The sequence below is a fragment of the Nothobranchius furzeri genome, chromosome 3 (assembly GCF_043380555.1).
Source record: "Nothobranchius furzeri strain GRZ-AD chromosome 3, NfurGRZ-RIMD1, whole genome shotgun sequence".
In the NCBI taxonomy this organism is placed as follows: domain Eukaryota; kingdom Metazoa; phylum Chordata; class Actinopteri; order Cyprinodontiformes; family Nothobranchiidae; genus Nothobranchius; species Nothobranchius furzeri.
Window position 1 is genome coordinate 74,897,751 of NC_091743.1, and position 60,948 is coordinate 74,958,698.

The following is a 60,948-nucleotide window of genomic DNA, read 5'->3' on the forward strand; positions in this document are numbered from 1 at the left end:
GCATGAGACAGAGCCACTCCCCACTCCAAAATGCATGTACATTATTGCCAAATTAATAAAATAAGTATAAATTCAGACAGACCAGGTTGTCTTGAAAAAAATAAAGATACCCCTTAAGGCAATATTTATTGTTTTTATTAGAAAATACAAAAGAAAAACCAAAAATTAGTCAAAAACGATGATTTACACCCTGGACCCCAGAGGGTTAAAAGTTGCTGTTTCTATTCATTTTTTCTGACATAAAAACTTTTGTTTTACCACCCCTTTTGTGATTTTACGGATTTTGCTGTGGCACTGATATCCAGACCAAGGACTCTCGTCTATGAGGAGCTGTAAGGAAACAACCTTTTGTATCTCCTCCGTCTTCCCGGGAGTTCCAGGTGAAACCCCACACCCTCAGATTTCACACATATAGAGCTGAGGAAAATGCGTGTCAGCATCAACCACATAAAATGGTTCCGACCACAATTTTTCCATTCCGTATATCTCTGGTATATGTGTGTAAAAATGGCAGATGGCAGTTCTCTGATGTAATTTGTGATTACTCTGGTTTCTGAAGGGCTCCATAAACATGACTGGCAATAAAAATAAAAAAAAAGAAAGAAAACATGAAGTAAACAGAGATCAAACAGAAAAACATCAGCTGTTGCCAAACTCTCCCGGAGTCGACACACAAAAAAAAACATTATTTTGACAGTAATACTTCATCTCCTGCTGTTTCTGACAAACTGATGAAAATTGTTAATGACTTCAATAGGTTTTTCTTTCACCCTTGATGTTTTATATGTTTTCTAAATATTGCCATTTTGCAACAGAACACATTTGGTCATGATGTTAGGAATATTAATATTATCAGATGAAATCATTTAAACATTTGTTTAAAGCAGAAATATATAACTTTTTCTCAGAGGGAACACCCTTGCTGGAAGCAATGCCTCACATTCATGAATGTGAACCTCTACGATTAAAATTAGTCATTATTATGACGTTATGCTGTATGTAGGTATATATATGTAGGTATGTATATAGGTAGTTATGTATAAATGTATATAGGTAGTTATGTAGGTAGGTAGGTAGGTAGGTATATAGTTTGGTAGGCATGTACTATATATGTAGGTATGTCGGTATGTATATACGTAGGTATGTAGGTAGGTAGGTATGTATATATGTAAGGTATGTAGGTAGGTAGGTATGTATATAGGTAGGTATGTAGGTAGGTAGGTATGTATATAGGTAGGTATGTAGGTAGGTAGGTATGTATATAGGTAGGTATGTAGGTAGGTAGGTAGGTATATAGGTTGGTAGGTATGTACTATGTATGTAGGTATGTCGGTATGTATATACGTAGGTATGTAGGTAGGTAGGTATGTATATATGTAGGTATGTAGGTAGGTAGGTATGTATATATGTAGGTATGTAGGTAGGTAGGTATGTAGGTAGGTAGGTAAGTAGGTAGGTAGGTATGTATGTAGGTATATAGGTTGGTAGGTATGTACTATGTATGTAGGTATGTATATAGGTAGGTATGTAGGTATATAGGTTGGCAGGTATGTACAATGTATGTAGGTATGTGTATAGGTAGGTATGTATGTAGGTATATAGGTTGGCAGGTATGTACTATGTATGTAGGTATGTAGGTATGTATATAGGTAGGTATGTATATAGGTAGGTAGGTAGTTAGGTATGTAGGTAGGTCGGCAGGTATGTAGGTATGTATGTAGGTAGGTATGTTGGTGTAGGTGTGTGTATATGTAGGTAGGTTGGTATGTAGGTAGTGTCAGTGTGCCCCAGGGCAGCTGTGGCTACATCGTAGCTCATCCCCACCAGTGTGTGAATGTGTGTGTGAATGGATGAATGATACACTGTAGTGTAAATTGCTTTGGAGTCCTTACTCTGAGAGGCGCTATACAAGTGCGGGTCATTTATCATTATCATTTAGGTGTGTGGGTGTGTGTATGTATATACTGTATGTAGGTTGGTATATAGGTATATATGTAGTGTAGCATTAAGGATTGGCTACATATTTATTAAATTATCAATACGATGTGATAATTCCATATAAATATGAAATATCAATCTGATTGGTCACTGAGTGTTTATTTTACTTATTATATTAATTCAGACAGAGTCAAGTATATAGTTTATAAAAATGAATTTATTTCCATTTTCCTAAACTAATGATTATACATGACAAGGTTTGAATAAAATGATAGAATGTAATGATGAAATGATGCAATGGAAGCTAGATGTTTTAGCAAAACCTTTCTTGAGTATCTGAGAGGTTGTGGAGTTGGGGTTGTAAAATCAGTTTGGCTGTATGGTTTGACAAGATAGAGATTTGTTTATAAAACCATCCAATGCCATTTGTACCAAGTCTATGCACCCTTGTTTGGAGATTCCCATGCAGTCCAGTGGGTCAAGATGTTGGGATGGACACTGCCGGTGGAGTGAACCTCTAGGTACCAGGAACCCATAGATTAGCTCTGATACGACCCGTCCAGTCTGAGATATGCTCCAGGTCACGGCAGGAAACTGGAATGCTTCTTTTGTGTCTAAGGCTGTTCGGTGGCTCTTAAAAGAGTTGTTGTGTCTGTAATCACTCGCAAACGTTGCAGAGAGGCTTTGACCTTGAGGTCAAAAGATTAGATGGTCTCAAAAGGTTTGCTCACCAGTTTGGCCGAACCGGGAGGACGCTGGAAACTAACCAGATCCAGAAGTAATTCCTGTTTTATTGCCTTCCTTGTTTATAAACTTGAACAAATCAGAACTTGACATGTTTGAAGGCATTACCAAAACACCTCAGAAGTCACTCCTTTCCTCAGATACAAAGAGGGGTTAACTCTTTGTGTGAAGTGAGAATGTTTTTAAACATTTATGTGAAGTGAATGTTAAAACCTTAACATTAATCTTATGATGTATGAGTAAACTGATATATTATCAGTACTACACACACACACACACACACACACACACACATATATATATATATATAATACTGATAGTGTATCTGATAGATGTGAATGAAAATGTAATGTTCTTGCACAAGTTATAGTATTTAAATCTCTGTTTTGATTATTATCATACATTGACTTAAGATTGCTGGTAGTTTTGTATAGTTCTGTCTTTAGTTCTGGGTATTTCTCCTCTTGCTAAACTATGGTTTTTGTTGCTCAATATATTTCAGTTATTATTATCATAATTATAATTTTTATCTCACTCATTTTTATTGTTACGTTACTTTTATCTTATTATTGTCAGTTCTTTTCTCTTTTTTTCTTTTTTTTTGAGAAGTAATGTGATTGAGTAAATAGGGTAGGCATAAAAAGCTAGGCTTCAGCCTACACCTTTTTGGTTACTATAATCGAGATTCTCTATTACTGTGTTATTTCTTTTCCCTTTAAAATTACCAAAAATAAATAAATAATTCACTGTTCATTTTACAGTTTTTCTTAATTGCTTACACACATTTTCTGAAAGCATGCCTCATATTCTCAGAACTCTACACACAAATCCAAAAAAAAAACCACTCACAATGGGCAAAACCCCTCAATTAACCTGCTAAATGAAACTTCACATTCAAAGCAATGTTATTTCTCCTCACAATGTGATTTTGTTGTCAAATGACACACACAAACCATCATGTGAATAGACATTTATAAGAACCAGCAGAACACTTATGTGCTCAATGTAAAACACTATGATGAATGGAAAACACGTCTTCTCCATTCATCATAATGACTAAAGCCTTTTTGGTTCAGTGTTACTCTTACTACAGACAGTATATACATGCATGAGTTGTAAAATATTTCAGAATATTGTTTTTACACTCTGAACACACAAATACATGGTAAAATATTTTCTTTATCCCACAAAACATTGTACACAATGTTTATCCCATTCCCAACCAACACAACGTTGATAAGCTGACTCTATCAATATGTCATTGTTTTCTATATATTATTTTTTTATTATTTTATTTATTTTTTTGTATTTGCCGTAATGTTATGGCATTGTTTTCTAGGTTCATGATTTCAGTTTCCTGTTCAGGAGACAGAAGACGTTCCCGGCCACCTCGTTTTGGTAATCTTTCAGTTCTGCCAAACAAATAGTAAAATACTGTGAATATAAAGTAGGTATACATTTCCTAAATACTGGAAACATACTTTACAGTATTTTTACTGTCCAACAAAACAGTCCACAGGCAATACTACTACTATACTCATTGAATACTGATTGTATTGATATGCAGTACTGCCATTTTCTAGTGAGAGAAGATTTCTTTCCAATTCTTATTTCGGAAAGTCCGGATGATGGATGCTACAGTGTGCCTGCTCAAATTTGGCTGTACTCTTTGCCCAGCCTCCCTCATAGTAAGACCATGGTTGACCACATGATCAACCAAAGTGGCTCGGATCTCATCAGAGATTACGGTCCTTGGTCTTCCTCGTCCTTGTCCTCGTCCCCCCGTCCTCCTCCTCTTACTCTCACTCCTCTGGCTCTGCCTCTGTTTCCAAAGTTGGCATCCATTGCTCCAAAACAGAAGAGCTCACCTGTTGCCCTTTTATGCTAAAGCACTGATTGCTGATTTGTAAAACTGTGTGACAGGTGTTTGCCCTTGTGATGAGTCAGTGTGCATATTTGAATAGCAGTGTGTTCCTTTATGAAAACAAGATATTTCTGCATGAACATTGTGCCAACAGCAGAGAATTGTGTGTAGTGTTTTGAAAAAAGTGTGTTTTAGATTAGCAATTTGAGTGCAAAGCAGGAATTGTGCTTGTAGTTTAGCAGAATTGGTTAAGAGGGTTGGTGAATTGGTTACATGTTGTGGTCATTGTGTCTCAAGTACCAGAAAATGTGTGTAAAAAATTGAGAAAAACTGTAAACACACTGATTAATGCACACATTATTCAAACACTTAGGGATTTAACAAGTGATGATTATATGACACTTATGCAATTATCACATTTAAAAAAGTCATTTCTGATTCCAGGAAGATGAACTTTATTCAGAGTGACAGTGCAGGACTCTCTTCTTCTGCATGAGACCTTGAGCCAAGACTTCTTTGACTGGTTGCACGTCACATTTCCCTGATTTTCTTGCCTGGAGACCAAACAGATGTAATTAAAAGACATTTTGAGAGACGGATGATAATAAAAGCAAAACTGTTTTTATTTTTCAGATTCCTATGCAGAACTTATTACAACCCAATAAACTCGACCAACCAAACAGGAAGCTATAACAAATAAAAAAGTAAGAGGACCAACTGGCATCATTTCATGGTGTGTAATACATTTCACTGAGTTGATAATGTGCAGTAGCCACCAGGCCACAGGAGCTCTATGGTTTAGCACATTTGTATAGACTGACAGCAACATTCCTGGAAGGAACACCATGCGTCTGTCTGTGCTAAAAAAACAATTATTCAACTCAGTTTAGTCTTTCAGCATCATTTATAACAAACATCACTTCTGGGTTCCTGATGAAGTAAATGGGTTTATATTTAGTTACAAAATTAGTTGGAATCAATATTTAAATTAACAGTTTCTTCTGTTTATTAGGAAACTAATATCTTAAATGTGGGCATGAAATTAGCTGAAATATTTCCTGTTTGGACACCATTATAATTGCGATGCAAATTTTTTAACTTTTTTTTTTCAACATTGAGCCTGAAGGCAACAGTAAAGAGAAAATAATCCTGCAGAAACTAACAACTATAATGTTGCTTCACCTGAATTTGACAACAAATGTACATTTCCGACATTTCTGGTGTCACATGAATCATTTAAAGAGCAAACAAGGTAATTTATTGTAGATTATTTAACATCATGTGGCTGTTCGCTGCTGGGGAACAGCTGGAACAAAAACTACTGAGGGGAATGTTGTTGTATCCAAATTCCTCTGCTTAGGAATCTATCTAAAACCCAAAGATGACAGGACAATGGTGCTGCCTTTCTTTGCCTTATTGTGAACCCTTCTCAAACACGAGATTTACAAAGGGGGAGGATGGATCTGGGAACTATGCCATTTCACTGAAAGATGATTATGAACAGATCCACTAGCTGTCGTGGTCACAGAAAACCTCCAGAAGATTCAAAATGTAATTAGCTTTTAATTTTCACTTTTTTCTAATATTTACTTTTATAACAATGAATGAAACTGAGCAGAAGAGTTTGACAATAAATAAAAGGTTTATTTGTCTTTGTAAAGTTTGAGCTTTATTATTTTGGATTGATTGACACCATTTTAAAAAATATATATTTATTTTTCTAAGAAAGAAACTCAAACTAATGAAAAGGGCTATGTGGAAATGTAAAACTTTATTCTGGAAAGATAACTTTTATTTGCTGTTTGAAATTGCAGTTATATGGTAGAAACCTGGAGGAATCAACACCTCATTTGGTTTATATAATTTTTTTATTCAAATTTCAATATGTTTTAATATTTACAATGACTAAATAAACTACAAATCAAGTTCTGAGGAACTTGATGAGGATTTGGAGACTTTTATTTGTTTCAAACCAAAAACAATAACGTTTAAAGCAGAAATCTGAAAGGAAAGGCTAAGTTATAAAAGTTATGGGTGACTGTGGCACAGGAAGGTTGCAGGTTCAAGCCCTGCTCAGTTTGTTGCTGTCTTTGTGTCCTTGGGCAAGACACTCAACCCACCTTGCCTACTGGTGGTGGTCGGAGGGACCGGCGGCGCCTGTGCTTGGCAGACTCGCCTTTGTCAGTGCAGGGCAGGGCAGCTGTGGCTACATCGTAGCTCATCCCCACCAGGGTGTGAATGGGAGAATGACTGATTGTGTTGTAAAGTGCCTTGGGGGGTTCCAGGACTTTAGAAGGCACTGTATCAAATACAGGCTGTCAATTTTACATTTATTAAAAATGAAGACAAATATGTTCTTAATTCTGAGCATTTGATTCATTCTAGAAATATTTAGACATTAACACTTTACACAAACTAACATTTAACTGTAATATCCAGTTGTTGTTGGTAGAAAAAGTAGCTTGAGACATTTTTAGAGTCGACTATTTGCTTCTACTTCTCCATTAGCATTGTTAGCTCAACGCTAGCCTGCTTATCCCGATATTAGAGGAAAACAAAAGGATGCCGTGGCATGGGAACAAGAAATAACTTCTGGGTCGCTCCTGTTTACTGGCTTTGGTTCTTTAAACAAGCTTTTTGCCTGCCGAGTTACCAGTGCTAGCGTTGCAGAGTTAGCTAAACGCAGACTCCATAACCTTGTTGGCTCACTGATTGTAAACAAAAACTACATCCCTCTTTAGTTTTTTTGAAATAGGAAAAACTGACAACCCTCCAGGTTTCAAGGTAACCTTCCTTCCTTTGATGGTGTTTTGTGATAATTTCACTGTAAATATAACATTTAAAAACAGAATACGATACCATAATAAAAATTTATTTTGTGGAAAAATTGTCAAAGTATGTCAGAATTATGAAAAGTTACTGTTCAACTCCAAGTTTTTAATTCACATCAACAATTTCATAACGGCTCTAAATATCTTAAGAAATTAAAAGTCATAATCACTGCTTTGAGGCTCTTAATGATGACTTTCTAAGTCAAATTTGGAACATTTAATGAGATCTCAGTTTCTTTTAACTCTAGTCTTCTGTGGGAATTTAAAGTTCTTTACATGTTTTTCTCAAATTCTTTTTTTAACACTTTCAGATGAATGGATTGAATTAACTAAAGGTGCTTGGAAATTATGCTGCTGCAAACAGATGCAGTAGACAAAATAACTAAACGGAATTTAAAAACATTTAACTAAATCAATTAATAAAATAATTGTCATTAATAAAGCATGACTGAATAATTTTTATGTTTCTTGCAAATCAAGACAAATCTTAAAAGGCAGAAAAGAGGTTGTTTGTTACTAACTGTTTCAGCAGAGCAGAACAGAACTCAGACACATTTAATTAAAGGCAAAAGAAAAACACTTCCATGTGAATCGGATTCATGGGAAAATGAGAAATAGCTGATTTCAGCCTAATGATTACAAAACTAATGAAGTCATCTGACTGATATCCAAGCCAGCATGGGACAATCAAAACTGACAAATCATCCTCATCATCACCTTTATTTATAAAAGCACTTTACAGACATATATTATGTCACCAAGGTGCTGAACACGACTAAACTAAAAAAGATAAAAACAAAGAACATATAGGAAACCAAATAAAAAATAAAAAAAAAACAGCAAAATACAAAACATCAGTTAACACATAGATTTAAAAGTCAGATTATAATAATGGGTCTTCAGCGCCTTCTTCCAAACCTCTACTGACGTGGAGAGTTGCACAGATAATGGAAGATCATTCCATAATGTCGGGCCTGCTACCGAAAATGCCCTGTCTCCTCTTGTTTTGAGCCTAGTTGCGGGGACTAGAAGCATATGGTGACTCTCAGAGCAGAGCGCACGACTAGGTATATATGGCTGTAACAAGTCAGATAAATATTCTGGTGCCATCTCATTCAATGCCTTAAAAACCAATTAAAGAATTTTAAAACGCACTCTAAAAGCGACCGGTAACCAGTGCAGATCTGCCAGGATGCGTGTCACATGATCATATTTCCTTTTCCCTTCTAGGAATCTTGCCGCGGCGTTTTGCAGAAGCTGCAGACGATCTACTGTACTCTGTCTCACCCCAATTAAGACAGAGTTACAGTAGTCTAAACGAGAGGTGATAAACGCATGCACAACAGTCTCGAGGTCCTTTCTAGTTAAAAATGACTTCACTTTGGCCAGACGTCGCAAGTGGTAAAAAGACGATAAAACCACACCCACATGTGCGTCAAAGGTGAAAGCGTTATCTAATGTCACTCCTCAGTTGACTGCCGAAGAACGTAGGTAGGCATTTATATCCCAACAATCCAGTTTTGATCGCTCTAAATCACGATGTAACCCAAACAGCACTGCCTCAGTCTTGCTTTCATTCAGACATAAAAAAAAGTGTCTGTCAACCATGACTTCACTTCAGTTAGACAGTGCATTACACAATGCTTCAAAGAAAGAGGTGTTTCTTGACTAGTGTATAATGATGAAGACCAAATATCTTTAGTTCCCCTAATCTAGCCTCATGTCACCCTCAGGGAGGACAGATTTACATGCATCTCCCTGGAATGCATGGACCCATTTTTAAATGGTTATCAAATGTGAAGTCCACCTCTTCGTTTGTCAAACAACAAGTACTAAAATAATAATTAAAAAATTGTTTTCTGTGTCTTCTTTGTTTCAATTACAGCTCATTGCATTTCCGCCCTCACCATAATGACACCCCTGAGCCCGAGCTTATCCCTGAAGTTTCATTTCAGTTGTTTAATTGCGAGAGATAAGACCCAAGCTTTGACAGTTCGTGGTTTGAAAGAGACGCTGAGCGGCCAGAACACGAGGATGAGTGTCAGTTGGGCTGCAGATGTGCATCTGGTGGGACGCTGAGCACAGAGCAGAAAATAATGAGCTGTCTCAGAACACTGTGCAGACGTGAGGGCGATGATTCAAGTCCTTGCATCGCATTTGACAAATCACAGACCCTTCTATGTTCTTTTGGCTGGAACGCTGAACGGGATTTGGCCCATGATGCTGTTCTTCAGGTTTACAATGTCAGAGATTTACATTCCATACAGGAAAAAAATCAAAGAATGGGATAAAAACACAACAAACATGGACAGAAAACATGTAAGTGTTTGTGTTACTCATTGAGGAAAGCTTTTATAGAGAATCTGCAAACAAGCCAAGTTTTGAATGCAAGCATGGTCACAGAGCATTCACCCCTCTCCTTGGGAATCTCTCCCGAATCTGTGTCCACCAGAAACCCACAGAGGACACGAGAGAGCGCTAAACACCAGTCGACATTTTCTAGGTCCAAACATCCTTTCACTTTAAAAAGTCGTCGTCGTCTTCCTCCGCTTATCCGGGTCCGGGTCGCGGGGGCAGCATCCCAACTAGGGAGCTCCAGGCCGTCCTCTCCCCGGCCTTGTCCACCAGCTCCTCCGGCAGGACCCCAAGGCGTTCCCGGACCAGATTGGAGATGTAACTTCTCCAACGTGTCCTGGGTCGACCCGGGGGCCTTCTGCCGGCAGGACATGCCCGAAACACCTCCCCGGGGAGGCGTCCAGGAGGCATCCTGACCAGATGCCCAAACCACCTCAACTGGCTCCTTTCGATCCGGAGGAGCAGCGGTTCTACTCCGAGTCCCTCCCGAATGTCCGAGCTCCTCACCCTATCTCTAAGGCTGAGCCCGGCCACCCTACGGAGGAAACTCATTTCGGCCGCTTGTATCCGCGATCTCGTTCTTTCGGTCATTACCCAAAGCTCATGACCATAGGTGAGGATTGGGACGTAGATCGACCGGTAAATCGAGAGCCTGGCTTTCTGGCTCAGCTCCCTCTTCCCCACGACAGATCGGCTCAGCGTCCGCATCACTGCAGACGCCGAACCAATCCGCCTGTCGATCTCCCGATCCCTCCTACCCTCACTCGTGAACAAGACCCCGAGATACTTAAACTCCTCCACTTGAGGTAGGACCTCTCCCCCGACCCGGAGGTGGCAAGCCACCCTTTTCCGGTCGAGAACCATGGTCTCAGATTTGGAGGTGCTGATCCTCATGCCAGCCGCTTCACATTCGGCCGCGAACCTACCCAGCAAGAGCTGAAGGTCAGAGCTGGATGAAGCTAGGAGGACCACATCATCCGCAAAAAGCAGAGACGAGATTCTCCTGCCACCAAACTCGACACACTCCACACCACGGCTGCGTCTAGAAATTCTGTCCATAAAAGTGATGAACAGAACCGGTGACAAAGGGCAGCCCTGGCGGAGTCCAACCCTCACTGGGAACAGGTCCAACTTACTACCGGCTATGCGGACCAAACTCACGCTCCTCTGGTAAAGGGACTGAATGGCCCTTAACAGAAAGCCACCCACCCCATACTCCTGGAGCGTCCCCCACAGGGTGCCCCTGGGGACACGGTCATAAGCCTTCTCCAAATCCACAAAGCACATGTGGATTGGTTGGGCAAACTCCCATGCCCCCTCCATCACCCTTGCAAGGGTATAGAGCTGGTCCACAGTTCCACGGCCAGGACGAAAACCACATTGCTCCTCCTCTATCTGAGATTCAACTATCGATCGGACCCTCCTCTCCAGTACCTTGGCGTAGACCTTTCCAGGGAGGCTGAGGAGTGTGATCCCCCTATAGTTGGAACACACCCTCAGGTCACCCTTCTTAAAGATGGGGACCACCACCCCGGTCTGCCACTCCCTAGGAACTGCCCCCGATGACCACGCAATGTTGTAGAGACGTGTCAACCATGACAGCCCTACAACATCCATAGCCTTGAGATACCCAGGACGAACCTCATCCGCCCCCGGGGCTCCGCCGCTGTGTAGTTGTTTGACTACCTCAGCAACTTCTGCCCCCGAGATCGGACAGTCCATCCCCAGGCCTCCCAGCTCTGGTTCCTCCTCGGAATGCGCATTGGTGGGATTGAGGAGCTCCTCAAAGTATTCCTTCCACCGTCCGACTATAGCCTCAGTTGACGTCAGCAGCTCCCCATCCCCACTGTAAACAGTGTGAGCGAGTTGCTGCCTTCCTCTCCTGAGGCGCCGGACAGTTTGCCAGAACCTCTTTGGAGCCGATCGATAGTCTTTCTCCATGGCCTCACCAAACTCCTCCCACGCCCGAGATTTTGCCTCGGCAACTGCCACTGCTGCACCCCGCTTGGCTATCCGGTACCTGTCTGCTGCCTCCGGAGACCCACAGACCAGCCACGCCCTGTAGGCCTCCTTCTTCAGCCTGACGGCTCCCCGAACCTCTGGTGTCCACCAGCGGGTACGGGGGTTGCCACCACGACTGGCACCGGCCACCTTACGACCACAGCTAGCAACAGCCGCCTCGACAATCGCAGAGTGGAACAAGGCCCACTCGGACTCAATGTCCCCCACTGCTCTCGGGACGTGGTCAAAGCTCTGCCGGAGGTGGGAGTTGAAGACCGTCTTGACAGGTTCTTCTGCCAGGCGTTCCCAGCAGACCCTCACTATGCGTTTGGGTCTGCCAGGTCTACGCGGCATGTTCCCTTGCCATCTGATCCAACTCACCACCAGGTGGTGATCAGTTGACAGCTCCGCCCCTCTCTTCACTCGGGTGTCCAAAACATACGGCCGCAGGTCAGATGATACGACTACAAAATCTATCATCGACCTGTGACCTAGGCTGCCCTGGTACCAAGTGTACCGGTGGGCATCCTTATGTTCGAACATGGTGTTCGTTATGGCCAAACTGCGGCTTGCACAGAAGTCCAATAACAAAACACCGCTCGAGTTCTGATCAGGTGGGCCGTTCCTCCCAATCACACCCCTCCAGGTCAAGCTGTCATTGCCCACGTGAGCATTGAAGTCCCCCAGCAGGACAATGGAGTCCCCTGATGGAGCACTATCTAGCACTCGTCCCAGGGACTCCAAAAAGGGTGGGTACTCTGAACTGATATTTGGCCCATAAGCACAAACAACAGTCAGGACCCGTTCCCCGACCCGAAGGCGCAAGGAAGCTACCCTCTTGTCCCCCGGGGTAAACCCCAACACACAGGCAGAGAGTCTCGGGGCTAACAAAAAGCCAACCCCAGCCCTCCGCCTCTCACCCGGAGCAACTCCAGCAAAGTAGAGTGTCCAACCCCTCTCCAGGTCTCGGGTTCCAGAGCCAATGCAATGTGTCGAGGTGAGTCCGACTATATCTAGCCGGTACCGCTCAACCTCTGCCACAAGCTCCGGCTCCTTCCCCGCCAGCGAGGTGACGTTCCATGTCCCAAAAACTAGTTTTCTTGTCCGGGGATTGGACCGCCAAGGCTCCCGCCTTGGTCTGCCACCCGATTCACATTGCACCGGACCCTTCATGTTCCTCCTGCAGGTGGTGGGTCCACAGTTGGACGAGCCCATGTATCCGGTTCGGGCTGGGCCCGGCCGGGCCCCATGGGCGAAAGCCCGGCCACCAGGCGCTCGCTCACGGGCCCCAACCCCAGGCCTGGCTCCAGGGTGGGACCCCGGTAACCCTCCGGGCCGGGTACTCCGACTCTTCGTTTTCACCGCCATGAAAGATCCTTTAAAAAGTGTTTTTTGTTTTTTGGGACTCTGGTGGTTTGGCCTAAAGTTGAAGTGGTAGCAGTTGGCTGTTTCGCCTTTGATGTTATTGCGCTGCGTACCTCTCACACCAGTGGCGTTCTGTTGCTACATACGTGAGTGTGTAATGTACAGTCAGGTCCATAAATATTGGGACATCGACACAATGCTAACATCTTTGGCTCTATACACCACCACAATGGATATCAAATGAAATGAACAAGATGTGCTTTAACTGCAGACTGTCAGCTTTTATTTGAGGGTATTTACATCCAAATCAGGTGAACGGTGTAGGAATTACAACAGTTTGCGTATGTGCCTCCCACTTGTTAAGAGACCAAAAGTAATGGAACAATTGGCTTTTCAGCTGTTCCATGGCCAGGTGTGTGTTATTCCCTCATTATCCCAATTACAATGGGCAGATAAAAGGTCCAGAGTTCATTTCAAGTGTGCTATTTGCATTTGGAATCGGTTGCTGTCAACTGTCAAGATGAGATCCAAAGAGCTGTCACTATCAGTGAAGCAAGCCATCATTAGGCTGAAAAAACTAAAGAAACCTATCAGAGAGAAAGCAAAAACATTAGGCATGGCCAAAACAACAGTTTGGAACATTCTCAAAAAGAAGGAACACACCGGTGAGCTCAGCAACGCCAAAAGACACGGAAGACCAGGGAAAACAACTGTGGTGGATGACCGAAGAATCCTTTCCCTGGTGAAGAAAATACCCTTCACAACAGTAGGTGTATCTGTGTCAAAGTCAACAATCAAGAGAAGATTCCACCAGTGTGAATACAGAGGGTTCACCACAAGATGTAAACCATTGGTGAGCCCCAAAAACAGGAAGGCCAGATTAGAGTTGGCCAAAAAACATCTAAAAAATGTCAATGTCAGCACATTTCCAACAATCAGAGACTGCACAAAGTGCTGTACACAGACAAGCAGTAAAAAATAAAATGATAAAACACTGAGAACCATCCGGTAGACCCTAAAATCACTTAACGATAAAATCAGTTAAAAGTGTAACGTGAGGAAGTATGGGGTTTTCTGTGCCAAAGGTTGTATTTGCCCGGCTGGGTCAGAGCTGGGTCACGCAGCAACTTTCACCCACAGATTAAGACCTGAGCCGACAGCAAGTCTGAAGAATTTCACAACATCGGACACCTGGTCTTCAGAGGAAGGACTTCTCACACACCCTAGTCATAACAAAGTCTTAAACTTTCTTCATTATTAAAGTTAAATAATCATTTGATCACTTTGCTCATTATAAATGTATTTTAATCAAATGAATGATTATTATGCTTTGGGTAATCATAATGAACTATAATGAATCAGTATAATTAATTAAATAATATTTTAAAGATGTTTAGCGATGACCTTCACACTCGCTCACACAGGTCTGGATTCACAGTAACTCCAAAACACATTTGCTCTGACGCACAACAAGTTTGCTTTGGGAAGAGAAGTGGTTTTGGTAAGTTCAGTTCAGTTCAAGAGAGAGAACGAAAGAGAGCGGACGTGTGGAACGAACACCACGGGGAAAGGAGCCCTGCTGGCTCTTTTCTCTCCCCCACGCTATTTCTGTCAAGCCAGACAGAATAGCTGAAATGCAACCAGCTTACGCAGACTCGTCCCAGAGTCTTTGATTTCTGAGTTAATTTAAACTTGAGAAAGCGCATCTGCTAAACGCTTCAGCAACGTGTACCGAGGTCAACCCGGGACTGGACCGCCACACACCTTCGTCTTCTCTGCCAGCCAGGTGTCTTCTGGATAACACATCCTCCTGGGTCCGGATCTAAAGGGGGTCCTGAGTCGGTGAGGGAGAACACGATAGATAGCGTTTTGATGCTGTTTTTCCTAATAAAAACTAATGTTTAATTCAAAGCATCATTTTTCACTCAGATCACCTTTTCTCTCCCTGAAGCAATCTCAGACACCTGCATGCACGCATTCATAATTACATCATCCTCAATCTTGGCACATCCAACACAAGGTCTATTTGTGCAAGCTTAAAATATCATCTGTTAAAGATTGTCCAACAAGGTTGCCAATGTTGATTATGTTTCCTATGATTGTCATTTCAAATCATTAGTTTAAATTGAAGAATTAAACTCTTTAATTTCAAACTTGTCTTTTCATTGAAATGAAACACAGACAAACAGATATGATCGTCAGTTTATCGATGAAAACAACCTTTGAGTCTTCTTATCTCTATAAATTTGGTTATTAATTTTATTAAAATTAATATTCCAGATTATTATGTAGGATGGTTCATCTTTCCTAAAAGAGCCATAAACCATTACGCTACAAAAGCAAGGTGTCAAGGTCTGCCCTGCTCACTATTCATTTCACTCAATACACTGCAGTTGTCCCAGTTTCTGTGTTAACAGGTGGGCGTGTCAGAGAGCCAGCTGTTCCTCATCTCCCTGATCAGAGGGCCAGGGGTACTTAAGGAGCCGTGTGACACAATTCCAGTGCCGGTTGATACTCGCATCTTGGGTAAACACTAGCCAGTCGCAGTCTAGTTTGATGTTCTGTTTTAACTTTGTCTGCCCGTTCCAGTTCAGCCCTGATCTACTGAGTCCTGAAGGTTCCTGCTCGTCTGTTCACAGGAATCACCCACCGCCATCTGGAGTTGTTAATCCAACATCACGTTGCTCACCGTCCCCCTGGTCTCCTCTCTCTCCGCCGCCCGCCTGTCGTCCTGTCCGCTTCCCAGCCTGCCTAACCACCAGCCTCCGGACCTGCATCATAACCTGCCTCACTGTGCCTCGCAACCTGTTTCCTCATCCCGTCCTGGGTCCTCATTCTCAGCTGCTTGTCTGTCCCCACCTGGCCCCCAAAGACACAGCCCTGCCTCACCAAGACCGATCATCACCAGTAAGAATAGCTCTCCAAACAATTCCAGTTTTGGTTCTCTGGTTCTAGGGTTTTGTTGTCCTAACACCTGTTTGCTTTCCTGTTTTAGATCTTGGTCCCCCCTGTTCCCGTCTGGAGCAGCGCTTTTAGTTATGCACCATTCTTAATAAATATTATTTGTTATTTACTTACCCTCATTTCCATCTGTGATTCTTTCATGTCCTGGGTAAAACATATTCCCAACATGACAGAATCAACCAGCCAAACATCCACCCCTTTGGAAGAATCATTTCCGCCAGCAGTTGTACCCTCAAGCCGCCTATACAACCTGTCCAAACCAGAACAATACAGTATGGCTAAATACATTTCTGAGTCCCTGTCTGCCGGTATTACAAGGCCTTCCACGTCCCTCCTGGGTGCGGGATTCTTTTTTGTGTCAAAGAAGGATGGATCCCTGCGTCCCTGCATCGACTATCGTGGACTGAACCAGATCACTATCAAAAGCAAGTACCCTCTACCTCTGCTTACAATGCCTCTGTCTTTACCAAGTTGGACCTGCACAACACTTACCACCTCATGAGAATCCGGGAGGGGGACGAATGGAAAACGGCTTTCAAGACCAATCTTGGACATTACGAATACCTGTTTATGTAGTTTGGACTCACTAATTCCACCGCAGTCTTCCAGTCCCTGGTGAACTCTGTCCTGGGTGACCACATAAAAAAATTTGTCACGGTTTATTTGGACTATATTTTGATTTTTTCCAGGTCCCTCACACAACACTGCCAACATGTCCGAGCTGTGCTTCAATGATGCCTCGAGAACCACCTGTATGTCAAAGCTGAAAAATGTGAGTTTCACGTCTTGTCCGTCAAGTTCTTGGGTTTTGTCCTGGAGAGTGGTCAGCTGAAGACAGACCCTGATAAGATCGAGGCAGTTTGGACATGGCCAACCCCTGAAACATGTAAGCAACTACAAAGGTTTTTGGGTTTTGCAAATTTCTATCGACGTTTTATCAGGAACTACAGTCAGATAGCGACACCCCTCACTCGACTCGCCTCAGTCAAGGTTCCGTTTCTGTGGTCCCCGGAGGCCGACCAAGCCTTCAACATCCTCAAGACCAGTTTCACCCAGGCACCCATTCTCACATGCCCAGACACCTCTCTGCAGTTCACTCGAGAGGTTGATGCATCTGATACTGGAGTGGGTGCTGTACTCTCCCAAGTCTCTCCCACAGATCAGCATCTCCATCCCTGCGCCTTTTTCTCCCGTTGTCTTTCGTCTGCAGAGCAGAATTACAACGTGGGAGACCGGGAACTTCTGGCCGTTAAGCTGGCTTTGGAGGAGTGGCGTCACTGGCTGGAGGGTGCAGAACATCCAATAGTAATCTGGACACATCACAAGAATCTTGCATATTTAAAGGAGGCTAAAAGACTAAATCCTCGTCAGTCCCGCTGGTCGTTGTTTTTCTCCCGATTCACCTTTGTTATCTCTTTCAGACCTGGCTCCAAGAATGTCAAACCCGATGCCTTTTCCCGACAGCACGCTTCTGACAAAGACACCGAACCCACTACCATCCTACCAGCCTCCTGCATTGTCAGCTCCATAGCTTGGGACATCACCAATAAGGTACTGGAAGCCCAACGTTTGGAACCAGACCCAGGTACCGGTCTCCCACATAAAACAAATGTTCCTTCCAGCACTCGCAGCTCCCTAATCCACTGGGCACACACTGCTAGATTTTCCATTCACCCCGGCCTTGGCAGAACCTTAGCTCTCATTTGTAGAACCTTTTGGTGGCCTTCAATGTGTAAAGATGTGAAGGAATGCATTAGCGCCTGTCAAGTCTGTGCCAGGTCGAAAAGTAGCAACCAAGCCCCTCAAGGTCTTCTCCAACTCTTGCCGGTACCTCCTTGCCCCTGGTCTCACATAGCCCTAGATTTTGTGACTGGTCTACCTCCCTCTAAGGGCTTTACTATCATACTCACTGTAGTTGACCGCTTCTCCAAAGCCTGTCATCTGGTCCCATTAAAATCCCTTCCTTCATCTGCAGAAACCGCTAATCTCCTTATCAAACTTGTTTTTCGATTGCACGGCATCCCTTCCGAGATCCTCTCAGAGAGAGGACCTCAATTCATAGCCCGCGTCTGGACTGAGTTCGCCACCCACCTAGGGGCCCAGGTCTCTCTCACCTCAGGTTTTCATCCGCAAACAAACGGCCAGTGTGAAAACCTAAACCAGGAGCTTGAGGCTATGCTCAGGTGCGTCTGCTCCTCCAACCCTTCCAGTTGGAGTTCACAGTTGCCATGGATGGAGTACGCACACAACTCCCACACCTCCTCCTCCACAGGTCAGTCCCCGTTTGAGATCTCCCTGGGGTACCAGCCCCCTCTGTTTCCCTTGGACTCTGCTTCTCCCATCACTGTGCCTCAGTTCCTCCGCAGGGCCAGACGCACCTGGAATCAAACCCGTACGGCTCTACAATGTACGGCGGATGGTAATCACAGGATTGCAGATTGTCAGCGGTGTCCAGCCCCTGCCTACAGCCCAGGAGACTTCCTGTGATATCAAGCTCCGGGACTCCTCCAGGAAGTTCTCTCCCCGTGACCTTGGTCCTTTCCCCATCGCCGCTGTCCTCAGTCATGTCTCTGTCCGCCTGACCTTACCCCTGTCTATGAAGGTACACCCTGTGTTTCATGTCTCGTTGCTCAAACCCGTTGTCTCCAGCTCCCTGTGTCCTCCTGCCAACCCTCCTCTGCCGGTCCGCCTTGCTGATGGTGGTCTCGGCTACTGGGTCCACCGCATCTTGGATGTCCGGCCACATGGTCGTGGTCACCAGTTCCTTGTGGACTGGGAGGGGTATGGCCCTGATCACCGTCAATGGGTCCAGGGGTCCTGGATAGACGACGTCTCCCTCATCCGGGACTTCGAGGCTTCCTGTTCTGCCTCCTCCTCCGCCTCCGCCTCCTCTGCTAGGCTGCCAGGTGGCGTCCCTTGAAGGGGGGGTACTGTCATGGCCTGCCCTGCTCACAATTCATTTCACTCAATACACTGCAGTTGTCCCAGTGTCTGTGTTAACAGGTGGGCGTGTCGGAGAGCCAGCTGTTCCTCATCTCCCTGATCAGAGGGCCAGGGGTACTTAAGGAGCGGTGTGACACAACTCCAGTGCCGGTTGATACTCACATCTTGGGTAAACACTAGCCAGTCGCAGTCTAGTTTGATGTTCTGTTTTAACTTTGTCTGCCCGTTCCAGTTCAGCCCTGATCTACTGAGTCCTGAAGGTTCCTGCTCGTCTGTTCACAGGAATCACCCACCGCCATCTGGAGTTGTTAATCCAACATCACGTTGCTCACCGTCCCCCTGGTCTCCTCTCTCTCCGCCGCCCGCCTGTCGTCCTGTCCGCTTCCCAGCCTGCCTAACCACCAGCCTCCGGACCTGCATCATAACCTGCCTCACTGTGCCTCGCAACCTGTTTCCTCATCCCGTCCTGGATCCTCATTCTCAGCTGCTTGTCTGTCCCCACCTGGCCCCCAAAGACACAGCCCTGCCTCACCAAGACCGATCATCACCAGTAAGAATAGCTCTCCAAACAATTCCAGTTTTGGTTCTCTGGTTCTAGGGTTTTGTTGTCCTAACACCTGTTTGCTTTCCTGTTTTAGATCTCGGTCCCTCCTGTTCCCGTCTGGAGCAGCGCTTTTAGTTATGCACCATTCTTAATAAATATTATTTGTTATTTACTTACCCTCGTTTCTGTCTGTGATTCTTTCATGTCCTGGGTAAAACATATTCCCAACATGACACAAGGGTAAAAAGGTAGGGTTTTAAAAGAGAATTAAAAGCAGAAAGGCTGTTAGCAGACCTAATCTGTAGAAGAAGGCTGTTCCAGAGCTTGGGAGCGGCCACAGAAAAAGTTCTGTCGCCTCTGGACTTCAGCCTAGACTTGGGAACAGATATTCGATGTAGAGAGGATGATCGGAGGTTTCGTTTGGGGACATGAGTGTTTAAAAGTTCCGACAGATAAGGAGGGGCCAAATTGTGTTGTGCCTTAAAACAGATCAGTAGCATTTTAAATTGAATCCTGTAAGTGATCGGGAGCTAGTGAAGAGCTTGTAAGCTTTCACAGTTCTGGAACAACATCCTATGGACAGATGAGACCAAGATCAACTTGTACTAGAGTGATGGGAAGACAAGAGTATGGAGACGGAAAGGAACTGCTCATGCTCCCAAGCATACCACCTCATCAGTGAAGCGTGGTGCTGGAAGTGTCATGGCGTGGACATGTACGGCTGCCAATGGAACTGGTTCTCTTGTATTGATGATTTGACTGCTGACAAATGCAGCACGATGAATTCTCGAGTGTTTCGGGCAACATTATCTACTCATATGCAGCCAAATGCCTCAGAACTCATTGAACGGCACTTCACAGTGCAGATGGACAATGATTCAAAGCATACTGCAAAAGCAACCAAAGAGTTTTTGAAGGGAAAGAAGTGGACTGTTTTGCAATGGCCAAGTCAGTCACCTGACCTGCATCTGATTGATCATGCATTTCACTTGCTGAAGACAAAACTGAAGGGAAAATGCCCCAGGAACAAGCAGGAACTGAAGACTGTTGCAGTAGAGGCCTGGCAGAGCATCACCAGGGATGAAACCCAACATCTGATGATATCTATGTGTTCCAGACTTCAGGCTGTAATTGACTGCAAAGGATTTGCAACCATGTATTGAAATGTATAAGTTTTATTTATGGTTCTTATTCTGTCCCATTACTTTTGGTCCCTTAACAAGTGGGAGGCACATATGCAAACTTGTAATTCCTACACCGTTCACCTGATTTGGATGTAAATACCCACAAATAAAAGCTGACAGTCTGCAGTTAAAACACATCTTGTTCGTTTCATTTGATATCCATTGTGGTGGTGTATAGAGCCAAAGATGTTAGCATTGTGTCGATGTTCCAATATTTATGGACCTTACTGTATGTGTGGCGAGGTGGAGAAGCAAGGGCTCGGGTGGGATCCTATCCCCAGACTCCCGGATGAGAGTCACATGCTCTAACCAGTCAGCCAAAGGGACGTCCCCATGGCCAAGTAGCCAGGGCATATGATTAGTCCCCCCTCTTTCCACAAGCATGTCCCCGTGCTCCTGCGCAGGGTGCTACAAACTTCCAATCCATGGACCTACTTGACAGTAATACATGGGTCCTGCCAACAACGCCAAATGTGGCAATCTTTACTAAGGGAATACTTAATATTTAAATCACAACCAACACGCCAGTCCAGATGGTAAAAGGACAAAGGAAAAAAGTCAAGGACGCAGATTCAGTTATTGCACCGGGAGCCAGGGATCCAACCCTGAAACTAGTTTATTACCAATCTCTTAAAATAGTGCTTGAGCCAGGCAGCAATGACAAACTAGGTGAAACTGGAGCTCCAGGACGTGTCAACCCAAAAAATATGATAATCACCACAAAAAATAAGAACACCAAAAATATTAAATCTAACTCATTTACTCAAGGCACAAACCCAATCCAAACAAAATTGTTTAAACATGCAGTAATGAAAATATTGGGCTGACAGCCAGCCCATCCTGACTCCCCCAACTGGATCAGAGCTCCACTGGCCCAGTCAACACCTTGCTGTGGTTCCCTGCACGCTGTCTGATCTAAAACTTTTAAAAACAAACAGGGACAAGACAAGACAGCAGCAGATGCCACCTATGCCCAACGCACAGCCGGCCAAACCAGCGGAACTCTGCCAAAGCACACAGCTAATGAATATGGAGATCGCCAAATCAGACACTCCCAGACAGATGTACTAACCTCTGCAAGACATTTGCCCTGCACACACCACGCACCACAGCTGACAAAGAGCATGACACCTCGGCTGCAATCTGTCTCAATCTAAAGTAGCAGCCCCTGTCCCGTAGAGCTCAATGCAATATGAAATGAGTGCCAGTCAGTACTGGCCAATAGCATTAGACTACCACTTACGTTTAAGGACGTACCTTGGTTGATGCAGAGTTGCAACCTTTCTCGTGGACAAGTCTTTGAAGTGTGAAAACACAACATAACATAAGCATAATAATTGTAAAAAAAAAAAAAAAAAAAGCGTGTTTTAGCTCTGTTTTGTTGGCTAGAGAAGCGAGTTCATGAACGACAGGCGTTGCTTCCGGCCTTAAATACAAAAATGAAAGTAGATCATGATGTGATACACTTGTCAGCCACTAGATGGTGCCATCAGATAAAGGAAAAAATACAGACAGCTGCTTTAAAAGAAGCACATCAGTCAATTTGTCTGACGATTTATCATTTTTTGTTGGACAATATTAAAACACGTTAATGTCTGACTATCCGACGTGTTTTCGCAAACACTGGTATGTAATGCTTCATTTACTTCATGAATGGCTGCCACAAAAAAACATATTCAGCAAACAGAGATTAGCATCTTTTGTTTAAACCATGGTTGCATATAACAGTTTTAGCTTCAGCAGCAAGAAGGTTGCAGGTTTGAATTCTGGCTGTGACCTTTCTGCTCTGCATTAGCATGTTCTCTCTATGCATGTGTGGGTTAAGTCTGGCTTCCTCCCACGGACCAAAGACATACATGTCAAATTAATTAGAGACAAGAAATTGTCTTTAGGTGCATGTGTGACTGGTTGGAACCCGTCCAGTGTGACCCCCACCTCTTGCCCAATGGCTGCTAGAGTTAGACACCAGCTCCCTACGACTCTACTGAGGAATAAGACAATGAATGAACGTTTCAAACCATGTTTAGAGAACATCAGGAGCTGCTGAAGACAAACCTGAATTGTCCAGACCAGTCGAGCTCTAATCAGGATAAGTGGAAACACCTGTGTCTCTTGACTGTTAAGCCTCGTGTGGAACAAATTTAGTACTTCCTCCATCCCTGCTCCAGAATAACACATGCCACCATTTAACCACCTGTCCCACAGATGTTCCAACATCAAACAGTTAACGAATCTCCCTAAATGAAATCAACAGAATGAGATGAAAATGAAAGGAAAAATACATAAAACTACAAGATACGGTTGGAAATGAGAGCATGTTTGGTTTTGTGCCAGAAAATGAATGAAGATCAATCACCCCCAAGACAAATGGCAAACAACACATTCTGATGGTTATGCTAAAATGATATATTTACAAATGGTTGTGACTGTGAGAACACATGATTCTATCCTTGTTAAAGGTGCTTTATGTCTGAATGAAGTACGAATGACATCCTGTGGTCAGATTTGGTTACTGCAGCCCGTTTTACAAACACGACAGTGACTTTCTCACTACTGTTCTGTGAGTTTCAATCAAATCAAAGATACGTTATTAATTCCAGAGGGAAATTAGAGTTTCATGGCTGTTTCCAGCAACAACTCAGTGCCAGAAGACTCTAGATGAGAAGCAAAGAGTCATACACAGTACACAGTAAGATGAGTAGAAAAAACATTTCAGTGTAATATTGAGTTGTTGCTTATTGGAAAAGTATTGAGATATTTGCTACTAACTCACCATTAGCATTGTTAGCTAAACATTAGCCTCTAGCTCCTTTACCCAATATTAGAGTAAAATAAAAAGATGCTGTGGCTTCTTCGGGGTACAAGAAAAAACTTCTGGGTCGCTCCTGTTACTGGTGTAGGATCTTTACAAAACACTGTTGTGTTTTGCCTGCTGGTGTCAAATTGTGAATACTGACACTAAAGCACTGACTTGACTTAGCATAGATTCTGCAACACCAGCTTAAGGGCTCAACACACGGGAGGTGACATTGCCTCTCCTCAATTCATTTTCAATGAGACATGCAAAATAAAGTGATAATAGAGGGTCCTAAGCGACACGCAAAAAACGTGCATGTGAAATTTGGCACCTGTGCATGTGTCATACACAGGCAGGCCAGCGGCGTGACCCCAGAAGTTTATTGACCGACCAATGAGTGGACAGGAAGTTTTTCAGGACATCTAAAGGGCAAACATGAAGGAAAAGTTATTTTACTTGTCGTGTCGGATTTCCCAGAGATTTACAACATTCCTACAAAAGAATATAGAGATTTTCACAAAACGGCTGCGGCATGGGAAAATGTCAGGGAGTTGGTTGTTGGTGTGGTCTCATATTCATCGTTTCTTTCACTGTTTGCGATGAACCCATTCACGCCCCTGCTCCCCCGAAAGGGTATGGTCTCTCCGGAAGCCCTCAACTGACACACCCAGGAGGAGCCCTAATGTGAATGTTTCTAGTCTGTGGGAGAAACCCAGAGAAAACTCACACATGCATGAGGAAAACATGCTAACTCCACAAAGAAAGGGTGCAGTTTGCATATTATTTCAATCTCATTTCTTTAAACTCAAACAACCCCAGAGTACTTTATACAGCAATTAACTCAGTTCTGAAATTAAATGATCATCATGTGGTGCAGGCTTCAGCTAAAATGTGTGATGAGTTCCGTGACTTTTTTATTGGGAAAGTTGCTGCGCTCCGTGCTACCATGTCTAGGGCACCGGTATGTGGCCGCTCTGTTACTGCCATCAGAGGTTTGGTAGCATTTCAACAAATTAGTCTAGATGATTTGATCAAGATCACTGGGAGGGCTAAGCCGAGCAGCTTGCCGGATGAAGTGATGCCAACGCGCCTCTTTAAAGAAGTCTTTCCAGTAGTCGCCCCTTTAATATTGCACATAATTAACATGAGTCTCATTTCTGGCATAGTCCCTGACAATTTCAAAAAGGCGGTTATTCAACCTTTGCTCAAAAAGCCTGAACTGGATGCTTCGCTGGCTGCAAACTACAGGCTCATTTCTAAACTTCCATTCTTAAATAAGGTACAAGAGAAATGTGTTTACCACCAGCTCTTGGTTTTTATGGATGAGAATGCCATTTTTGAGACTTTCCAGTCTGGCTTCAGAGCTCTACAGAGCATGAAGACTGCACTAGTTAGAGTGCTCAATGACATTTATCCTTCGACTGATAGCGGTAATTCTGTGTTGTTACTTCTGCTGGACCTCACGGCTGCCTTTGACACGATCGATCATGAAGTGCTGCTTCACCGTCTACATCGTGGAGTGGTTTAGATCATACCTGACAAATAGAAAAATGTGTGTAAGGATGGGAAGCTATTCCTCAGGGTACTCTGATCTACCTTGGGGTAGGGGGTGGGGGGGTGGGGGGGGTGGGGGTACCACAGGGCTCGATATTGGGACCTCTGTTGTTTTCTGTTTACATTCTGCCCTTAGGTGATATCTGTCGTGAGCTTGAAGTTCAATTCCACCTAAATGCTGATGATTGTCAGCTGTACCTGCCTCTGAACACGTCAAGTGGTCTTTCTATTTCTATTCTTACTAACTGTTTGAGGGAGATCAAGACCTGGATGAGTGAAAAATTTCTGAGCTTAAATGATCACAAAACAGAGGCTATATGGTTTGCTCCAAGCATACATTGTGACTCTTCCCTAACTGACTGTGGGTCATTTAATGGCCAGCTGACTACACTGGTGACTAACCTTGGTGTTAAACTGTATAGCGCCCTTAGTTTTGATAACCACATCAATGGAGTGATCTCCTCCTCCTTTTTCCACTTTCGTCAGTTGGCAAAGATCAAACCATTTTTGTCATGACATGATCTTGAGACGGAAGTCCATGCTTTTATTACGGTGCGATTGGACTACTGCAATGCTGTTTTATTCGGTGTGAGCAAGGGCTCAATAGCCAGGTTGCAAATGGTACAGAATGCTGCTGCCAGATTTTTAGAGGGCAGGCGCAAGTATGACCACATTACTCCTGTCCTGGCTGCACTTCATTGGCTGCCCATTGATGTAAGGATTCGTTTTAAAATACTCTTACTGGTTTTTAAAATGTTAAATGGTTTGGCCCCTCCTTACTTGGTGTCACTGCTTCAACCGTGCACCCCTGCACGGTCACTCCGCTCGGAGAACCTCATGCTCCTCTCGGTCCCAAGAACTCACCTAAAGACACGTGGTGATAGGGCATTTGCTGTGGCAGGTCCTAAGCTTTGGAACGAGCTTCCTCTCAGCATAAGGGCCTCCACCTCTGTTGCGGTTTTTAAGGCAAGGCTAAAAACCTACTTTTATGATCTGTCTTTTAACCTTTCTAACTAGTTTTATTGTTTTACTTATAGAAATCTGTGTACTCACTGTATTTTTTATCTGTATCTTGTGATGCAATGTTTTTATTTTCCAGACTTAATGTTTTATGTTTTTACTTGATCAGTGTAGCGCCTTGGTGGCATCTTTTTGCCTGTAAGGTGCGATTTACAAATAAAGTTGAGTTGAGTTGAGTTGAGAATATGAACCTGAAACCTTCTCACTGAGAGACAACAGTGCTACTAACCGCACCGCCATGCAGCCTGAAATTCAAGTTTTTTTCTTTAAAACATGGAGAGTTGTACCATGACTTGAACTTTACCTTTTCAAATATCAATTTGTGTATTTTTTCAGCATCCAGAGGTCTGATTCTACATTACAAATCACCCCGTCCTGTCAGGCATCTGCTGCTTTCTCCACTTGCACTTCATAATAAACTCTTCACTTTGCTGCTCTTTTAAACTTTAAACTCTCCCATGGTGAGGAGGAATAAAACCACTCTGGTGCTGCTGTAAATTAAACACTCCTGTTAGCGAGCAAAGCTCACATGGCTCCCATCCACAGTGCTCACAAGTTCCAGGAAGTTGATATCATCTAAGACACACTAACAGCACAAATTTCTAGAATAGTTCTAGACTAAACTCTACTTTAGCTGCTCAGTGAGTGCAAACTGATTTTTCTTATCAGAATTAATTATTTGCTGCTTTGGCTCACCAGAAACCTGTCATCTTTAAAAGGTTCAGAAAAAGAAATCTTGTTTAATTTTCCTTTTGTGAGAATTTTGGTTGAGCATTTTGTAGTCCCTGTGTGCTGGATTTGTCTGAAAACCACCAAGTAAAATGTTCCAAACCCATGATGATGATTTAATGAGCAGTTTCTATTGTGGACATCAGAGGGTTAATGGTCCAGATATTCCCAGGCAGAAGAGCCAACAGGTAAGATTTCAGTTTTCTTTGAGCTTTTGTTGCTGCTGCAGTGAAACTTTGGTCATGTGCACACTGCAGGTCTTTTTGCACGTTTGTTGACGTTGTGGCAGACCACCGAGGACTCCACTCACACCGATGTGAAAAGTCTATAGCGCTGAAGTTAAATGCATCCCCCTGTTGTGCAAAGTTAGAACTAAGGTAGAAAGGAAGCTTGTTTTGTCCGTTTCTTGTTCTGCATCCTGTCTCCTCTGGTGCAGATTGTTGCTGTCTGATCAGCAACGCAACATTTGGAAAATGCAACATGACCATTCGGAACGATGTCCCTTTAGAAAACATTTCATTTCTATCATATTTAGATCCACGTGTTTGCTGTTCAGACTGTCAAATTTCAGCCCCTTTTGGTCACTAAGTGCATTAAGAGCGTGATATGAGGCCTTACGCACGTTGCTTGGTCTGCATTCTAGATGGATTTATTTTTCCTTCTGATTAACTGATCTTTCCTAAGACTATAAACTAGAGGGAGATGGTCTGACTTTTGTGAGTCCCTAATTTTCTCAGCTAAATGGGGCCAAATGTCTTAACATGAGAGGGAAACACAGTCGAGGTATACAAATGAGACTCACTCGACATGTAGCCGTGCTGCAAAACTATTAATTATTTGACCGTTGAGAAGAATGGCTAATCCTTTAGAATATGATGTTTTAACTGTTACCCTCAGCCAAAAGAAAGCTATTGCTCAAATGAAAATAAATAAATCACTTTAAATGGAAAATTGGCACGACTGAGAATCATTTTAGGCTTAAGTGTACTTCTGCCTCAGCTCCGGGCGCTTGACTGAACTCCACTAGCAGCCGCCTGGAATATGAGCGTGTTTGTACCTCCAGCAGGATGAAACCACTCAGGACAATTAGCCTACTTTCCTTTAATTAGCTTAAAAACACCCAGACCGCTCAGATCAATTTTATTTGGGTGTTTTTGTTTATAATCAGAATTAAAAACAACACCAATCATCCGAGTGAACTTTTTATTAGATTTTATCTTGATTTGGTGGTAAACAGGAAGACAAACTTCTGTCTTTTACTAAAAGTCAGAGTTTGCAACCGCACACAAAACTTGGCAGAAAACCAGGAAAGAAAAGGAGCACGCTGAAGGGGGGATCGGTTCTTCAGAGGTGGGATTTCGTCTCACAGCTGACCCGAGTGACCTTGTCTCGCTTATGGTGGATGGGTAACGTGTTTCCTTCTTTTTTCATCAATAAATACATGTTTTTTCTTATATTTGACATCCAGACGAAATGTTTTCCACATTTGTTTTTTCTTTACAATAAATGATAAAATTGGATGATTAATTTATTAGAACAACGCTGCAAACTGTTGAATAAATAAATGTTGAAATTTTTTGTGTATCATGGTTTGCATCTAAACATTTGTTTCATCAAAAAAAAGCTTTTAATACAAACAAGCTACAAAAAAGGAATTATCAAGCGTTACATCTGAAACCCTGTTTACATTTATTCTTTTATTTTAATAAATTAAGATTATTTTTTAACCCTCATGATCGACCTCCTAGAATAACTTCTGTCCGTGCCGACACGTTCACAGGAAATGCATCCATCCTGTCTTCATGCTTTTTAAATAAATTAAAAATTTAAACATCTACAAATCTTTTTTTGACTTAATATCAGATTTATTTTATAGTCCAAATTAAGTTTCCTTAATGTAAAATCATGAAGTAGAAGAAAAGTTGACAAAAATCTGAATCTGTAATGGTTTTATGTTGCCACCTTCTGGTGAAGGAAGGGAAAGGGATTGATAGGCTGAAGAACCCCAGACAGGCACAATTTTAGTGAAACTTCATCTCTAAGGAGGCCAGGTGCAACACACCAGTTTAAACCGTAGCATGGTTTTGGTTTCATTCAAACAAAAGCCACAAATGGACTTTTTTATTTAAATTAAGTAGCTCAAAATCAAAACTGAATTTAGTTTTAGCACAATAATAAATTATCAGCCTATCAATACTTTTGGGTGATGCGGACATAAAAATGTTTTATAGGAAATTATTTGTAGGTTTTACTCTTTTAATGACAAATTTACTTACCATACTCAAGATTACAGCTCTTCTCTCAATCAAAACATCAACATCATTGACTGAGATCAATGTTAAAGCTCTAAAAAATGTAAAAAAAAAACATAGTAGCTGTACATTGCTCAGATAATGTTTGAAGTTCAGTTCTGCATGATAGAAGATGGGCGACGTTAACTAAAATCATAGTTTTTTTTTGTTTAGTGTTTTTACATGGGGGAACCTGCATTTACATCAGTATCTGACATTAAGAGCTGGAATATATCAGCACATCAGTAAAAAATAAACCATTTAGGTGCCGGAAATAAAAGAAAACTCACCTTTAAAGTGCTTGAATTGGTTACAGACAGAAAATTTGTAAAAATTAAACAGAATTTCTAATTCTATGAGCTGCATTTGGTGATGTTTTAAAGAAATTCTTTATATTTTTATAGTTTTTATTTTTTTTAATCTGTAAATGTGCAAACATCCTGTCAAATTTTTTTTAACTACACTAAATTCCGAATAAAACCACCCAGAAAATGTGTAACTCTTTAATTCTCTACATCATCTGTTTTCAACAATAATCCATCGCGTGCGAGCAGCTGGACTCTACTGGAAGCTGTAACCGTTGACGACCACGTGGACCTGAATGAGCTGCAAGGACTAGAAAAACCTGACTGATGCAGAAACCTTAAGAATTGCAACTGATGCAGAAATTTTGAACCCTAGAGTCAAATGAGTAATCAAAATGACAACAGATTAGAAAACAAAGAATAAGACTTAGAAATCAAGCAGCGACACATTTTGATGATTTGTTTGGCAGCAACACGTCTCTTGGCTGCATCACAGCTGTAATCTTACACACCCCAAGTCCAGTTTGAACTGGTTTCTAAGTGCTAACAGACACAAGCGTAATGTGAACACATTAGAAAAAGCCATTGTACATAAAAACATGTTGCTGCGATTTACCAAAAAAACAACAGAAAACCATTTATTTTTATCTTAGTATCAGGCATCAATTTAGGGAATGACATAAAAGCAGGGAGGAATCGTCCACGGCAGCACCTAGTGATGTTTTAGAGGTTTGGAACGAAGAAGAGACTGCCATGAATGTTGGTCTGAGGAGTTCTGATTTCAGAAAAAAACGATTCCAATCACTGGTGACTCCGTTTGACACGAGCGCAACTAAAATGCTCTCATTTGGTATAAAAGGCAATTAAAGAAAAAAACACAGTCTCTCCTTGTTCCTGAATCACCGAGACGTGGAGTCTTAACAAAACACCTCTAAACTCCACCCTTCCTCCTCCTCCTCTTTAAGGCAGGCGCGGTGCTCAGTAGCGATAGTGGTCCGGTTTGAAGGGCCCCTCAGCGGGCAGGCCCAGGTACTTGGCCTGTTTGTCCGTTAGCTTGGTGAGTTTCACTCCTAGTTTGTCCAAATGGGCGGCTGCCACCTGCTCATCCAGCTGTTGAAGCAAAAAACAAACAAAGAGCAACTCCCATTAGATAAAACTGGCGATGGATTATTGAGAAGTTGGTAGATTATATACAGTCAAGGAACTGGCTTTAGGTTAAATCACCAAAACCCAACTGGCTCACTAAAAAACACCAGCTAACCAGACCCAGGGCTTTAATTCACTGCAAACACAAGTTAAAGATCATTTCTTTCAAATTTACCAAGAAAATATATTTAACTAGTTGGTAAAACTTTAGTTTAGGGAACACAAATTAACCATTAATTAGCTGCCATTTAATATGCATATTAGTGGACTACTAAGTCTGAATTAGTCATTAAGCAATTATTAGGTGCTTATTACCAATGCTGTAATTCTAATATTAACAGGCTATAAATTAAGAGTTTTATCAAAATAAGCTATTCATAATGGTTTGTTAACTGAAAATAAATGGTTTATTGCTGATTAACTCACTAATTAGCTCAAATCAATATGTGGCTTTTAAAGACGTAATTCATGGGGAAAAGTTATTCTGCAATAATAACCAAAAATATTATGTTCTGGTATTATGTAAATAAACACCAAACTCCACACGTTAATAGAGCCTAAACAACAATCAATTAACCACTTTTAAGCAAGAATATGTTCCCCATTCTAAAGTCAGCTTTTGTTCATACCCAATTACTAGTATTAATTAACCACTTAAAGGCAAGAATATGTTACCCCTAAATTACTTCTTTAAAAGCCACATATTGATTTGAGCTACTTAGTATGTGTGTTAATCAGCAACAAACCATTTACTTTCAGTTAACAGACCATTATGAAGAGTTTATTTTGATAAAACTCTTATGGCCTGTTAATGTTAGAAGTACAGCATTAGTAATACACTGTTAATAAGTGCTTAATAATGACTAGTTCAGACTTAGTAGTGCACTAATATGCATATTTTATCGGCAGCAAATTAATGATTAATTTGTGTTCCCTAAACTAAAGTGTTACCAACAACTTTTTAAATAGCAAGATGTGCTGCTAAAATAATGGTCCCAAAAGCAGCCAATAAAAAAGTCTGATTAACAATCCCAAAGGAAAGCTGCTCTACAACACAGATTAATACACATCAAGACACAAATACATTCATATGCATCCCTGGGCTGATAAATATAAATATAAGCCGTACAGTTTATAAGAAAAACTAAACTGAATACATTCACAATAAAATAAAAAAGTATATTTGACATTATCAAATATTCATGAACCCATAAAACATGGTGGACCCACCCTGAATCATCTTCCCAAAGGTCTAAGTCTCAAGTCTTCTTTCTGCCCACTAGGATAAAAGCATCCGCTACATCATCATCATCGTTTAGTCCCAATCCTGGACCTCAATCTAAAAACTTGTTTTCAATGTGTGTAAAGATAAACGTGGTTTCACTAAAGTTACTAGCATAGCTAACACAACATGCCACCCAGCTCCTGGTGCAATCTACTGTCATCTCCCGCCTCGATTACTGCAATGCCCTTCTAACTGGTCTTCCAGGCTGTACTGTGAGACCTCTTCAAATGGTCCAGAACGCAGCGGCGCGTCTGGTCTTCAATCAGCCAAAAAGAGCACACGTCACCCCTCTGTTCATTGAGCTCCACTGGCTACCGCTAGCAGTACGCATCAAATTCAAATCGCTAACACTAGCATACAAAGTCCGAGATGGTACGGCTCCCATCTACCTGAATCCTCTTGCAGAGGCTTACGTCCCGGCCCGGCCGCTCCGGTCATCACAGGATCGTCGGCTAGCAGTGCCTACATCACGCTCAGGACAATCCAGACTCTTCTCACGCATCGTTCCACAAATGTGGAATGACCTTCCAAGCACTACCAGAACAGGGGCTTCCTTTTTAATTTTCAAGAAACTCCTGAAGACTCTGCTCTTCAGAGAGCATCTTCATAACTAGCACCCTCCCTGCACCCGTCCCCCCTCTCTACTGTCCACTCCTTGTTCCCTCCTCTCCATGACTGATGCCAAGTTGTTGTTGTTATTGTTGTTGTTAGCCTCAAGTGCAACGTGCCGATTATCACTTGTAAGTCACTTTGGACAAAAGCGTCTGCTAAAAACATAAACAAAAACAAAGTTTCTGACCTTCTTGGGCAGGAAGTAGACTCCCAGGGGGTATTTTGCCGTGTTTGTCCACAACTCGATCTGAGCCAGCACCTACAGGAGAAGGCAGGAAGTCTATTTAGTCCACACTACTTAAAGATCTGAGGACTGCCTCGCCCTCTCTGGTACCTGATTGGTGAAGGAGTTGCTCATGACGAATGATGGGTGTCCCATGGCACAGCCGAGGTTCACCAGTCTGCCTTCTGCCAGGACGATGATGTGTCGGCCATTCTTCATGCGATAACGATCGACCTGAGGAGGAAGCACGAGGGTGGGTGACTGAGCATCCAAAGGATCGGTTACGAACAACAACAACTCTCCCAATCAGAGCGAGGCTGAAACATCCTTTCTGGGCAAAGTAGAGCTGAACCATGTTACGGCTGAGTACCAACGTCACAGCGTATGTGCGTGCAGTAGGAACATCGCAGGTCCTGCTGCGATGTCGCACTCGACGTGTTCTCATCTCGAGTTCCTGATGCCAATCCACCAATCAGAATTGTTCTTACTTGGTTTAAGGAAACGGACCAACGAGAGGTTGGTTATGTGAGATTTTGTGGTTTTACAGAATTTCTTTGGCCATTTGACGTGTCAATCAAGAAGATGCTGTGCTGTGATTGATTCAAGCTACACATCAGAATACGGAGAGCCAATAGCTGAAGATTTTGCCTCAGTGGAGGGGTAATAGCTCTTCTATTGGATCAGGTAAGACTCTGATCAAAATACTGAAGTTTATTATGAAGATGCTAGTGGAGGATATGGTCAGAAGGACCCATCTGAGGGGTGTTTGGAAGGATTTTAGCGTTACGTTGGGGTTGTGGACTATGTTTTAATACCTATGTGGATCTAAAAAGAACGTTTTTGTTCAAGGTGACTGTTCTGCCACTGATGAGGCTTCCAACAGTGAGTTTGACATTGTTCAGCATTATTTGCGAGTGCCATGACAAAAACCTTTACAGTTTCTACAGTTAGGATTTCCTCCTGTTGCAAAATAAAGCTGATTTGACCCAGAAGGGTATAATTTACGTCCCGTGGTGCGTGAAATGCCTAAGGCTTACCGGTCACCAATATGGCAGAGGTGCAGCACAAATTAGCGCCATTCAAGTCAATTGAATTTGTATATATGTATTTTTTATAATGCAGGGCTCGAAAAACTTTTGCAATGTGAACTTTTTTTTAAATATCGTGCAGCTTTAACACTAAACTCAACCTGATCCACAAAGGTGGTGAAGAACAGCGACGCTGCTTTTCTCTCAGAGCGCCAAATGCAAACCTTTGGATGGAGTCAGAAGTGGAGATTTGCAGAAGACTTAATGGTATAAAAACAACTCCAGCTTGTGCAAACAAACACAAATGATCAGTGTGAAGGTGTGCGTGGTGAGCATGACTCTGAATCCTCCATGGGCGTAGAGTTTCAGTGCAGACCACCACCAGTCTCTCTCTGCCACCTTATGACACAGCTGCAACACTCAGTTGAGCTGCAACGCCTCAAGGGGCATTCAGTCACTCATAACAGCGCTGAACCATCTCAGGAGATAATAAAACTGTAATTTTCCTGGAGAAAATGTGATTTTAATCAGATTCACGCTTTCCTTCAAACCCAGCTTGGACAATATTCTGGCTGACCACGTCTCGTTTGACGCAACATGCTGGTTTTATTTACCTGAGGTTTAACGTTGATCTTCTCAGCAGCGTTTTTGTTCAGCCAGCTCATGTCGATCTCACAGTCAAAGTGTCCGATGTTACAGACGATGGCGTCGTCTTTCATGTGCTCGAAGTGACTGAGAGTGAAGACACCATGAAGAGTGAAGAGGTAAACCTTTAATATCGTTAATGAGCCCACAGGTGAGCGAGTCTTGCTTACTGTCCCAGGATGATGTCTTCACAGCCGGTGGTGGTTACAAAGATGTTTCCTTCTTTACAAGCCTCGTCCATAGTGGTGACCTCGTACCCTACAGAGCCAGAGACAACAGGAGGCTCAAATGTTTAATTCACAGGAGTCCTGCTTTCAGGTTAGGTTTAGAATACACATCTCCTGTCACCCACCCTCCATGGCGGCCTGCAGGGCGTTGATGGGGTCGATCTCCGTGATAATGACGCGGGCACCGAATGCTCGCAGGGCTTGAACACAGCCCTTGCCCACGTCACCATAACCCGCCACCACGGCGACCTTTCCTGCGATCATCACGTCAGTAGCTCGCTTGATGCCGTCGATCAGACTCTCTCTGCAGCCGTAAAGGTTGTCGAACTTACTCTGCAAATGGGAGCACACAAAGAGACACGGCATGGAGGATTAAACGTCATTACGCTGGTGGAAGTTTCCTACAAACATTCATTAGGAGGAAAAGACAAAAGCAGGCACCTTGGTGACAGAGTCGTTGACGTTGATGGCGGGAATCTTCAGCTCGCCCTTTTTCAACATCTTGTACAGGTTGTGGACGCCTGTAGTCGTTTCCTCAGACACTCCACGGATACCTGAGACATTAAAGATTAACCTTACTCACGTTTTTAATGCCTTTGCAGTGGTCTCAAGTAGGAAAGAAGGCCTTGTAAGTCGTTCTCTGGGGAAAGGCTCTGGTGCAACCTTTTTGAGGAGGTCGAAGTCAGCTGGAGTAGAAAATAGCTTCAGACGGCAGGATTTGGAGTCTTATTTGGACATCTAGCTTCTGACTGGCCTACATCAGTGCAGCTCTTTCACTCCCTCCACTTGCTCTTCAATGTTGATGCTTTATCTCCAAAAATAACACAAGCCTGACGGAGTTCTGCTGTGTGGTGGAGTTGCTAATGCTAACACATTCTCCCCCGTCATGAGTCAAGATGGGTGAGCCCATGAATCTTAAATGACAGAGTGACAGATCTGGCTTTTCGAATCCTAATGCAGGAGATGGGTGAATGAATCTATTTTCATGTTCACGCCTGCATGAAAAACTCAGAGTGACAGTAAAAAAAAAAACGGTTTCCCTTATGATGTATAGATATTTGGACTCTGGACGATATTCTTTATGAAGGAAAACAGATTAGGCAAAAAATGAACGAGTTCTGGTACCAGGTGAGTAATAGACTCGATAAATCCGTTATTTATACTTAGGGCTGCGCGATTAATCAAAAATTTATCGTTATCGTAATTTCTGACTAACCGATATAATTTCTCCCATGTCAATAATTTCAAATTAAAAAAATATATAAAGACGTGTAAATTGGTGACGTTCATGTCCCTTTAAGAAGCTGTACCACTTTGAGTCACATGACAACGTGACTCAATAGCCTGGTTCCTCGCTCCAGGTCCAGGACACATGGGGATAGGACATTTTCTGTTTTAGCCCCGCCCCTCTGGAACAAGTTACCTCTGAACATGAAGCTGTCTCAATCTTTGGCTGCTTTAAGAGTCGCTTGAAGACTCATTTTTATCATCTGGCTTTCATCTAACCTGTCTGGTGATTTTAATAGTTTTTATCTTTGTTTGCCATTATTGACCATTTCTTTTTTTATCCTAGTTTTATTGGTGTCTTGTTTCTATGTTTTATTTGTGCTGTGTTCAGCGCTTTGGGTCTCCCTTCAGGATGATGGAAAGCGCTTTATAAATAAAAGCCGATTGATTGTTCGAGACGAGCAGCGCCTCGCCTGGAAAAGAGACGAGAGCGACGGACGCAGCAGGAGGAATGGCTGAAAGCCGGCGTTTAAGTCTGACGCGTTTCCCTACATGTAGCGAGTGACGATGGCTGAAGATATCGCGTTAGTGTTCATAATAGTGGAAAATTCTGGTGCCCATTAGCAACTGAAACACATCCTCACATGCTTGTAGATATATTCTAGACATGTGCATCTGAAGATATGACTCTGTAGTGGTCATCATCAACCTAACATGATTTACAGATTACATATGACCATCTCACATTCTAGCACAGCATGTTTGGATCAAAATAGGAACCAATCAGATCTTCGATCAGACGAGAGCCAGGTTTTTCAGCCGACGGAAAGCAACTGCAGCGCCTTGCTCCAAATTTGAGATCACGAGGCCATCGTTGCCTACGTAGGCGTGATGTCAGAACAAGTCGGCGTAAGTCGGACACAAATCTAATCAGCATGCACTGCACACCGATCACTGGTGATGTAATCTGCATAATCTGCACAGAACTGGCTCCTATCGAACACGCCCCATCTGGCGGACGACTTTTGTTTTTGCCCACACGTGTAGTTATTGAGGTGAACTCCCCAATATACCATGATATTGATTTTAGCCCATGACGCCAGCCCTACCTATTATCTATATGGCGTCTACCTCCAGTGGTCATTGAGCAAGGCAGAGGCAGCCTGGACAGGTCTCCAGTCCATCACTGGGACACACAACCATCACACACTCACACATGCCTAGTGACGATTTAGTCTCCATTTAACCCAACATCCATGTTTTAGGACTGTGGGAGGAAATAGGAGAAACCCCACAAATATACGAGAACATGGTACCTCCACACAGAAAGGTTGCAGCTGGGATTCAATCCTGTGACCTTCTTGCTGCAAGACAACAGTGCTACCAACTGCACCACCATGCAGCCCTTCATAAACAACAATTATACAAAACACTTATAATGCAAGCAGGATCATAAGAAGAAAATGAAACCAACCTGCTAGTAGTTTGGGGTACTTCTGGTGGACCAGATTGGTGAGATCTCCTCCATCGTCCAGGATCATGTTGAGGGGCTTGTCATCTTTAAAGTACAGAGTCTGTTCGATGCACCAGATGTACTCCTCATCCGTCTCGCCCTTCCACGCGTAAACTACAGAAATGGCAACATTTACTTCCTTTTATCTCTTCTTCAGCATTTTCATTGCTTTATAGCTGCAGACTTGAAGCAATGAAGGCCTCACCAAACTTCATGTGTTACCTGGAACGCCCGATTTGGCAATGGCTGCAGCAGCGTGATCCTGAGTAGAGAAAATGTTACAGCTGGACCACTGGACCTGAAGGGGAAGAGAAGGTGTAATGAGTGTCAATTACATTTAATTAAGGACCATAAGACATTAAAAATTCATATCGAGTATGAAATCCATCTTATGGACACTGGGTTATTTAAATCAGAAGATTGGATCTTTTTATTGCAGGGACTTTAAACAACACTTTGTATTAACTGAGAGACAAGAGAAGAGAGACCTTCAAATGTTTAAGGAAATTTATTACTAAACAATTTTAAACAATTTAACAAGACTAACTCTCTAATGATGGATGCTCTGTTTGAATGAGGTGTGAGATGGTTGGTGTGTGGTGAATGAGTGTCATTCAGAACCCCCGTATCCGGAAAAACAAAGTCTGAGTGAGAGATGATGTTCTGCTCCTAACTTATCAGAGTAGCTTCATAACCACATGAGACGCCATATTGTCGCATCCACATACCCTCAGAATTGAGACCTCCGTACAGATCTGGATGCCAGGTCCACAGACCCTCCTCTGGTACTGGAGCCGATGGAACAGCGTCAACAGTACGACAAACCAGTCTTTGGATAGTCTCCAGGTAAAAAGCGACAGGTGTTTCACAGCGTCAAAAGGGGACCCTCCTTGGGTCAGCGAGTTCAGCTTTTATTCTGAAAGGTACCGTTGCTTGGTTGGTAACAACGCAACAGAATTCTCCCAGCTTGAATGGTTCTCAGCTTAAAAAGAGAAGTACAGATGGCCAGTCCAATACTTCACTTAACATACGGTGAACTTCATGGGATCTTGAGAACGAGATCTTGAGAACTGAACTTAAGATGGCGTTGGAACTGTTATATTAATCTGGATGTTTTTGATTCTGGACGAATCAAAGCTGACAGATTTATAAACACCACAGAGACTCTGCCACGCATCAGACTAGGAAGGTTCTGATTGGATCAGTACAGCAATGTGTCATGTGATTGTTTACCTCAGTGTGTCTAGTGAACTAGAATAAGTCATTTACTTATTAAAAACATTAATCATAATATTGTGATTTCACAGATCGGTCACATTGTATTATTGACTACAGTAACAGTTGTTTTGATTAGCTTTATTGAAAATAGAGTTCTTTGATTTAATAAAAGAAAAGAGTCTCTTCATCTTCTGTCTTCATTGCTGGAAAGTAAACAGTTTAGAAGCGAATGCATGACCTTGAGGCTGTTTCATGCACTCTGGCGCTGTGTCAAAGGGAACTGTGGAAAAGGTTAAATAACCTTGGAGGAATAGCTCCTTCATCACAATACAAAGGAATTAAAACAGCCAGAGTTTAGTTACCACAGGAACAAATGGATCATCAACAACCGGGGCCAAATCACCTTTACCCCTTTACCACAATCCAACTCCAGCACTCCACATGCGAGTTAAGGTTTACACGAATGCTCACCAAAACATTTATGCACAACAAGCCAAAAGCAGCTTTGACTCCTCTGAGAAGCGTTTCCACCAGGGCTAAAGGGCGTGATTACGGGAATTTTTTACTTTTATTCCAGAAGCATGTTTTGAAGTCAGGATCGTCAAAACTCTGCAGACCATCAAAGTTTCTTCACTCTAAACTTGCTCCACCAGCTCTGGAATGCCTGAACGCACAGATTTGGCAGATTCCAAGCAGGAACGCTGGCTTAGTTGGGTCACACACTCTCTCTCTCACATACACACACACACACACACGAGGATTAGCAAATGACTCTGTGGGTGTAGTCTCCATGCAGACCCCCCCTCCAACCACCACTTTATGATGATGCAGCCGCAACACTTAGCTGAGCTGCAACGCTTCCGGAGGAATTCTGTCATAAACACAATAATTAGCTGAATCCCAGTTTTAATATTCAATCAAACATAATAAACCATGTTAACTTTCCTGTAAGGACACATTTAATGTTATTTTGTCACTTTGCTTAATTAAAAAGCACCAGTAGAAAAATTATACAAACATTTCAGAGAAAAAAAGAACTCTGTCTAATTTAACTGGGCTGATTTACGTAATAAATTATAAAATGTAAGAATATTTAGATCATAATATGATTCATGACTACATGCATTATCGAAGAGACTTTATTCAGGTCAGCCCCTTTCTTCCTGCTCAAAATGGAGCATAAAACATCAAATGGACCTTCGGCTGGACGTATAAGTGCTCTACAGTGTTCTGGTTCCTCTCAATAATCCATTAATTGCAATCATTCAGGATATAGTCCATTTAAACCCAGACAGACCAGCAAAGAAAACAAGTGAAAGAGAAAACCCAGAGGGGAAAATCAGGCGGCGACGGTTTATCTGTTGGTCTGCAGGTTTCTGCAGGATGAGACCGGTCCTGGTTAGACACAGCAAACCAGCACGATAATGGAAAACGTGTCGGCCTTGAGAAACACAGGGTGGGGTGGGGGAGGAGAAGCACCTAGCTGTACTTGTGTCAACACATGAACCAGTAAAAATGTACCCTCTGTGACACCTTTAGAGGAGGAAGGCACACCTTTACAACAGAAGCAGTCGGCACAGATCAGTTTAAACACACAGCCAGTAAATGTCACCTCAGCTCCGAGGGCCGTGAGGGTCTCGATGAGCACGGCGGTCTGCAGGGTCATGTGCAGGCAGCCGGCAATGCGGGCTCCCTTCAACGGTTTGGACTGGCCGTACAGCTCCCTCATCTTCATCAAGCCGGGCATCTCGTTCTCGGCGATGTCGATCGCCTTACGTCCCCATTCAGCCAGGCTGATGTCGGCTGGAGGAGCAGATCAGAGGTTAGGGCTTCTGCTACAAGAGTGGATTTCTGCTTTCAGGCTGATGCTGTCAAATCAGATTTACAGTTGATTAAACTGCCTTTAAAAAGTTGATATTGAAATTAATAAAATGTTGGTAAATTTATTTTTTCCAATATATTTTTTCAGTCACCTTTTGTCATAATAAAAAACAGAATCTACTAATCCTAAATTCCTTTTTCAGACAACAACTATTTGAACGTCTGTTCTACAGCGTGCTGCAGTGAGAACATTAACACAACCACAGCTGTGACAACTGGTTCGCACCACCAGCAATAACTACACAGCTCCTCTGTTCACCCTCACAGCAGCTGCTGAGCAGGCAGGAAGAAAAAAAACAACAAACAGTGATGGTTAAAACCTCCTCGGCTCACAATTACGTTAATCTGCAGGATTATTGTGAATACTTTATAGTTTTCAAATCCTTCTGCAACATTATGACATCTGCTGTTATAGCTGGAATCAGGATCACGTACTGTTCCCCAGCTTGCACTGACTGACTACTTGTGCGTTCAATAAGTGATGTTGTAAATGTTGCATACATGTTAACTATTGAATAGGCCAAGTTAAAGTGGTGCCCTTTGATTATTTTGCACTTGAACAATTTAGACTTTGTCCTCTCTGATCTGTTAAACTGTGCAGATTTTACCATTCAGTCAGTCAGCAACTCTTTAAAGATAATCCACATTTCAAAACCAGCTTGCATCTGTGTGACATTTCTGCTACTTTATAGTTTAAACTTCAATGTAAATTATTTATTGATAATCCAGTATTGTCTTGATCTACTAAATTTGAAGCATTAAAAAACCGATTATAATAAAAACTGAAAAATAAATGAAAAAAATAAACTATTTAGCTCGAGTTAGAAAGACCACGTGCAGTCTCAGCATTTCTGCCACACATAACAGCGGTATAATTTGCCTGTTCTTGTCAGTCATGTCTGGCGCTGAACCGCAAGGCATCATGGGAAACGGAGTTTATAAACACCCCGCCGCTAATAAGGTGTTAGGTCGCTGGATTCATAGATAAACTACATCACCCAGAGGCTCTTTGAGGGCATTTTCAGTTCTCGGATAAACTCCTTGCTCGGCGCGAGTGCAGTGCTTTCATATTATCGAGTCGTTCTCAGCATTGAAATTATGATTCCAGCATGTAAACCAGAGGCTAAACTGACCAGCCGGTAACAATGGAGGTCACCGAACATGAATTACAGCAAACAAGTTCATGTTAGCAACAATGCAGCAAGATAAACGCTGAAACCATATAAAACACATAATTCTGTTTATGACAGCGTAATGTCTTGTTTGGCTGCTAGCTAATACTGTCCACCGCTAGCAGCTGTTAGCTACATAAACCAACAAAACAAACGTTCTTATGAGGCGATGAATTCACGTAGAGACTGACCAACTTTGAAGGGAAGTTTCTCAGACATGGCTGTTTTCTGGTGCTTCGTTCCGGGGAGTTTGACTGGGGCTGCAGCCTGGCCGACGGACAGAGGCAGAGAGGGAGTTATAAGAGCGTGACGGCTCGGTTTTTATCAGCAAGGCTGTATTCAAACGAGTTTCCGCCACAGGGCGGTTCATACGGCGATTCATTCTCGATTTCTATTGGCTGTTACATCCCCCGCCCCATAAGCGGAAGATTTCATTGGATGATGTTCACACATGAGGGCGAACACTTTTTTGTGCTTAGAGTAAGTTTGTTCCAAACTCAGTGAGAACGATCTGGATAAAGGTCTTCAGGTGCTGTCGTTCTCATGCTAGTCCTCTCAGCTGGGCCTTCCTATTACCCTGATTGCAGTACGCAGATCGGGGCGGGGCACAACGGAGTCAAACATTTGACTCCGCCCACCTTGCGGGCGCCATGTTGAAAAAACCCATGCATAGGCCGGCCGCCATTTTAGAGAGGTCTCCTTCGCCCCCATTGCACTCATTTCTACAGAAGAACGTGCTTACACAACTAAAAAACAAATTTCATCTATATTTTCACAAAATCGGATATGGTATGGCATGATAATTAAAATATAAATATAATTAAACTAAATAAATTAAAATGTAAAATTCTATCAGTTGCTCATTCTGCATTGACTTTGGAGGGCGAGGAGACGACTCACCTTAGCCATGTTCCTGAGATGGAAGAAGGAAGAGCGAACAAGAGAACTGACATGAGAATCCAGGGTGAGAGCTGGGTCAAAGGTCACACCAAGATTCCTGACAGAGGGTTTGGCGTGAGAAATAAGCTGACCAAGAGAGTCTCTGACTTTGGGAACCAGCTTGTCTGGGGCACAGGTGAGGACCTCAGTCTTATCTTCATTCAGCTGTAGAAAGTTCCCACCATCCAGGTTTTAATAGAGTCTAAGCAGGTGTGTGACAGATGGTGACAGCTGCAGCTTACATCTCATGGGGCTTAAAGGAGATGTACAGTTGTGGTCAGAGGTTTACATACACTTGTAAAAAATATAATATAATGGCTCTACTGAGTGTCCCGTTATTTCTAAAACTCTGATTTTTCTCTGATAGAGTGATTGGAACAGATGCTTCTTTGTCACAAAAAACATTCATGAAGTTTGGTTCTTTAATGTCTTTATTATGGGTTAACAGAGAAAAGTGATCACATTTGCTGGGTCACAAATATACATACAGCAGTGCTAATATTTGGTTACATGTCCCTTAGCCATTTTCACTTCAATCAGGCGCTTTTGGTAGCCATCCACAAGCTTCTGGTTGAATCTTTGACCACTCCTCTTGACAGAATTGGTGAAGTTCAGTTAAATTTGATGGCTTTCTGACATGGACTTGTTTCTTCAGCACTGTCCACATGTTTTCAATGGGGTTTAAGTCAGGACTTTGGGAAGGCCATTCTAAAACCCTTATTCTAGCCTGATTTAGCCATTCCTTTACCACTTTTGATGTGTGTTTGGGGTCATTGTCCTGTTGGAACACCCAACTGCGCCCAAGACCCAACCTTCGTGCTGATGATTTTAGGTTATGTTGAAGAATGTGAAGGTAATCCTCCTTCTTCATTATCCCATTTACTCTCTGTAAAGCACCAGTTCCATTGGCAGCAAAACAGCCCCACAGCATAATATTCCCACCACCATGCTTGACTGTAGGCATGGTGTTCTTGGGGTTAAAGGCCTCACCTTTTCTCCTCCAAACATATTGCTGGGCATTGTGGCCAAAAAGCTCGATTTTCATTTCGTCTGACCACAGAACTTTCCTCCAGAAGGTCTTATCTTTGACAATGTGATCAGCAGCAAACTTCAGTCGAGTCTTAAGGTGCTGCTTTTGGAGCAAGGGCGTCCTTCTTGCAGTCCATGGAGATGCAAAACACGTTTGACTGTGGACAATGACACCTGTGTTCCAGCAGCTTCTAATTCTTGGCAGATCTGCTTTTTGGTGATTCTTGGTTCACTCTTTACCCTCCTGACCAATTTTCTCTCAGCAGCAGGTGATAGCTTGCGTTTTCTTCCTGATTTTGGCAGTGATGAAACAGTGCCATGCACCTTATACTTACAAACAATTGTTTGCACTGTTGCTCTTGGGACCTGCAGCTGCTTTGAAATGGCCCCAAGTGACTTTCCTGACTTGTTCAAGTCAATAATTCGCTTTTTCAGATCCATGCTGAGCTCCTTTGACTTTCCCATTGTAGCGTTTGTGGGCGTTTGTATCCAATGAGCCCTATTAACCTGGCCTAAGAGAAGTCACCAGCTGTAGTCACTCATAATCACTCACAAAAAGTTAAGAGGCCATGCTATGAAGCTCAGTTCACTGGCAAGTTTCTAAGTCACCAAAATTGCTAGTTCATGTTGCTGTATGTATATTTGTGACCCAGCAAATGTGATCACTTTTCTCTGTTAACCCATAATAAAGACATTAAAGAACCAAACTTCATGAATGTTTTTTGTGACAAAGAAGTATCTGTTCCAATCACTCTATCAGAGAAAAATCAGAGTTTTAGAAATAACGAGACACTCAGTAGAGCCATTATATTATATTTTTTACAAGTGTATGTAAACCTCTGACCACAACTGTACAGTTGGATGTCATCTCAGATTTCAGATTTATTGTCCAAGTAAAATTACATTTACAAGGAATTTAGCTTCGGTAGATGTTCATTCTCTAAAACATACAACAACTACAATAAATGAGAATAAAAATACATACATAAAAACACATAAGAACATGTATACCCACACACACACATATACATGTATGCATACACGTACACACTAGGGGTTGCATGACTTAATCTTTTTTAAAGTCGACAGTAAAGTAATGAAAATCGAGTCGACTTCGACTAGTCGTTGATGACGTCATACACCTGAAGCGGGGGGGGGGGGGGGGGTAGGTTCGCTGGAGTTTTTGACAATTAAAATTGCACCCACATTTTCTAAGTTAACACATCTCTTTTAATAACGGTACTTTCTGCATCCTACTTCTGCCCTCTCCCTCCTCCCCCTGCGCAGCAGCAGCAAACTGATGCGCCTGCAGCCTCTCGGAGTTCCTGCTGCTCTAAACATTAAAATAATTATTTCATTTTCTGTTCCTCACTTCTGATTACCTTCAATGGTGTTTGTTTGTTGCAACCACCAGGTACAAAAGCAAACTTGTTATTATTCGACTATTTTTCTGTCCTGTCTGTTTATTATCTTCCTGCATCTCCTCTCAATCCTAAAGAAAAACTGCTACCTGGGTTCAAATATATTCACCTTATGAGTTACCTTTGAACTGCAGTTCAAAAAGATCTACCGAACACAAAATAGCGGAGTGCCGCTGCTCGCCGACCGACTACAACGGGACCAATTTGCTGCGGAGTTCGTGCCGGAGCGGAGATAGTGGAATTTTGGGGGTGCGTCACCGGAGGACAAAACAGGTGATGCGCCTTGCTCTGCAGCAGCGAAATGCATCAGGCACAAATAACAGACAGAAAACATGAAAGGAAATGAGCCGACATGAATGATCGCGTGTTTAATTTGTTTTTGAGGTGGTGACACCTGATTTGGCGGTGCTCAGGACGCAGATGTCTGGAGTGCGTCAACGATCAAAGCTTTGCATGCGCAAACTGGTTAAGATTAGGATGGGGGTGAGGGGAAGGTAAAATTACAAGAGGGAAAAGGTCACAGTTTGGTTAAATGTCAGTTTTACCGCCGGTGTCAGTACCGACGCTCTGGCACAGCGCGTCGCCTCTGCCTCCCGACGCAGGGGCTCATCACCTGCTGGAGGACTGCATCTTGTCAGTCATTATCACGTGACAGCGACTAGTCGATGACAGGCATAAAAAGTCAATACAGAGCCGTGAAGTCGACTAGTCGACTAGTTCATACAACCCCTAGTACACACACACACACACACACACACACACACACACACACACACACACACACACACACACACACACACACACACACACACACACACACACACACACACACTCATATCCATAAGCATACTGGATAAGTATAAAAAAGTATAATAAAAGGATGTTAAAATAATCTACAGATTCAGGAGAGAAATGGCTGAAGGAAAGAAACTGTTCTTGTGTCTGGTAGTTTTTGTGTACAGCGATCTATCATCTGCGTAAAGATGGTAGATTCCTTTGAAGGAGCTCAGGATGTGCTGAAGAGGAAGCAGATAGAGGAGGAAGAGCTGAGTCCCCAGCACAGAACCTTGTGGGTTACCATGGGTAAGGGAGGTGGTGGAAGACCTAAACTTGGAGACGGCCACAGAAAAGGAGCGCTCAGACAGATAAGAGGAGAACCACTCCAGAGCAGATCCTGATAGGCCTACCCAGTCTCTCAGCCTCACCAGTAGCAGGTGATGGTCAACAGTGTCAAAGGCTACAGTCAGGTCCAGCAGGACCAGAGCAGAACAGTCCCCTGCATTACTGTGGGTCAGAAGGTCATCAGAGACCCTAAGAAGAGCTGTTTCAGTAGAATGAGCTCTATGGAACCTGACTGGAAGCTATCCATTTTAGAATGTGGGAATTTTTAAAACTATTATTTTTTGTTATATATGACTTGAATTACAGTGATGACATTTAAAACGGGAAAATGAGCCTAATGGAAACCACAATAAGTGGGTTAGGGTGATGATGATTACGTAAGTGGACAAGTCACGTTCACGCGATTACGTTATGACATCACGAGGCCTGTCTGGAAAAGCGGAAGAAGAGACAAACAAGACAGTGACAGCGGGTCGGCTTGGCGACGAGAGTCACCAAGAAATCCAACAGGGCGATACATTCTTACGTGTTCACTTTCAGAAAGTGCCGGCGGGCCGTACACGGGTGGAACATTAGCCGCTGTCTACATTTAATCAGAGAATGTCGTTCCTCGGTAAGTTTTTCGGTACCGGGGGTAAGGGTGGGAAGCCGCCGACACCCCAGGAGGCTATTCAACGACTCAGGGAAACGGAGGAGATGCTGGCCAAGAAACAGGAGTTTCTGGAAAAGAAAATCGAGCTGGAGCTCATAACGGCGAAGAAGAACGGTACAAAAAACAAACGAGGTGAGTTCAAGTCACTGAACAGTTCAGACCGAAGTTTTGTTAGCCCGGAAGCTAACAGCCTCAGGGGAACACGGAGGTTGGCAGTTGAGCAGCTGAAACCAGTCCGTCCACACTGCCATGGGAGTTTTTATTATCACGTTTAATAGTAACACAACTTAGTGATAAAAGGTGGTTTGTGACGCGTTAAACTAAAAAAAATGTAGCTGTGATGAAACATCTTCATAACCCTTAGAAAACTAACTGAAAATGTATTTTTTACCATTAAATGCTTCAACTGACCCGTTATTTTCATAATTTCCCACCTCGTTATGACATGTTCTTGTTGTAGGGCCGGGCAATTAAACGGTAATTTATCATTATCAACATTTCTGACTCATCGATGTTATTAATCCCATGTCAACAACTTTGATGACAAAAGAATGAAAAGGTGTGTGTGTAGGTTGGCAACGTTCATAGCTGTACCACGCTGAGTCACATTACACAACCTTTGTTTCTGCGCATACATGTAGTTATCATCCACATTATCGAGGTGAAATCCTCAATATATCGTGATTTTGATTTTAGGCCATATCGCCCAGCCCTCCTGTTGGTATACAACACACCACAATCAAACATGAGCTTCCATGTGGGAAAATCTGATCAAATATACATTTTAGTTCCATTAAAACCAGTCTTTTCTGGCATATAACAGGAATAATCTTGGTTTCCATTTGTAAATGTTTCATTTTTTACTTCAGCGAATAGAGGAAAAGCCCAGAACATTATCAAAACAACTAAGTACATATACCGTAACCAAGCAAGCAATGATTTTAGCTCAGCAGTGATTAAAACTGTTTATTACACAAAGCTAATGATGCAGGTGGTTTGTGTGTGTTCACCATGTTTGTCCTGGTGTGTACGTGGTTATCAAGTATTTATTTAAACCAGTTATAAAAACAATTATCCAGCTGAGTTTACTCTACTATAAAAAAGCTCCTGCAACATTTTTTTTATATTCTGCTGATTTGTGACTCGTTTGTTTCCAACTGTAAAACCTGATTTTCAGCATTTCCGTTTCCTAACCACCATCTAACTGGAGGCAGGTGCAAGTACACATTAAAACGCCAAACTAGCCATGATTACATCATCCGGTTGATAACTCTAACGAGGCCTTCCCCTCACTGCCAAGCTCACAGCCGAACCCTCCATCCAATAAGGTCGCTGGGTTTGCTTCAGGCCCAACAAACCGTCGAGAAGGAACTGATGTCATGTGGAGTAGATGTTGCATCGCAGTGACTAATCGTATCTCCTGCATACTTGGATAACCAGTCAGTAAAATGCAGTTTTTAACTCTTTTATTTATTTATTTTTTTTTGACTTTCAAGTATGTCCAGATATGATCTTACAAAAGACACTTTCAAATCAAACATATGTTGAGAAAAGACCAGGAAGGATGAGCCACAGAAACAACAATAAAGAAGATTTGAACAAATTCAGAGGAATTCAGCTGCTAGTTTCATTGATCTGTTTTTTTATGTGATGATTAAAAGCAGAAGATGTAGTTAAAGCTGATCCACAGAGGCAGTATCTTCTGTTTACGTTCACTAAGGTTACCTCACTGTTACCTGGAAACAAAAGGGACACACGAAGTTACGAACGTGGAGCTTCGTCTAGCTGAATGGTCTGATTATAGCGTGTGCCTGTGGGTAATGATGTTTTCAGGGAGGGAAGAGTCTGAATGCTCATCTAATCTGAAACAAGCTGCCGTCCGCGTCCTGGACCGGTGATGATGCTCTGTTTGTGTGGCATAAAGATAAGAAACCTGAAACACAAACATTTTATTTCCATCTCAGAACACTAGAATATCATTAAAGGTTTGATATTTCCATCACTCGCTTCAGAAAGTGAAACTCGTATAGGTTCATCGAGTAGAGGGAAACGGTCGTGCTTGGACATCGTCTCGGTCGATCACTCAGTCTGTCCCAAAGTTGTCCACAAGGACAGGACGCCACTGAAGGGCAGCTTCTTGTTCACGGAGAGGAAACGTTACACCAGCAACAGGGAGACCTGCAGCCTTGGGAGGATTGTCCAATCAGGACTCGGCTGGAGCTTCAGGTCGAGCCTTTCCTGAACCAGAGACCACGTCAGAAGTGTCCGACCTAAGGACACACAGAACTGGGCTGTTGCTCCAGAGTCCTGGAGCTCATTTGGAGATCATGGACCCAGGGTCTGGAGGAAGAGAGGAGAGGCTCGGATATCATGATGTTGGAGTCCAGATGGAGGATCGTTTTCACAATCATGAAGACATTTATGTTTAAAATACTATTTTTATTGATTCTATGGTAAATGGCCTGTATTTGATAGAGCACCTTCTAGAGTCCTGGAACCCCCCAAAGCGCTTTGCAACACTATCAGTCACACACACATTCACACACTGATGGTGATGTAGCCACAGCCACCCTGGGGCGCACTGACAGAGGCGAGGCTGCCGAGCACAGGCACCACCGGTCCCTCCGACCACCACCAGCAGGCAACGTGGGTTAAGTGTCTTGCCCAAGGACACAACGACAGCGATAGACTGAGCAGGGCTCGAACCCGCAACCTTCCGATTACGAGGTGAGCACTTAACTCCTGTGCCTGCGTCGCCCTTTGTGATATAATTATCAACAGAGGACTTGAGCGCCTGCCTCTTAACTGGAGAGTTGCAGGTTCAAGCCCCACTCAGACTGCTGTGGTCGTTGTGTCCTTGGGCACGACGCTTAACCCACCTGGAGGGACCAGTGGCGCTGGTGCTCAGCAGCCTCACCTCTCTTCGTACGGCCCAGGGCAGCTCCTGTAGGTCCTCTCCACCATAGTGTGGATGACTGGTTTCTTACGAAGAGCCTTGGAGGGTTGTAGAACTCCTGAAGTCGCTCTAAACAATCCAGACCCTTTGAAATTTTACAATTTGAGATGCTAAATTCTGGGTTTGTCTTCATCGAAATCCCAAATCAACAAAATGACCAAGAATGTTTGTAAGATTTCACTCTGTGGGATGAATCTGAACGAGTTTCTTTTTCTGAACCGAGGAACAAAAGCAGATCTTTTTCATGATTTTCTCGTTTTTAGGTGACTTTAGTTGTTCTGCCTCTGCTGTGGCAGGAGTGCTGAAGCTCTTGTTCTACACTAAACTGTATTATAATCAGTGTAATGCTAGATTAGCTCAAACTGCACAAAAACTAATGAATATTGTTCACATCAAACTAGGCTGACTTTAATGAAGCTGACTGTTGCTCTTATAACATATTTATTTTTACTCTGATGCATAATAACACAAATAAAACCAAAGCTGTCAGCAGAAGAGGCTCTCCTCATGTGAAACCTGGTGAACCAACATTGATTCATCCCCCTTTCTCTGCGTCCAGCGGCTCTTCAGGCCCTGAAGAGGAAGAAGCGTTATGAGAAGCAGCTGGCTCAGATCGACGGTACGCTGTCCACCATCGAGTTACAGCGGGAGGCTCTGGAGGACGCCAACACCAACGTAGAGGTGTTCAAAAACATGGGCATGGCCGCCAAAGCCATGAAGGCTGCTCACGAAAACATGTAAGATGTTTGACTTTGGGGTCCTTTTAAATCTTTCTTTGTAAGAGTTTGCTTGTAAACGAGTTTGGGCCATGACGTTAAATCGTTAACTTTGTCGTTGAATTCTGGCCTCATGTTCACATCTTGCTGCTCTTCTCGACATCTAAATAGCCGGTGTGTCTGGGCTGTTTTCAGGGACATCGACAAAGTGGACGACTTGATGGCTGAAATCACGGAACAGCAGGAAGTGGCTCAGGAAATCTCAGATGTCATCTCCAGGCCCGTTGGGATTGGGGAGGATTACGACGAGGTGAGAACCAGAGAACACACAAACTTTTGCTTTGATGAGAGCTGTCAGGTGGAGCTAAAGAAGGAATTAGTGGGTGATCTGTACAACACACCTTATTTCTGTGTCTGCACTTAGGATGAACTCATGGCTGAGCTGGAGGAGCTGGAACAGGAAGAGCTGGACCAAAATCTTTTGGAGATCGAGGGAACAGAAGACGTCCCACTGCCCAGTGTCCCATCGACATCGCTCCCATCTAAACCAGGTGTGACCAGAGCTCATTCACCACAGAGCACCAGCTGTGTTTAGTTTCATGTGATGGTAAAATGTCCCGTTTGTTTTAGCCAAGAAGAAAGCGCAAGAAGACGAGGACGACATGGCGGACCTGGAAGCCTGGGCTGCTGCTAACTGAGCTAGCTCGCCCTGCTAGCCAGCTGTCAGCCCTCTCCTGCTCACCGTTCTGCTTCCATGCTGGTTTAAACATCTGGAAGAGAGAGAAAGACTCTGAGGCGGCTGCTGGGGTGCTGCTCTGTGTGAAAGCCTACATCCCAACATCTGACCCAACTCCAAACCTCTAGTTTCTGCATGTGTGTGGACTCGGATGAGACAAACTCAGGCTGTTCTCTTCTGATTAACGGTACGGGAAAAGTCTCTCTGCTCCAGCTGTGCACTCCTCCTCTTAAGAGCAAAGACAAAAGCAGCCTGTGTGTGTCTGAGTGTGTGTCTGAGTGTGAGTGTGAGTGTGTGTGAGTGTATGAAAAAGCCAGAATCAGCACTTGGGTTTGTGAGGTTTGGTTCTGTTAGAATGTGAAGTCAACAGCTGAGTGCAGGAAACTAGAAAACAAAACGACTGCCTTTTAATGCTTCCTTTGTTTAAACCTCTGCTCTCTGTGCCAGAATGAAAACCCACCTGCTAAACCATGAATCAGTAAACATCAGTTATTAGTTAATGAGAAGGCTGGTTTACAAATCAGGCCTTAGTATGTTCTGTACATTTGGGATAAAAGAAGAGATTCCAGGGTTCTACATTCATTCATATCCAGTTTCCATTAGAAATTTCCTGCTCACTGTTTGGAATATATTAAGTTAATTTACTAATAAAAAGATATTTTCAGAAAACAAGTTGGATTTGTGCACGAGTGTAATTTCTTTACATAATCCTCATGTAATAGTTTAAGATTTATTCAGTTTTACAGAAATGCAAAAAAATAAAAAAAAGATGAAAATTTGATTTCTATTCACATGTTGAACATGAACTGGTCCAGCCTCTCTGCTAGGTACCGGAGCTGACGCCTGAGCTGCTGCCCCAGTGCAATGCCTGAGTCTATACTCACCCATGTTTGTGTGAATAATGGGAGATATAGTTATTTATTTCACCTCTAGTAGATTTTAAAACAAACATGACAAAAATGTAAAAAACATCTACATATATACAGGTAAAAACCTGTAAAACTCAACTGCGAGTCAGTTGGATGTTTGGCACAATGAAGTGGTAATCAGTTGCGCTGCATTATTTTGTGGTACCTTCATCAGAACTTAAAGAAATAGTTTTATAAATATTTTGCTTATTTAAATAGGTGTGTGTGTGTGTGTGGGGGGGGGGGGGGGGTAAATTAACTAGACACGCATCACGTAAAAAAATAGACAGGTAAAAAAAATAAATTAATAATAAAAGAAAGACAGAAAAATCACCACAGTACAACCATTTTATGACTTATGACTGAATCACGGTGATTTATAAAAACCTAATTTACTGTGTTGTCTTGTTAGATAGGTGGTGATGATTAACTTAGACAACAGTTCTTTCATGTCTAAATTGATAAAAATACATTAAAGTTAAATTGTGAAAAAGTTATTTGGGTTAATGTCAATAAATAGCCGCCAGATGGCGACATTTAACTAGCATAACGGCTCCTACCTGTATGTTTTGTTTGTTTGATTAAATTTTGGCATTTTATTAAAGAACATTTGGGGGTTTTAATGTTTCTTTTCCTCAAAAAACTAAAAATCCTTCAGAAAATGGGGTCGGAAACACGCCTTTTGTAATGACACTATATAGCCGCTAGAGGGCAAAAGTGATCCAGCAGTAGCCAAAGATCAAATGTTTCAAGATAGTTCACTGATTCGTACGTTCTACTTTTGTGAATGGACCTAATTAACTGGTTCAGGTTCGCAGGCCTTCGTTTCCCTATCTGGATTTAAAATAAACTTATTTTAAAAAATACATATTTACGTGTCTCATGTTGGCTTTCTTGACACGAACCAGTAAAAGTCAGACATTTGTACTGGTGACGTGTTTGGGCACTGCTTTCTTTTGGAACGATTTGCATTTTTCCAGTTTATATAGGTTTAAAAAATCAACAGTTTCCTAATTTATAAAATTAAGAATAATCGTTTCCGTTTGAAGGAGCCTCTCCGTTGATATGAACGGCTCCTGTCTTTCAATAAAATTTCGTTCAATCGATAGAAGAAAAAAAAAAAGAGTACACAGTGTTCTACGGAAGCTGTGAGGGGGCACAATGAAAACTCGTTTCTGAGAAACGACAAGAAAGAGTAGCTATTCTGTTAAAAGTAATTCATCCTGTTGAAGACGCTTCTGGTTAAGGGTTATATATTAATAGGGTCCACAAAATAAAGACAAACAAAATACATTTGAATTTACTTGAGTGACAATTTGCAGTTTTTCCTTTATTCTAGAAACAAACATCAGATTTCTTTATTTTATTAGCCTACGTTACTTATTTTATGCGTGCTAACTTTTTATTTACAAAATATTTAATTGTACTAGATTATTTTCATATCCACGCTTGAAACATTTGCAATAAAAACCAGAATAAAGGTCTATTTAATGAAACGTTCCGAATTGGGGGAATAAAGGCGAACCTGGCAACACGACTAGAGGTCCTATCATAATCCGTTTTCCAGACTTTTCCATGATCCACGTATTGCGGCGCATCACCGTTCCAAGGTAATGATGAAATGAACCCTAAACACTGTAATTCTAACGCTACAGCCTAACGCTTTTCTCCACACGGTGATTTTAATGCATCCAACGGTCATTTCTGTGTCCAGGTTATGTCTGTAGGATGTTTAATAATAATAGTCAAATAGTACAATTGGTTCAAATATGAAAAAACTAGTAACAAAAGTTAAATGGTTTTTGTTACGTTTTTGTCCATGTCTCAGCTGTAAAATATGATTTTTTTCAGAAGGAATACAATAAATGTAAACATTTTTATTTAAGTCTTAGATCGTTCCGTATTCCGTGCAGAAACCTCTATCTCGTACTACAGACGAGGATTACGGCCATTAAAAAGAAAAAAGAAAAGAAAGAGATGCTGACCTTTCTCTCAGAATTCTGACTTTAATCTCAGAATTCTGACTTTTTCAAAGAATTCAAACTTTTATCTTTCTGACGTTTGTCTCAGAATTTTGAGTTTTATCGGAGAATTCTGACTTTTTCTCAGAATTTGGATTTTATTCTCAGAATTCAGATTTTTACCTTATAATTTTGAAATAAATCTGAATTCTGATTTTGTTCTCTCTCAGAATTCAGACTTTTTTTCACAGAATTCTGACTTTTTTCTTTCTAATGTTTATCTCAGAGTTTAGACTTTTATCTCAACTTTTTGACTTAAATCTTAGAATTCTGACTTTAATCTCAGAGAATTCTGACTTTTTCAAAGAATTCAAACTTTTATCTTTATGAGGTTTGTCTCAGAATTCGGATTTTGTTCTCTCTCAGAATTCTGACTTTTAACTCAGAATTCTGACTTTTTCTCAGAATTTGGATTTTAATCTCAGAATTCTGATTTTTACCTTAGAATTTTGAAATTAATCTCAGAAATCTTACTTTTATCTCAGAATTCTGACTTTTTTCTTTCTAATGTTTATCTCAGAGTTTAGACTTTTATCTCAAATTTTTGACTTTAATCTTAGAATTCTGACTTTTATCTCTGATTTTCTGGCTTTAATATTTCTGAGAAAAAAAGTCAGAATCTCTTCCTTTTCTTTTTAGTGGCCCTAATCCTCATCAGTACTCAGTGTTATTTATTACTGGAATTTTGTGTCATTCCACTTCTCCACTATTTTTGCTCAGTACTCCTCCTTTGTGGGTCTTTTTAATGCATGTCAAATATGTTAATTGGGGTTCATTTCATCTGTGTGTAAATCCAAGATTCCTCCTCTGATCTAAAGGCAGCACCAGTTTTCCATACTGGGTTTGTCAGCAGGTTGAGGAGGTAGATCAGATCAGAGCACGGTCTTACCCATTCCACTCTCAGCTGCAGCATAGCTCTGTGGTGGAAGAGATCCCTGCTACAGCTTAGATTATTATAGCTCTGCCTTGTTTGTTACTGTGTTTTATCACCTAGGTTAGTGCACACACCCACCAGGATGTAGATCCTCATGAATGATTCACCTGTTTTGTTTTTTTCAACAGGGCCACGTATGCAAATGTACTCGCTGAAACATGATGCTGAAACCAGAGGCTTTTACTGTACAAACACCTAACCCATGATCAACGGTCTGATCGTGGCGTCATTTGGAACAGAAATAAAAAAAAACTGAGGCACTGAATCTCCCTGGTTTGAATTTATTTTCTGAAGGTTTGCTATTTTTATTTGTTTTAGGAGCAAATTTACAAACTCCACAAGGAAGGTTAAGATGGGGTTTTATGTATTATTTTTCTTGACTAAAGCAGTGGCACTTGTGATGCTGTAAACTGTCATCCTTACATGTTTGCAGATTTTCTCACTGGCTGGTGTTTTAGAAATGTGTGCATGTGCTGGGCTGCAGCTGCAGGTATCAGAACAATAGCTTCTCTAACATCATGGTAATTCCTACAATAACAGACACAGTTGCTGCATATTCCTCCTTGACCTGCCACATTACCATGGTAACTATACACACTCATTCAGAGCTCACTACACAAATAGAAAAGGATTAAAAACCACTTTTAAAGATTTTCCACTTCGGAGAAAACTTCAAGCTCAGAAATATTAGAATATTTTTTAGCTTCTAGTCGAGCAATAGAGAAATGTAGATCTGTTATTAGCTCTATTATTTATTAAATTGTCTGAAACTTGTGCAAGGTTGCTTATTCAGTTTAAAAGTTGTCTTAAGTCTGTTATTTATTTATTAATTTTTGTCTATCTATGGCTGCAGTTTCATTTGTGACCACAAGATGTCAGTGTTGGACCACATAAATATTCTCAATAGTTACTGCTTTATGAGATTATTATTATTACAATTATAGAGTTATATAACAGTAAGGTAACTAAATGTTGATCACTAGAGGACTTTTACTCACTGAAACCTTTTTTAATGTAAAAACAAATCTGATTATGACTTCGTGGACTCTGTGAAAACATAATTTACTTGGTAATGTAATAAAGGTTTGAGTCCGTCATGAGCCCACAATCACTTTTCATTCTACAGGAAGTGCAGAATTATTAGGCAAATGAGTATTTTGTCCACATCATCCTCTTCATGCATGTTGTCTTACTCCAAGCTGTATAGGCTCGAAAGCCTACTACCAATTAAGCATATTAGGTGATGTGCATCTCTGTGGTCTAATGACATCAACACCCTATATCAGGTGTGCATTAGGCAACTTCCTTTCCTTTGGCAAAATGGGTCAAAAGAAGGACTTGACAGGCTCAGAAAAGTCAAAAATAGCGAGATATCTTGCAGAGGGATGCAGCAGTCTTAAAATTGCAAAGCTTCTAAAGCGTGATCATCAAACAATCAAGTGTTTCATTCAAAATAGTCAACAGGGTCGCAAGAAGCGTGTGGAAAAACCAAGGTGCAAAATAACTGCCCATGAACTGAGAAAAGTCAAGCGTGCAGCTGCCAAGATGCCACTTGCCACCAGTTTGGCCATATTTCAGAGCTGCAACATCACTGGAGTGCCCAAAAGCACAAGGTGAGCAATACTCAGAGACATGGCCAAGGTAAGAAAGGCTGAAAGACGACCACCACTGAACAAGACACACAAGCTGAAACGTCAAGACTGGGCCAAGAAATATCTCAAGACTGAGTTTTCTAAGGTTTGATGGACTGATGAAATGAGAGTGAGTCTTGATGGGCCAGATGGATGGGCCCGTGGCTGGATTGGTAAAGGGCAGAGAGCTCCAGTCCCACTCAGACGCCAGCAAGGTGGAGGTGGAGTACTGGTTTGGGCTGGTATCATCAAAGATGAGCTTGTGGGGCCTTTTTGGGTTGAGGATGGAGTCAAGCTCAACTCCCAGTCCTACTGCCAGTTTCTGGAAGACACCTTCTTCAAGCAGTGGTACAGGAAGAAGTCTGCATCCTTCAAGAAAAACATGATTTTCATGCAGGACAATGCTCCATCACACGTGTCCAAGTACTCCACAGCGTGGCTGGCAAGAAAGGTTATAAAAGAAGAAAAACCAATGACATGGCCTCCTTGTTCACCTAATCTGAACCCCATTGAGAACCTGTGGTCCATCATCAAATGTGAGATTTACAAGGAGGGAAAACCGTACACCTCTCTGAACAGTGTCTGGGAGGCTGTGGTTGCTGCTGCACGCAATGTTGATGGTGAACAGATCAAAACACTGACAGAATCCATGGATGGCAGGCTTTTGAGTGTCCTTGCAAAGAAAGGTGGCTATATTGGTCGCTGATTTGTTTGTATTGTTTTTGAATGTCAGAAATGTATATTTGGGAATTTGGAGGTGTTATATTGGTTTCACTGGTAAAAATAAAGAATTGAAATGGGTATATATTTGTTTTTTGTTAAGTTGCCTAATAATTATGCACAGTAATAGTCACCTGCACACACAGATATCCTCCTAAAATAGCTAAAACTAAAAACAAACTAAAAACTACTTCCAAAACCATTCAGCTTTGATATTAATGAGTTTTTGGGTTCATTGAGAACACGGTTGTTCAATAATAAAATCATTCCTCAAAAATACAACTTGCCTAATAATTCTGGACTCCCTGTAATTCTGAAAGTTTCTTCATTCTCATCCTGATCTAAAGGACACCTTGTGCAGCTTAGACCCAACAGCAGTCACGAGGACCTGATGAGGTCAGGCTAAGATCTGGAGGGATTTTCTAAAGTTGCTCTATTTTCCTCTGTGACGCAATAATCCAACAACAATGTCACCATGTCAGCATCTCTGCTCATTTACATTGTTTCTTTATCACTCACATTATCTGAACAAGGACAGGTGAGATAAATATGTCTGATGGTTACTTATAAAAACTATACAAGCTGTGATGTTCTGACACGCAGTCATGAATAACAGATACAACAGGATCATGCTGCAAGTTGCTGCTCAATAAAGTTTAAGCATTAAGAACTTAAACGCTGCCTGAGTCCTGTTGAGCAGTTAAAGCAAGTGCATTGATGCAAGTGTAAAGATATCCTATAATAAATCAAAACATTCAAAAAATACGGTCGGACTAAATGGTTGATGGGAGGTCATTTTCTTTGTTAGAGGACATCAGGTCACATGCAGCAGCACTCAGCAACTTCCCATTCTTCCCAGCTTGGAGGTAGATGAAATGTTCTGGAGTAGGTGAACTGCACAAAGCAGACGGATGTGACACAGTCAAGGGTGGAAAATATAAAACAGGGACAACTATACGTTTTTCATGGGCTCAGTACTGTTGAGTTTATCTGAGCTGCAATAACTCTCCATAGTTGACAGCTGGAAATAACGTCACAATGATGACATAACAATACAAAATAGGATTTTAGAAATACAGACAGTGTCCTTAATATGAAGAAAATTTACAAAATCTAATTCAAATCTCTCACATTATAAAGGAAAGAACAGATTTGATTCCATGGTGTGAAACACACTCAGGTGCGTGTCGCACCTGCAACACAAAAAACATGGGTTCCCATGCATTTATATGATGTTGATACAGTCATATTTCTGCTTTGATGTGTGATGCCTGGAATTGCATAAAGACAATTCAGTAAATTCAGAAATAAGTTCTAAATTTTTCCAACTAATGTTACTTACACATGGAGAAACTAGTGAAAAAAGTCTTATATCACAATTTTATTGTTGCTGTATTATTTTGTTGTGCTTTCTTTTTGCATGAAACTCTGCTAACAGTCCAATTCAGTCACTTTTTTTTACGAGACAGTAATGAAAGCGTGTTCATGCTGCAGCAGCATCAGACGTTACAAATGATTCACCCACAAGCAAAGATCTGGCTGTTATTCTTTAGCTGCTTCTGTACACACCACAAGTCTGGAGTCTTGGGGGAAAAAAGGGTTATTATCAGTATTTTGTGTTGTTTCGTGTCAAATCAAGAAAATAAAGTCTAATGTGCCACAGAAAAATCTAACTTTTTGCAAAAGCATTTGAAGAAAAATATTTTCATGGAAGAGCGGCTTTGGAAAGGGCCAGGGGGATCCAAAGAGCCGGAAGTCTGCAGACAAAAACGAAGCATTGCAATGCAAAATGATGAGCGGCATCCTCTGTTTGAATGTTTCACGTTAAAATCCCATCACAAAATTATTTTAATGACAAAAACAGCCAGAACTAAATCCTCCAGCAACTGAAGTCACCTCCTTATGTCTTTATTTAAACATGGATTCAGTTTGTTCAGTCAAGAAGAACACCTGCATCCAAAATTTGATGAGTGCAGCGACAATTATTCCACACTTTCTAAAATGAAGCCTTTCCTACTGGAAACAGATGAGCTTCATATTCAGTGGAAGCGTCTAAAAATACCTGCTGCCAGGAAGAGGTAGGACCGGGACAGGAATGCTGGACGGAAGGAAGACAGGAGAGGAAGAATAATCAATTGTTGAATATGAGTGATGAAAGTGTGTACCTGACGGGCCAGTTCGGCCCTCAGAATAGCCCTGCAGTCATTAAAGCACCCCCCCCCCCCCCGCCCCATCATGGCACTGAGTGACAGCCTGATTTATACAAATTGAATTATGGATGAAGGCACAGTGACTAAATCAGACTGAAACCCAGATGAATTTACATGTGCTATAGCATACACGGGACAGCATTAACACTGAGGTGCAATTTCTGTCACACACACACACGCTCACACACTTCCAGCAGGCTTCTTCAGAGCAGTTTGTCTCCTCATTCCAACAGAATCTATTTAAAGCACACGCCGAGGAGAAGCTGAGGATGTCAGAGAAAGCGGAGGACACGCTTGATTCATTATTCCTCATTATTCATTCCAATCTGAAGAAGAAAGCAATAAATAAGGATGCCCTTTGATTCCATCAGCTATCACGCAGATCCAGAGTATTCTGCACTTCAATACTGTATGAGGCTAAATATGAGCATGGTAAAGGTTTGGGAAACTACTTTAATCAGTACATTTTCAGTGGTCTCTGGTAGGAATGAATGCCTTGCAAGGCGTATTCAGGGCAGGTATTGGTTTAGGTCAGAACAAACATGTCTACTGCCAGCAGACAACGGGTTTTGGAGTCTTATTTCCTGATATTTGGACATCTCGCCTCTGATTGGATAACAGCAACGTGACTCTACAGCTGACTTGCAAAGTGTGTGTTTTATCTCCACAAATAACACAAGCCTGGAGGAGTTTTTCTATGTGGTGGCGTTACTAATGCTAACGGTTAGCCTTCGCCAGTCAGGACGTCTGCTGTTTCCTGGACGCTAACCCAACGACAGCCTTCCCCGTCGTGAGTCAAGATGGGTGAGTCCATTAATGTTAAGTGACAGTGTGACGTAGATCTGTCTAGCTTTGCTCTAACTTTGATGGTTTTGATTGTGACTAAACTGTGCTCCACAAAGTGTGACCTGTAGGTTAAAGGGTTAAAAAAAACGTCTGAAGTGGGGTTTCTTCAGAAGCAGCTGTATCCAATTGTGACAGAGAGCCATGAAGGAGAAGGAGGTGAGTTACTGAAGATCAATCCACTGTCGGCTGTTTCAGACTGGGGCTGAAACGACGGCTTTCTGTCATGAAGCCCGGCTGCTATCATCTCCAGTGCTGCTGAGAGGGGATGAAGAGAAATCAAAGAAAAGCTGAGTGGAGCAGACATAAATGGAAGAGACCAGGAAACAGATCACGTGTCAAAGAAACTGTTTCATAAAAAAGATATACCGTAATTTCCGGACTATAGAGCACACCTCAATACAAGCCGCACCGGGCTAAAAGCTGCAGATATCTACTGAATTGAAAACGTAGTTTAACTGAACGTAACTGAACTGATCAGTATCAAACAAAACAAAAAAGTTA

General features: G+C 42.3%; 3 protein-coding genes, 1 long non-coding RNA gene and 1 other non-coding gene across 5 annotated transcripts; 3 read left to right on the forward strand and 2 right to left on the reverse strand.

The window, feature by feature from the left end:
• The first annotated feature begins 15,106 nt into the window (after positions 1 to 15,106).
• LOC139069000 (uncharacterized) lies at positions 15,107 to 16,819 on the forward strand. The gene is made up of 2 exons (XM_070549949.1): positions 15,107 to 16,005; positions 16,094 to 16,819. The coding sequence occupies exons 1-2, from the start codon at positions 15,655 to 15,657 to the stop codon at positions 16,562 to 16,564; spliced, it is 822 nt and encodes a 273-aa protein (XP_070406050.1). The 5' UTR covers positions 15,107 to 15,654; the 3' UTR covers positions 16,565 to 16,819.
• Positions 16,820 to 19,086: 2,267 nt separating this feature from the next.
• LOC139069001 (uncharacterized) lies at positions 19,087 to 19,706 on the forward strand. Its single transcript, XR_011520230.1, has 3 exons — positions 19,087 to 19,174; positions 19,288 to 19,555; positions 19,644 to 19,706. It is a non-coding gene; the product is annotated as an uncharacterized lncRNA (long non-coding RNA).
• A 9,907-nt stretch (positions 19,707 to 29,613) lies between these two features.
• Positions 29,614 to 41,954, reverse strand: ahcy (adenosylhomocysteinase). Its single transcript, XM_015958434.3, has 11 exons — positions 41,798 to 41,954; positions 40,166 to 40,356; positions 37,558 to 37,633; positions 37,297 to 37,449; positions 35,037 to 35,149; positions 34,721 to 34,928; positions 34,539 to 34,626; positions 34,338 to 34,455; positions 32,807 to 32,929; positions 32,660 to 32,731; positions 29,614 to 30,539 (listed from the first exon to the last, which is right to left on the reverse strand). The coding sequence occupies exons 1-11, from the start codon at positions 41,823 to 41,825 to the stop codon at positions 30,408 to 30,410; spliced, it is 1,302 nt and encodes a 433-aa protein (XP_015813920.1). The 5' UTR covers positions 41,826 to 41,954; the 3' UTR covers positions 29,614 to 30,407.
• LOC129157218 (small nucleolar RNA SNORA17) lies at positions 34,044 to 34,174 on the reverse strand. The gene has a single exon (XR_008560535.1). It is a non-coding gene; the product is annotated as a small nucleolar RNA SNORA17 (small nucleolar RNA).
• Positions 41,955 to 46,531: 4,577 nt separating the features above from the next.
• chmp4ba (charged multivesicular body protein 4Ba) lies at positions 46,532 to 51,849 on the forward strand. Its single transcript, XM_015958433.3, has 5 exons — positions 46,532 to 46,901; positions 50,285 to 50,462; positions 50,637 to 50,751; positions 50,866 to 50,992; positions 51,072 to 51,849. The coding sequence occupies exons 1-5, from the start codon at positions 46,718 to 46,720 to the stop codon at positions 51,137 to 51,139; spliced, it is 672 nt and encodes a 223-aa protein (XP_015813919.1). The 5' UTR covers positions 46,532 to 46,717; the 3' UTR covers positions 51,140 to 51,849.
• The last annotated feature ends 9,099 nt before the right edge of the window (positions 51,850 to 60,948 follow it).

Coding starts and splice junctions, on each gene's coding strand:
- LOC139069000 (XM_070549949.1), top strand. CDS start 15,655: ATGTTCTGTTTTAACTTTGTCTGCCCGTTCCAGTTCAGCCCTGATCTA. Junction 16,006..16,093: donor ACCAAGACCGATCATCACCA/GTAAGAATAGCT, acceptor TTCCTGTTTTAG/ATCTTGGTCCCCCCTGTTCC.
- ahcy (XM_015958434.3), bottom strand. CDS start 41,825: ATGTCTGAGAAACTTCCCTTCAAAGTTG. Junction 37,634..40,165: donor TCACGGCCCTCGGAGCTGAG/GTGACATTTACT, acceptor CTTCCCCTTCAG/GTCCAGTGGTCCAGCTGTAA. Junction 34,929..35,036: donor TCAACGACTCTGTCACCAAG/GTGCCTGCTTTT, acceptor TCCCATTTGCAG/AGTAAGTTCGACAACCTTTA.
- chmp4ba (XM_015958433.3), top strand. CDS start 46,718: ATGTCGTTCCTCGGTAAGTTTTTCGGTACCGGGGGTAAGGGTGGGAAG. Junction 46,902..50,284: donor CGGTACAAAAAACAAACGAG/GTGAGTTCAAGT, acceptor CTCTGCGTCCAG/CGGCTCTTCAGGCCCTGAAG. Junction 50,463..50,636: donor AAGGCTGCTCACGAAAACAT/GTAAGATGTTTG, acceptor GGCTGTTTTCAG/GGACATCGACAAAGTGGACG.